The 72,089-nt window shown below is 34.9% G+C and overlaps 4 protein-coding genes across 4 annotated transcripts; 2 read left to right on the forward strand and 2 right to left on the reverse strand.

The window, feature by feature from the left end:
- Positions 1-20,633: 20,633 nt before the first annotated feature.
- Positions 20,634-21,572, reverse strand: LOC308430872 (olfactory receptor 7G2-like; the record flags this gene model as incomplete). The annotated part of the gene is made up of 1 exon (XM_080930150.1): positions 20,634-21,572. One exon carries the CDS (start codon positions 21,570-21,572, stop codon positions 20,634-20,636), a length of 939 nt encoding a protein of 312 aa, XP_080786276.1.
- A 1,482-nt stretch (positions 21,573-23,054) lies between these two features.
- On the reverse strand, positions 23,055-23,993 carry LOC308430873 (olfactory receptor 7G2-like; the record flags this gene model as incomplete). Its single annotated transcript, XM_080930151.1, has 1 exon — positions 23,055-23,993. One exon carries the CDS (start codon positions 23,991-23,993, stop codon positions 23,055-23,057), a length of 939 nt encoding a protein of 312 aa, XP_080786277.1.
- A 19,650-nt stretch (positions 23,994-43,643) lies between these two features.
- On the forward strand, positions 43,644-44,609 carry LOC308430774 (olfactory receptor 7G2-like; the record flags this gene model as incomplete). The annotated part of the gene is made up of 1 exon (XM_080930062.1): positions 43,644-44,609. One exon carries the CDS (start codon positions 43,644-43,646, stop codon positions 44,607-44,609), a length of 966 nt encoding a protein of 321 aa, XP_080786188.1.
- Positions 44,610-57,501: 12,892 nt separating this feature from the next.
- LOC308430777 (olfactory receptor 7G2-like) lies at positions 57,502-58,449 on the forward strand (the record flags this gene model as incomplete). The annotated part of the gene is made up of 1 exon (XM_080930065.1): positions 57,502-58,449. One exon carries the CDS (start codon positions 57,502-57,504, stop codon positions 58,447-58,449), a length of 948 nt encoding a protein of 315 aa, XP_080786191.1.
- Between the last annotated feature and the right edge of the window lie 13,640 nt (positions 58,450-72,089).

Here is a 72,089-nt window from a genome sequence, read left to right on the forward strand (position 1 = left end):
TTGAGACATTGATATTGATAGATATCAATAACCAGTGATTATTGATTCCTGTTATTTTATTTTTCTTGTTAATGGCTGTAGTGATGATGGTTGTGTATGATTTCTCTTCTTTAATTTTTGCTGGTGTGAGATTATTTATTTCTAGTGTTTCCATGGACATATTTAACCTTCCTTCTAGGACATTTTGTAAGCCTGGATATGTAGATAGATATTCTTTAAATATAGCATCTTGTTTTCTACATCTATGGTGTTTAAAATCCACATTTGTGACTTTTAGAGTATTTACAGAGAAGTTGGGTCTAATTTTAATAGGTCTGCATAAATATATTATTTGCTTTTTCTCCTAGTAGCTTTTAATATTGCTTTTTTGTTGTGTATGCTTAGTGTTTTAATTAATATGTGGTAAAGTGGGTTTGCTTTTTGTTCCAATCTATTTGGTGTTTTGTGTGCTTCTTGTAGCTTTATAGACATTTTCTTTTTTAGGTTGGGAAAATTTTTCTTCTATGATTATTTATTTTTTGGGCTATTTCTGGGTATTTGAGCTGTAGTTCTTCTGTTTCCTTTATTACTATTATTATTAGGTTTGGTCTTTTTATAGTGTTTTAGATATCCTGTCCATTCATGTCATGTCAGAAAGCTGTTGTCTGGTTTCCATTTCTTATAAGTTATATTCAGTGCCAGAGATTATCTCTTCCACTTTTATTTTCTGTTTGAGTTCCATAGTTCTCTGTTTCCAAAACATATTCATTTTGTATTTTCCTTATTGCTTCTATTTCTATTTTCAGTTCTTGAATCATTATGTTCATCTTGTTCAACTTATTTTTAATTAAAAAAACTTGTTATGTGGTTTATTCCTTTCCATTTTTTTGTTTTACTAGATCCCCTCCCGGTTTTTAGAAAAAGATTTAGTTATTTCATGTATAAGTACACTGTAGCTTTATTCATACCAACCAGGAAAGGACTCTGGATCTCATTACAAATGGTTGAGAGCCACCATGTGGTTGTTGGGAATTGAACTCAGGACTTTGAGAAGAGCAGATAGTGCTCTTAACCACTGAACCATCACTCCAGCCCTAGATTCCTTTTTTTAAACAACAAATAAATACATTATAGTTAATTAACTTCCCCTCTATCTTCTCTTTTCACTTTCTGCCCAACTTCCAATTTCTGTCTTCTATTCCTCTGCATTTTTCTTCAGAAGAGGGCCAGACTTTATGGATATCAACTAGACAGGGCACATCAGTTGCAGCAAGATGAGGCACTTCCTTTCCTGTTAAGGTTACAAAATATAACTCAGAAGAATGAAAGGTTTCCCTAATCAACTACAGTCAGAGACAGATCATGATTCTACTGTTAGGAATCCCACAGGAAGACTAAGCTATACAACTATAACATACATGGATAGGACCTAGTTCAAATGCAAGCTCCCTGGTTGGTGGTTAAGGTCACATATATTTTTTTTTGACCTTTGGGATAAGTTCACTTCTTTCTGTGAGTTTTCTTGTGGAGTCTTTGACACTTTTTGCTCCTACAATCCTTTCTTCCCCTTTTCCACAGGATTTTCCAACATTTACCTAATGCTGGGCTGTGAGTCTCTGCATTTATTTCCATCTTTTCTTGGACAAATTCTCTCTGATAACAATTGGGCTAGAAACAAGTCTGTGAATTTAGTAGTTGATCATTAGGAACCATTTCATTGACTTCTGTCTTCTTTCTTCTTTCTTTCCTTCCTTAGGTCCTTCCTTCCTTCCTTCTTTCCTTCCCTCCTCCCTTCTCTTTTTTTTCCTATATTTTTCATTGGTGTTTGTCTATAATGGGTTTCTGGGCTGTGGCAGGGATAGGCTCCCTCTCATGACATAAGTTACAAACCAGATCGGTTACTGGTTTGTCATTCTCACAATTTCTATGTGAGCATTGTCCCAGCACAACTTGTAGCCAGAACAAACTGTATTTCGTAGGTTCTGAAGCTTGGTCAGTGTCTGTATTCTTTCACTGGATGTCTTCCTAAATCACAGGAGATGGCCAGTTCAGGCTATGTACTCTCCATTTTTAGGATGCTTAGCTAGAGTCACACTCATGGATTCCTGAGAATTTCCATTGCCCTAGGTTTCTAGCTTAATAAAGAGTACCCTGACCTTCCAGCTGACTCTCTTACTACTTTCTCTCTAAGTCCTCTCCCCTACCTTATTCTTTCTGTTTCTATCCCCTCACCCAGCATAGTCCCCATTATACTTTTGATTTCTATATTGTTTCTCATTTTCAGTGATATTCAAACAGTCCCCTTGAGCCCTTCCTTGTCCTTACTTAGCTTCTTTGGATCTATAAATTGAAGCATGGTTATTCCTTATATTTATGGCAAATATCCATTTACAAGTTAAAATGGGCCATGTTTATTTTTCTGGGTATGGGTTACCTCCCTCAGTATGATCTTTTCTGGTTCTACCCATGTGCCAGCAAACTTCCTGATGTCATTATTTTAAAAAGCTGTGTAGTACTCCACTTTGCACTTGTACATTTTCTTTATCCATTATTCAGGTGAGAGACATCTAGTTTGGTTCTAGTTTCTGGATATTTCAAATAAAGCTGCTCTAAATGTAGATTGATAAGAATCATTGTGGTATGTTGGAACATCCTTTCAGTATATGCCTAGCAATAGTATAACTAGATATAAAAGTATATCTTTTCCCAATTTTCGGAGAAACCACCTAATTGATTTTGATAGTGTTTGTACAGGTTTTCACTCCAACCAGCAATGGAGAAGTGTTCCCTTCCTCCACATACATGCCTGCATGAGCTGTCACTTGAGATTTCCTCTCTACCCCATTTTTAAAAGTTGTGTTATTTGGTGTGTTGTTGTCTACTTTCTGTTTTCTTTTATTTGATATTCTCTGTATTTACATTTTAAATGTTATCTTTTTTCTCCCCATTCTCATCCCTTATTCCCCTCTCTTTGTTTACATGAAGGTGCTACTTCTCCCAACCACCCTCTTTACCTCAGAGGCATGGCATTTCACTACACTTTGAAAATACACTTTCACTAGACCAAAGGCATCTTCTCCCATTGATGACAGACAATGCTATTCTCTGCTACATATGCAACTGGAGCAATGGGTCTCTCCATGTATACTCATTAGTGTTTTAATCCCTATGAGGTCTGGAGGGTTTTGTTGGTTGATAGTGTTGTTCTTCCCATGGGGTTGCAAACCCTTTCAATTCCTTCAGGTCTTTATCTAGCTCCTTCATTAGAGACCCATGTTTAGTTAGATAGTTATCTGTAAGCATCCTTAAATGTATCTGCATGATCTGGCAGAGCCTCTGATTAAGCATCCATATCTGGCTTCTGCCAGAAAGCATTACTTGGCATTAGCAATAGTGCTTGGTTTTGTTGGCTGCATATAGGGTAGATCTCCAGGTGAGGCAGTCTCTGAATGAACTTTTCTTCAATTTCTGCACCTCTCTTTGTCCCTGTATTTTAGCCTGTGAGTGTTTTTTTTTTTTCTCCCTTCTAAGAAGGACCGAGGAATCCTCATCCTGGACTTTCTTCTCTTTGAGTTTTATAAGGTATTTCAAGCTTTTGGGCTAGCATCCACTAATCAGGGAGTGCATACCAAACTTGCTATTTTGTGACTGGGAAACCTCACTCAGGGTGATATTTCCTAGTTTCATTCGTTTGCCTAATAATTTCATACAGTCAGTTTTTTTAAATTGTTAAGTAGTACTCCATTGTGTAAATGTACCACATTTTCCTCTTTTGAAGGAATCTGGATTTTTTTTTCCAGATTCTCTTTATTATAAATAAGGCTGCTACAAACATAGTGAAGCATGTTTCCTTGTTATATGTTGGAACATCTTTTGGGTATATGCCCACGAGTGGAATAGCTGGGACCTCAGGTAGTACTATGTCCAATTTTGATATGCATTTCCCTGATGGCTAAGGATGTCGAGCACTTCCTTAAATGTGTCTCTGCCATTCGATATTCCTCAACTGAGAATTTTTTTGTTTTGCTCTGCACCTGATTTTTTTAATAGGGTTATTTGATTCTCTTGGTGTCTAACTTCTTGAATTCTTTGTATACTTTGGATATTAGGCCTCTATCAGATGTGGAGTTGGTAAAGATCTTTTCCTGACCTGTCGGCTGCCTTTTTTTTTTTCTTCCTTGACAGTGTCCTTAGCCTTACAGAAACTTTGCAATCTCATTAAATCCCATTTGTCAATATTTGACCTTAGAGCTTGAGCCATTGGTGTTTTGTTCAGGAAATTTTCTCCTGTGCCTATGTGTTCTAAGGTTTTCCCTAATTTCTAATGGTTTCAGTGTACCTTGTTTAATGTGGAGATCTTTGATCCAATTGAACTTGAGCTTTGTACAAGGAGATAGGAAGGGGTCTATTTTCATTCTTCTGCATGCTGAGTGGCAGTTGGACTAACACCATTTGTTGAAGAGGCTGTCATTTTTTCATTGAATATTTACAGCTCCTTTGTAAAAAAGTGACCATATATATGAGGGCTCATTTCTTGATCTTCTATTCTATTCCATCGATCCGCATACCTTTCTCTGTACCAGTACCATGCAGGTATTTTACACAATATAGCTTGAGGTCAGGGATGGTGAATCTTGCAGATATTATCTTCTTGTTGAGGATGGATTTTGCTATTCTAGATCTTTTGTTATTCCAGATAAAATTGGGTTGGAATTTTGATTGGGATTGCAATGAATCTCTAGATTGCATTTGGTAAGATGGTCATTTTCACAATGTTGATTCTTTCAATCCATGAGCATGGGAGATCTTTAAATTTTATGAGATCTTCCTTAATTTTCTTCTTTAGAGATTTGAAGTTCTTGTCATACAGGTCCTTCTTTTGCTTAGTTAGAGTCACACCAATGTATTTCATATTGTTTGTGACTATTGTGAAAAGTATCTTTTCCTTATTTTCTTCCTCCGCATGTTTGTCCTTTGAGTAGAGGAAGGCTACTGATTTGTTTGAGATAATTTTATATCCAGACACTTTGCTGAACTTGTTTATCAGATGTAGAAGTTCTCTGGTGTTATTTTTGGGGTCATTCATGTACACTATCATGTCATCAGCAAACAGTGATGTTTTTATTTCTTTCTTTCCAATTTGTATCACTTTGATTTTCTTTTGCTGTGTAATTGCTCTGGCCAGGATGTCCAGTACTGTGTTGAATAGTCAGGGTGAGAGTGGGCTGCCTTGTCTAGTCCCTTATTTTAGTCAGATTGCTTCAAGGTTCTTGCCATTACAATTGATATTGGCTATTGGTTTGCTGTATATTGCTTTTATTATGTTTAGGTATGGGCCTTGGATTCCTGTTCTTTCCATGACGTTCAACATGAAGGGGTGTTGAATTTTGTCAAATGCTTTCTCAACATCTAGTGAGATGACCATGTTGTTTTTTTCTTTGAGTTTATTTATATGGTGGATTACGTTGATGGTTTTCTGTATATTAAACCATCCCTGCATCCCAGGGATGAAGCTTACTTGATTATGGTAAATGATTATTTTAATGTGCTCTTAGATTAGGTTTGCAAGGATTTTGTTGAGTATTTTTGCATCATTATTCATAAGTGAGATTTGTCTGAAGTTATCTTTCCTTGTAGGGTCTTTGTGTGGTTTAGGGACCAGAGTTATTGTGACCTTGAAAAATAAGTTAGGTAGTGTTCCATCTGACTCTAATTTGTGGAATAGTTTGGACAGTATAGGTATCCTGTCGTTAATAAATGTTTGATAGAATTCTGCACTGAACCCATCTGGACCTAAACTTTTTTGCTTTGAAGGTTTTTGATGATTGCTTCAATTTCTTTAGCTGTTATGAGATTATTTATATGGTTCACCTGTTCCTCGTTTAACTCTAGTATCTGGTATCTGTCTAGGAATATTTTCATTTTCTCCAGATTTTCCAGGTTTGTTGAGTATAGGATTTTGTAGTAGGTTCTGATTATTTCTTGAATTTCTTCAGTTTCAGTTGTTATGTCTCCACTTTCTTTTCTGATTTTGTTAATTTGGATACTCTCTCTTTGCCCTCTAGTTAGTCTGGCTAAGGTTTTATAAATCTTGATAATTTTCTCAAAGAATCAGCTCTTGGTTTTGCCAATTCTTTGAATGGTTCTTTTGTTTCCATTTGGTCAAATTCTTCTCTGAGTTTGATTATTTATTGCCGTCTACTCCTCTTGGTTGTATTAGCTTCCTTTTGTTTTCGAGCTTTCAACTGGGCTGTCAAGTTGCTTGTGTATGCTCTCTCCAGTTTATTTTTGGAAGAAGTCAGAGATATGAGTTTTCCTCTCATTATAGCTTTCATTGCATCCCATAAGTATGGGTATGTAGTGTTTTCATTTTCATTTCATTCTAAAAAATTCTTTTATTAAAACTTAATTTTAAAAAACAAAGATAAAAGAAAAAAATTTAAACATTTTTGCATAAATGTATACAAATACATTTTTGTCAGTGCTTGGCTTTCTTTTTCTTTTTCTTTTCAAGGTTTGATACTATGCATTAAGGTCTTACTAGTTACAATGAGCAAAATGTACATGTAAAACAGGATGTAACCTGGAATTAGTCAACATTTTCTTGGTGTATAAGGATTGAGCATAAGGGTTTTTTTTGTTTCTTTTTTTTTTTTTTTTTGTTTCTTGGTTTTCTTTTTTTCTTGAGCTTCACACAGTCTGTGAGTTATTTCTGGAGCAGTCCAAGCCTCTGGGGTTAGCAGTCCAATATCAGTGACTGCATACTATGTTTGATCTTTTGTGACTGGGTCATCTCACTCAGGATGTTATTCTCTAGATGCAACCATTTTCATAAAAATTTGGTTAAGTCATTGTTTCTGATAGCTGAGTAGTACTCCATTGTGTAAATGTACCACAATTTTTGAATCCATTCATCTACTGAATGACATCTGGGTACTTTACAGCTTCTGGCTATTATAAATAGAGCTGCTGTGAACATTGTGGTGCATATACCTTTGTTCTGTATTGGAGTGTCTCTGGGGTATATGCCCAGAAGTGGAATAGCTGGATCTTCAGGTAGTACTATATCCGATTTTCTGAGGTATCGACAGACTGATTTCCAGAGTGGCTGTAGCAGTTTACAACACCACCAAGAGTGGAGAAGTGTTCCTCTTTCTCCACAACCTCTCCAGCATCTGCTGTCATCTGAGTTTTGGATCTTGATCAATCTAACTGGTGTGAGGGGGAATCTCAGGGTTGTTTTTATTTGCATTTCCCTGATGGCTAAGGATGTCGAGCACTTCCTTAGATATTTCTCAGCCATTCCATGTTCCTCAATTGTGAATGTTTTGTTTAGCTCTGTACCCCATTTTTAAATAGGGTTGTTTGATTCTCTGGTATCTAGGTTTTTGAGTTCTTTGTATACCTTGTATATTAGGCCTCTATCTGATGTAGAGTTGGCAAAGATCTTTTCCCATTCTGTTGGCTGCCGTTTTGTTTTTTTGACAATATCCTTAGCTTTACAGAAACTTTGCCATCTCATTAAGTCTCATTCATTGATCTTTGACCTTAGAGCTTGAGCCATTGGGTTTTGTTCAGAAAATTTTCTCCTGTGCCAATGTGTTCTAAGGTTTTCCCTACTTTCTCTTCTAATAGTTTCAGTGTATCTGGTTTAATGTTGAGATCTTTGATCCACTTCCACTTGAGCTTTGTACAAGGAGAGAAGAAAGGGACTATTTTCATTCTTCTGCATGCTGAGTGCCAGTTGGACCAACACCATTAATTGAATAGGCTGTCCTTTTTCTATTGAATGTTTACAGCTCCTTTGTCAAAAATCAGGTGACCATATACTTGAGGGCTCATTTCTGGATCTTCTATTCTATTCCATTAATCCACGTGCTTATTTCTGTACCAATTTTCATCACAATTGCCTTGTAATATAGCTTGAGGTCAGGGATAATGATTCCTGCAGATGTTTTCTTGTTGTTGAGGATGAATTTCACTATTCTAGGTCTTTTCTTATTCCAGATGAAATTGCGCATTGATCTTTCCAACTCAAGGAAAAACTGGGTTGGAATTTTGATTAGGATTGCATGGAATCTGTAGGTTGCTTTTGGTAGGATGGCCATTTTTAAAATGTTGATCCTTCCAATCTATGAGCATGGGAGATCTTTCCATTTTCTGAGATTTTCCTTGGTTTCCTTCTTTAGAGGTTTGAAGTTCTATTCATACAGGTTCTTCACTTGCCTAGTTAGAGTCACACCAATGTATTTCATAGTTTTTGTGACTATTGTGAAGTGTATCTTTCCCTAATTTTTTCTCCATATATTTGTCCTTTGAATATAGGAAGGCTACTGATTTGTTTGAGTTAATTTTATATCCAACAACTTTGCTGTACTTGTTTATCAGCTGTAGGATCTAGAAAATTCATAATTACTTTCTTTATTTCTTTTTTGAACCATTGTATCATTTTATAGAGCATTGTTTAGTTTCCGTGTTTATAAGGGCTTTTTGTTGTCTTTGTTGTTATCAAAGACCAGCCTTAGACCATGGTTATCTGATAGGATGCATGGAAGTATTTCAGTCTTCTTATATCTATTGAGGTTTGTACTGTGACTGATTATATGGTCAGTTTTGGAGAAGTTGCTGTGAGGTGTGAGAAGGTGTATTCTTATGTTTTAGGATGAAATGTTCTGTAGATGTCTGTCAATTCTAATTGGTTCATAACCTTTGCTAGTTTCACTACAGCTTTTTTGATTTTCTGTTTCCCCAATCATTTATTGATGAGAGTGTGGTGTTGAGGTCTCCCACTATTATTGTATGGAGTGCAACACATTTTTTGAGCTTTAGTGGGGTTTCTTTTATGCATATATGTGTCTTTTTTTGGACTATATATGTTAAGGTTTGAGAGTTCCTCCTGACAAAATTTCCCTGTAATGAGTAAAAAGTGTCCTTCCTTATCTTTTAAAATAACTTTTGCTTGTAAATCTACATTATTTGGTATTAGAATGGCCACTCCAGCTTTCTTCTTGGGGATGTTTGCTTGGAAGTTTTTTTCCCCAAACTTTTATTCTTAGATAGTGTCTGTGTTTGTCTCTGAGATGAGTTTCCTGTATGCAGCCAAAGGCTGGAATTTGTTTATGTATCCAGTCTGATAGCCTATGTCTTTTTATTGGGGAAATGAATTCATTTATGTTAACAGGTATTAAGGAATAGTGGTTGCCGTTTTCTGTGCTGTTTTCTTTTGGAGGTAGAATTGTGCCTGTGTCTTTCTTCTTTTGGTTTTCTTGCTTAGGTGTTTTCTTGTTCTTACTAGGATGTAGTTTCCCTCCTTGTATTGGGTTTTCCACCTATAATTCACTGTAGTGCTGGGTTTGTAGTCAGATATTGTGTAGATTTAGTTTTGTCTTGGAATATTTTCATTTCTTCATCTATGGTGATTGATAGTTTTGCTGGGTATAGCAGCCCGGGCTGACACTTGTGTTCTCTTTGGGTTTGCATGATGTCTGTCCAGGATCTTTTAGCTTTCATAGTCAATGTTGAGAAAATGGTTGTGATTCTGCTTGGACTGCCTTTATATGTTATATGTCCATGACCCTTTCCCCTTACTGCTTTTAGTATTCTTGCTTTTCTTTGGGCACTTGGCATTTTGACTATTATGTGTCAGAAGGAATTTCTCTTCTGGTCCTCTCTATTTGGAGTTCTGTAGGCTTCTTTTATGCTCATCTCATTCTTAAGGGTAGGGAAGTTTTCGTCTATGATTTTATTGAAGATATTTACTGTGCCTCTTAGTTGATATTCTTTGCCGTCTTCTATTCCTATTTTCCTTAGGTTTGGTCTTCTCATTGTGTCCTGAATCTCCTGGACATTTTGGGTTAGGAGCTTTTTGGCTTTTGCATCTTCTCTGACTATTTTGTCTGTTTTCCAAGTTGTCTTCGGCTTCCAAGGTTCTCTCTTCTATCTCTTGTAGTCTGTTTGAGATGCTTACATCTGTGATTCCTGATTCCTTTTTTAGGTTTTCTACCTCCAGAGTTGTCTCTTTTAGTGTTTTCTTTATTTTTTTCATTTCCATTTTATATTTCTTCTTCAATTCCTTCATCTCCTTGATTCTGTTTTCCTTTAGTTCTTTGAATCCTTTGAGTATTTTTTTTGTCTGTTCTTTAAAAGCTTCTATTTCTTTATGCTTTACCTTCTGTTCTTGTTTAAGGATCTCTATCATCATCTTGAGGTATGATTTCGGGCCTGAGTCTTCTTTTTCTGGAGTGTTTGGCATTCTGCTGTTATCTGTGATGGGAGAGCTGGGTTCTGGTGTTGTCAGGTTGTCTTGGTTTCACTTGGGTAAGTTCTTTTGTTTTCCTCTTTCCATCTTGTTTGTGATTATAGATGGTCTTGTTGTCGGTCATTGGTTCCAGTCTCTCCCTTGTTCCTGGCTTGTGTCTTTGGATCTCATCTGTTCCCAGTGAAAAGTGGCCTGAGCTTTTGTTCTACAAGCAAGGGCCCTCTGGGTGGAAACTGAGTCCCTACTGTAGAGTTTCTGCTTTCCTGAACCAATCTGGGGAGTGTGCTTTCCGGGCTCTCTGCCCAGACCTCTCTACACCCGAACAACTTGCACTGTATTCTCACCAGCCCTGTGTCCCTGGATCTCTGCGGTTCCTCTAGAAGGTATATTCTTTTGTTTTAGGATGAACTATTCTGTAGATGTCTGTTAATTCCAATTGGTTCATAATCTCTGTTACTTTCACTGTGTCTTTGTTCACTTTCTACTTTCATAATCTATCCATTGATGGGTGTGGGGTCTTGGAGTCTTCCACTATTATTGAGTGTGCTGCAATATATGTTTGGCTTTAGTAGGCTCTCTGTTATAAACATGGGTGCTCTTGTATTTATAGCATAGATGTTTGGGAGTGGGAATTCATCTTGAGAGATTTTTTTTTTCTGTAATGAGTAAAAAGTGTGCTTCCTTATCTTTTTATTTTTGATAATTTTTGATTGAAAATATATTTTATTTAATATTAGAATATCTACTTCAGCTTATTTCTTGGGTTCATTTGCTTGGAAGGCTTTTCCCCATTATTTTACTCTGAGGTAGTGTCTGTCTTTGTCTCTGAGATGAGTTTCTTATATGCATCAAAATGATGATTTTTTTTTTTTTTTACATATCTAGTCTTATAGTTTATGTTTTTTCTTATTGGAGAATCGAGTCCATTTTTGTTAACAGATATTAAGAAATATTGATCATTGTTTTCTGTTATTATTTTGTTTGAGGCAGAATTACATTTGTGTTTCTTTCTTCTTTTGCTTTTCTTGCTTCATTATTTTCTTGCTTTTCCTTGGGTGGAGTTTTCCTCTTTGTGTTGAATTTTCCATCTAGTATCTTTTGTAGTGTTTGATTTGTGGTTAGGTATTTTTTAAATTTAGTTTTTTCCTGGACTATCTTGGTCTCTCCATCTATTGTAATTGAAAGTTTTGCTGGATACAGTAAACTGTACTGGCATTTGTGTTCTCTTAGTGTCTATATGACATTCGTCCAGGATCTTTCATATTCTCTGTTGAGAAGTCGGGTATAATTCTGATTCATCTGCCTTTATATGTTACATGTCCTTTTTCCCTTACTGCTTTTAGTATTCTTTATTTGTTTTGAACACTTGGAGTTTTGATTCTTTATTCTTGGGAAAATTTTCTTTTCTGGCCCAATCTATTTTGAGTTCTGCAGGCTTCTTTTGTACTCATGATCATCTCATTCTTAAGGGTAGAAAAGTTTTCTTCTATGATTTTGTTGAAGACATTTACTGTGTCTTGTAGTTGATATTCTTCTTTCACTTCTATTTCTATTATCCTTAGGTTTGGTCTTCTCATTGAGTCGTGGACCTTCTGGACATTTTGGGTTAGAAGCTTTTTGGATTTTGCATCTTCTCTTGCTGTTTTGTCTATTTTTTTTATGTTATCTTCAGCCCCTGAGATTCTCTTTTTCATCACTTGTAGTCTGTTGCTGATGCTTGCATCTGTGATTCCTGATTTCTTTTATAGGTTTTCTATCTCCAGAGTTGTCTCTTTTTGTGTTTTCTTTATTGTGTCTATTCCTGCTTACAACTCTATCATTTGTTTGTTGTGTATTCTTTCGGTTCTTTAGGTGATTTCTTTTGGTTTTTCCGTAATTTTTAAGGGAATTTTTCACAATCTTCTCAAACATCTGATCATCATCATCATAAATTATGATTTCAAGTCTATGTCTGGTTTTTCTGGTGTGTTTGGCAATCCACTACCTGCTGTGGTGGTAGAGCTGGATTCTGATGTTGCCAGATTGTCTTTGTTTCCATTGCTTATGTTCTTTCAATTACCTGTTGCCATCTTGCTTTCTGTAATTATAGGTGATCTTGTTTTCACTGACTGACACCTTTTGCTCCTGTGGAACTGATGGCCTGTGGGCTCAGGAAGAAAAATTGATTCTGAGTTTTCAGCTTTTTGTGGGCAAACTGTGAGTTCTTATGGCAATGACTCAGTATGGTCTTTGTGGGACCAGGTGTGGGAGCTCTTGTTAGGCTGTTCTAGGAGGTCAGCCCTCTGCTCAGAGTTCCTGAGTCTTATTGTCAGAGACCTAGCTCTTTGTCTAGGCCAAAAGTACCCTTTTCCAGAGAACACAGCACTCTCTGTGCTCTGAGAAGTCCTTGAGCATCATCACCAGGGTTGTGCCCAAGTCTCTCTGCTGGTACAGGTGGAAAAGATCCTGTGTAGCTGGTCCACAAGCACAACCTTTCTGGGAAGATTGAACTTTCTGTAGGCAGAGACCCTCACGGTAGCCCAGAAAGAATTCTTTTCCAGAGAGTACAGCACTATCTATGCTCTAAGAGCCCCTGGCATGATCTCCTCAGGCCTATGCTTCTGGATCACCACTAGTCCAGGTATAAAAGCACCCATGGAGCTGATTTTTGATCACTGCCTTTCCTGGGCAGTTCTCTATTCCCAATGGCCTTATGCCTGGCCTTCACTGTGGGCTAAAATGAACCCTTTTCCAGAGAGCACAATACTCTCTGCACTCTGAGAACTCCCAGTGTGACTTCACTGGGCTTATGTCCTGTCTCTCTGCTGGTCCAAGTGGAAAAGAGCCTGTGGGGTGTGTCTTCTTGTTCTTCTTGTTCTTCTTGTTCTTGTTCTTGTACTTGTTCTTGTACTTGTTTTTTTTTCTTGTTCTTGTTCTTGTTCTTGTTGGTCTTCTTCTTCTTCTTCTTCTTCTTCTTCTTCTTCTTCTTCTTCTTCTTCTTCTTCTTCTTCTTCTTCTTCTTCTTCTTCTTCTTCTTCTTCTTCTTCTTCTTCTTCTTCTTCTTCTTCTTGGTCTTGTTCTTGTTCTTGTTCTTGTTCTTCTCCTTCTCCTTCTCCTTCTCCTTCTCCTTCTCCTTCTCCTCCTCCTCCTCCTAATCCTCCTCCTCCTTCTCCTTCTTCTTCTTGTTGGTCTTCTTCTTCTTCTTCTTCTTCTTCTTCTTCTTTTTCTTCTTCTTCTTCTTCGTTTTCTTCCTCTTTTTTTCTTCTTCTTGTTCTCATTATCCTCCTCTTTCTCCTCTTGCTCTTCTTCCTCCTACAGTTTTTAGGCCTTCTGCTAAGTTAGTCTTAAAATGTATGGTGTAATTCTAAGTCTTTTTTTACAGGTTACTTTGTATATTTCCCTAACAGATCTTAAGAATCTTTCATTCTTATTTATATTTAGTGTTTTTATTATCATACGGCAGGAGGATGTTACTTTCTGGCCCAATCTATTTCTTGTTCTGTGGACTTCTTGCATGTTTATGGCAATTTTTTTTTTTTAGATTAGAGAAGTTTTCTCCTATAATTTTGTTGAACATGTTTTCTGCCCCTTTGAGCTGGGAACCTTCCCCCTCTTCTATTCTTATTACTTTTATGTTGATATTTTTCTATTGTCCCAAAGATCTTTCATGTTCTAGGTTAGGAAAATTTTAGTCTTTGCATTTTCTTTGACTGATGTTTTGATACCTTCTATGGTATGTTTTATGCCCAAGATTGTCTATTCCATCTCTTCTACTCTGTTGATGTTTGCATCTGTAGTTCCTTATCTCTTTCTAGGTTTTCCATCTATGTGGTTGCCTCAATTTGTGATGTCTTTATTGTTTCTAATTATAATTATATGTTTTGAACGATGTTGTTCAATTCTTTCATGTGCTTGATTGTGTTTTTCCGTATTTCATTTTGGAATATATTTGTTTCTTCTTTAAGCGCTTCTACCTCTTTGCCTGTGTTGTGCTGTATTTCTTTAAGGGAGTTATATATATCCACCTTAATGGTCTCTATCATCTCCATGAGATGGGATTTTAGGTCAGAATCTTGCTCTTCAGGTGTTTTAGGTTGTCCAGGTCTTGGTGTGGTTGAATAAAAGGGTTCAGATGGTACTAAATTATATTGGATTTTGTTGCTTATGTTTTTGTGCTTGCTTTTCAACATTTGCTTATCTATGGCATTAACTGACTTGGGTGTTCTGGATTAGAGCTGGCCACCATGAAGGCAGGTAGAATTGTGTGATCTGTATTGGAGCAGGCTCTTCGGATGCAGAAAGTGCTGTTTCTGGTTAGGTGAAGCCTCCCATATTGCTGATTAGAGCATGTCTCTGGTGTCACTTGTTAGAGCAGGCCTTTTGTGTCCATTGTTAGGGCAGACCTCTCTGCGAGACAGGAAGGCTGTGGTATAAGTTGAAGAGGGCAGGTACACTGATTTCCCATAGGTACAGGGTACAGTTGGTGGTTGAAACCGGAAGGGCAATGAATTTTAAAAATTTTATGTGGTGGTAGAATTTTATTATTTGATTAATTAATTAATTAATTAATTAATCAAATAATTTATGTTTGGTTTCTTGTACTTGTTAGGAATAGCTTTGATGTATATCAGCAGAATCAGGAAGGGCATCAGAAGACTTGGCAGAAGCTTAGCTTTCTTCCTCATTTGTAGTTTATTTTAAGAAGGTAAACTTCCAGAGGCAGGTGTCTTAGTCAGGGTTTCTATTCCTGAACAAAATATCATGACCAAGAAGCAAGTTGGGGAGGAAAGGGTTTATTTAGTCTATACTTCCATATCACTGATCATCATCAAAGGAAGTCGAGAGACTGGAACTCAAGCTGGTCAAGAAGCAGGAGCTGATTCACAGTCCATGGAGGGATGTTATTTATTGGCTTGCTTCCATTGGTTTTCCCAGCCTGCTTTCTCATAACCCTGGTCTACCAGCCCAGGGATGGCACCACAAACAAAGGACTGGGCCCTACCCCTTTGATCAACTAAGGGTCTATTCTCTGTGATACCACCAGATTGTGTCAAGTTGACACAAAACCAGCCAGTACAGCAGGTCTGGACAAATTTTCTAGGTCCACTATTGGCTTCGACCCATAGCAGCAATTTTCTGGATGTGGTAAATTCATACCTTGAGACCTGCAACTTTAAGTGCTGAGAGACTCATAAAGATTGGTGAAATATTTTGTGGATGTCAGGCATCTTTTTCAAGAAATAGCGAACCCAGATATATCCATATTTAAGATCCTACAGTCTAAGATGTACATTAACTCCTTTGAAAGTATGGGAAATAGGTGGCTAACCATAATCTTAAAATAGAGTAATTATAATATTATGTTATGAAACATACTTTAAAAAATACATGCAGGAAAATTCTGGCCAATGGGTACTGTTTCAGGTCAATATTTGGGGAGTGCCATTTTTTTTAAACTTTATTTTAAAAAACCAAGATAAAGAAAAAAATTTAAACATTTTGCATAAATGTATACAAATACATTTTTTGTCAGTGCTTGGCTGTTTTTTTTTTTTTTTTTTTTTTTTTTTTTTTTTTTTTTTTTTAAAGATTGATATTCTGCATTAAGGTCTTACTATTTACAATGAGCAAAAAGTACATGTAAAACAGGATGTAACCCAAATTAGTCAACATTTTCTTTTTGTGTAAGGATTGAGCATAATGGTTTTTTTTTTTTTTGTTGTTTTGTTTTGTTTTCTATTTTCCTTGAACTTCACACAGTCTGTGAGTTGTTGCTGGGGCAGTCCGAGCATCTGGGGTTATCATCCCACCATCAGTGACTGCATATTATGTCTGTTCTTTTGTGACTGGGTTATCTCACTCAGGATGGTATTCTCTAGATGCAACCATTTTAATAAGAATTTGGTTACGTCATTGTTTCTGATAGCTGAGTAATACTCCATTGTGTAAATGTTCCACAATTTTTGTATCCATTCTTCTACTGAAAGACATCTGGGTACTTTCCAGCTTCTGGCTATTATAAATAGACCTGCTATGAACATTGTGGTGCATGTATCTTTGTTGTATATTGGAGTGTCTCTGGGGTATATGCCCAGAAGTGGAATAGCAGTATCTTCAGAAAGTACTATGTCCAATTTTCTGAAGAATTTCCAGACTGATTCCTGAGTGGTTGTATCAGTCTACAACCCCACCAAGTGTGGAGAAGTGTTCCTCTTTCTCCACAACCTCTCCAGCATCTGCTGTCTTTTGAGTTTTGGATCTGGGCCAATCTGACTGGTGTGAGGGGGATTCTCAGGGTTGTTTTGATTTGCATTTCCCTGATGACTAAGGATGTCAAGCACTTCCTTAGATGTTTCTCAGCCATTCCATATTCTTCTATTGAGAACATTTTATTTATATTTGTGTCCCATTTTTTGATAGGGTTGTTTGATTCTCTGGTGTCTAGCTTTTTGAGTTCTTTGTATACCTTGGATTTTAGGCCTCTATCAGATGTGGAGTTGGTAAAGATTTTTTCCCATTCTGTAGGCTGCCGTTTTGTTTACTTGACAATGTCCTTAGACTTACAAAACTTTGCAATCTCATTAAGTCCCATTTGTTTATTTTTGACCTTCGAGCTTGAGCCCTTGTTTTGTTTAGAAAATTTTCTCCTGTGCCTATGTGTTCTAAGGTTTTCCCTACTTTCTCTTCTAATAGTTTCAGTGTATCTGGTTTAATGTGGAAATCTTTGATCCACTTACACTTGAGCTTTGTATAAGGAGATAAGAAGAGTATTTTCATTCTTCTGCATGCTGAGTGCCAGTTGGACCAACACCATTTGTTGAAAAGTCTGTCCTTTTTCCATTGAATGTTTACATCTCCTTTGTCAAAAATCAGGTGACCATATACTTGAGGGCTCATTTCTGGATCGTCTATTCTATTCCATTGATCCACATGCCTATTTCTGTACCAGTACCATGCAGTTTTCATCACAATTGCCTTGTAATATAGCTTGAGGTCAGGGATAGAGATTCCTGCAGATGTTTTCTTGTTGTTGAGGATGAATTTAGCTACTTTAGGTCTTTTATTATTCCAGATGAAATTGCACATTGATCTTTCCAACTCAATGAAGAACTGGGTTGGAATTTTGATGGGGATTGCATTGAATCTGTAGATTGCTTTTGGTAGGATGGCCATTTTTAAAATGTTGATCCTTCCAAACTTTTGCATCTTCTCTGACTGTTTTGTCTATGTTTTGAATGTTGTCTTCGGCCCCGAGATTCTCTCTTACATCTCTTGTAGTCTTTTGGAAATGCTTGTATCTGTGACTTTTGATTTTTTTAGTTCTTCTACCCCTAGGATTATCTCTTTTAGTGTTTTCTTTAGTCTTTAATTTCTCCATCTCACTTAAAGATTGAGATGGCACCATGTGTGCAAGTTCCAAGTGAACTGTTTGTATTATAGAAAAAGTAAAACTTCTACCCACTCTGAAAAGGGTACACCATAACAAGTAAGTTTTAGTACCCTCAGATTTTTGTGTGTCCACTTACAAAATGATAGAACCCTATTTCTATTTCAGCATGGAACTCCTCTGCCCCTACTTGTGATTGTTCTAAGCAGCCTACAAACTAACTTTGCTAGCTTGTTGGGTCATTGTAGGTAATATTGACAGTAACACATTTTTTTTTGTAGTAATTTTAGTGTGGCAACTTTGAACAACCCATGAACTTGTGGGCCTAGACTAGAAGATGACATTTTTGGAATTATTATTTTAGTATCTGTAAAAATCTGTGAGGTCGTTGGATTTTCATTAGCCTCTTCATCAGTTGTTCTTTTTCTTCTTGGTAATATGTGGAAACTCTGGTAATATCAGGAAGATGAATTAGGAATTGTGTGGAGATAGTGGTTGAAGACTATGGGGGCTATTTATTTACATAGGACAGCCTGTATGGATGCCTCATCTGACAATTGGTATTTCAAATTCATTCAACATTGGCTCTTGTTTAATCCTGTCATTATACAAGCACCAAGGGTAGGCATAGATTTGGGACACAGATATCTTCTAGAAGTTTAACCATATAGTACTCATTTTAAATGTCTTTTGCCTTAGATGCCAAGAGTACCACTTCTCTGTATATTATTTTTGTATAAATGTAGAATATATCTAAAAACTTCTTTGGGTAATAATGCCACGTACTGAACACTGTCCTGAAGGACAGTATAAGTTGGTAACACTGTAACACTGTTTCTAATTTGTGGGGCATCATAGAACTAAATGACTTGATGTCACAAATCATAAATGACTTGTTGTCATTTTGTAAAAATATGGATAACCCATGGTAACATCTAGAATGCTATCAATCAAACAAGAACAACTATTGTATTAGTCATAGTTTTCTAGAGTAACAGAACATATGGGTAGTCTTTATATAGTAAGGGAATTTGTTGGTGACTTACAGTCTCTAGTCCAACTCCCCAACAAAGTCAGCAGCAGCTGTTAATGGAAGTTCAAGGATCTAGCAGATGCTCAGTTCCACAAGGCAAGCAGGCTAGGAGAGCTGGCCTCCCTTCTTCTAATGTCCCTATGTAGCTCTTCAACAGAAGGTGTTTCCCAGATTAAAGGTGTGTCCCAAGACACCTGGATCTGAGTCTTGTTTTGTCCTATATGAACTTTAGCTCAGAGATCTCCTTGCTTTATTGTTCATAGCCTCTGTGCCTCCATATCAGGATCAAAGTTGAACCTCGCAATTGTAGATTGTGGTTTATTCCAGATATAGTTGTCAACCACGAGTAGCCACTGCAATCTACCCCATGTCAACTTGATACCAATAATATCTCGTTTCCACATAAAACAAAAATAAGGTCATGAATACACAGAATGTGATATAACTTTTCCTTATACAATCACAAATGCATTTGTAGATTACAATGGGGCAATGTCCCTTAAAAGTAATCTTCAGTATTTCAAATACTAGTTGATGTTACAAATGTGTTCTTAGCATAACAAAACAGAAGCATTCATATCACTTTATAATCTTTGTTTCTGCAAATGGTTACATAGCCTTAGCTGATATTTATAATTACCTTCCTCTACTACTCTTTCTGTATTTCCTGTACCCTCTACAACCACCTCAGCAGGTCTTGGCTATTTTCCTGGAGGAGTGACCCATACCTTCACTTCTGATGGTTCTGTGTTTTATGCCATTCTTCTTGAATCAAGATGCTGTAGTTTCCCTTTGACTTTAATCACATAGTAGTACTAAGAGATGCGCTAAGGGATCTCCTGCACACTAGATATAATCCTTCTTACCTCTATTGTGGAGGGGCAATCCAATTTCTTTATGGTAATCTGGATCTATCATCCTTCCTAACATTGTTTTTTTTTTTTTTTTTTTTTTTTTTTTTTTTTTTTTTTTTCTTAGCCTGTTGGGTTAAGAGCATGAGAAGACCACAATGAACATGGGGAAGTCTGAGCATCCAGTTTAGTGGAATGTTTGTTGTGCCTCCTGATAGAAGCATTTTCTCCTCTAGATCCAAAACTTCTAGGCTAGAAAAACCTAGAGTTGTTGGGACAGGAAGCAAGTTTTTTAAAGAGTTACATGAAGTAATAGTGAGTGGAACTATTACTTTTTCTACCCCTTTATTTCTGGACACATAATTCCTGGATATGGGAGAAACTGTACCATATATTGGATGCTGATTCACAGCACATACTGCTTTCTGAAGAACTCTGCCTAAGTCCTCCATACTGCTGCCACCTTGGGACACCTATGTACCCAGGATGCAAGGGAAATGCAATGAGAAAAAGAAATCAAAATGTGCTTGATCATTTTGGAAAAACTTGTAATTCCTTTAAAAAATTTTAAAACAAAGCACTGGTATTTTTAAATCAAAAATTGATAGCTAAAAATCACATGAATAAAAATTTACATTGATTTTGTGTACAGTTTATGGGAGAGTTGGTGTCTACTGTTCTACAAAGTAATATTATAGAAACAATTCATTGTAGTTTTCACAATACCTTTTTGACATTTTAAATAAGATTATATGTGGTAAATAATAGGTTTATGTGTAAATTAGCATCACATATATTATGAGAAAATTAAATGTCAAATTACCCTTTTACATCTGTATCATTGTTATCTGTCAATATATTAATTAATCTTTCTATATTTATCTATTACACACAATGCTAAAACTATGATCCTTAAACAAAGTTTTATTCTATGACATAACAAACCCAATTTTTCTCAGATAATCAAAGTAACTATTTAATCATGAGATAGATAACTCTAAACAAGAAAGAAAGTCATGGAATATAATTTTAGATTGTAAGTTATTCATGAATTCTGAAGATTGTAATAATAAAAATGCAAATTATCATTAAGAATTCCTCCCTTTTGGTTTTTTCCAGAACTCCAAATCTACAGCAATGGTCACATTAGCATAAACACACTGCCCTTCTCATGTATTTCCTCAAGGCTATCTCCATGTCTCTATTCCTCAAGCTATATATAAAGGGATTCAACATTTGAGGGACCAATGTACACATCACATAAGCAACTGCAGTATTTGTGACTGAGGTAGTGAATGTAGAGCTGATATAAACACCCAGTGCTGTACCATAGAATAAGGAAACCACTGAAAGGTGAGACCCACAGGTAGAAACTGCTTTATACTTTCCTTTCACTGAGGACATTTTCAAAACAGAAGAGGCAATTTGAGTATAAGAGAAAATTATTCCTGAGATCGGAATGCCATTAAGTATGATTGTTGCAAGATATATGAGAATATAATTAACTAGAGTGTCAGAACAAGCTATCTTGATGACTTGAGCAAGTTCACAGAAAAATAGGGGAATTTCTACATTCGTGCAGAAAGACAACCGCAACATCATCAGACCAAGCAATCCACAGCTCACAAAACTAATAATTAGGGATAATAGAATTAACAGACCACAGGTTTGAGGACTCATGATCATTGCGTAGTTCAGAGGATGACATATGGCAACATAGCGGTCATATGCCATTACTGAAAGAAGACAACTCTCAAAACTACAAAAGAACAAGATAAGGCAGATTTGTGTAAGACAGCCAGTATATGTGATGCTCTGATCCTGTGTATGGATAGTCACCAATGTCTTTGGAATGATGGTTGTGCTCAAGCAGATGTCATTAAATGATAGATTAGAGAGAAATATGTACATTGGAGTTTGTAGGTGGGAGGCAGTGCTGACAGTCAGAATGATGAGCAAATTTCCCATTATGGTGATTAAGTACATGCAGGTAAACATGCTGAAGATGAGAGGCTTCAGTGTTATATCATTTGTTACTTCCATAAGAAGGAATCCTGAAACATATGTTTGGTTTGTAGATTCCATTTCATGGGTGAATCTGGTGAAAATATGGAGAGAAACCAAAAGTAGTGACAAAGAACAGCACTTATAAAAAAAACTAAATTCTTTCTCTGTTATATTTCTTATAAACTTAATATTATGGATTTTTATCTTACAGCTTAAATTATATTTCAGGTGGTTTGGATGTACAATGAATCATGAGGAAGCATGAATTTTTGAAAAAATATGTTTTCATTTGAGTTTTAAATCTGGTGGACATTGTTTTATATGTTGTTATTTTTTTCTGATAATATCTCCTTCTATCATCTCCTTCACTCTTGTTTTTAAACAATTTATTAATTTTTAAAAATTAACTTATTTTTTTGAATTATTCTCAGCACTAGTTTTAATGTCATAGACTAATATGGATTTTAAATTAGAAACACTCAATATTTATACCATATAATAAAGTAAAACGTTTCAAACACTTAAGTATAAAATGTTTATTAAAGATTGGCTTACTCCTAAGACACAATGGTGTCATGACAAATTATTCTTTTCACCCAATCTACCTAATGATGCCTGTAGGAAATAAAAAAATTCTTGTTATCATTAAAAAAAATAAACAGTGATTGGAATCAGTGTTATAATTTTAATTATATAATTGTGCAGTTTGCTTTTTAACTAATGTTTGCTCATGTATCTTATGCACATATAATCAATATTCTTGGATTATAACTAATATTTCTTGGTTTATAATTTTAAAGATTTTACTGGAAAAGTTTGTCATCTTCCATTTATAGGACAGTCTATTCATATTAATTAAATTATGTTCAATAATTAAAATATTTTCTTCTTTGTAGATCTGAACAATGATTATTTTTTTTAAACTCATGAGACTCACCCATGAACAGGCAACTCATAATTATTGGGAATTAATTTTTAGAAAAAAATAGAAATGTTACTATTAGATTATCTGTTATGGATAAAGGTGTGAATCAAGATAATGTTATAGACCTTTCAGAAAGAGAGTTAAGAACCTGAAGGGGGTTACAACCCCATAAGAACAATTCAGGGACTAAACCATGACCCAAAGAGTGCACATGGACAGACCCATATTCCCAATTACATATGTAGAAGAGGATGGCCTTGTTGGGCGTAGTGGGAGGAGAAGCCCTTGGTCTTGCCAAGATTTGATTACCCAGTGTAGGGGAATATCAGGGCAGGTAGGATGGAGACAGTGGGAAGGTGAGCTCCCTTATATAAGCAGGAGGGAGTAAATTGAATAGAGGGTTTATTGAGGGGAAAGCATGAAAAGAGATAACATTTGAAATGCAAATAAAATCAAAGTAACTATTTAATCATGAGATAGATAACTCTAAACAAGAAAGAAAGTCATGGAATATAATTTTAGATTGTAAGTTATTCATGAATTCTGAAGATTGTAATAATAAAAATGCAAATTATCATTAAGAATTCCTCCCTTTTGGTTTTTTCCAGAACTCCAAATCTACAGCAATGGTCACATTAGCATAAACACACTGCCCTTCTCATGTATTTCCTCAAGGCTATCTCCATGTCTCTATTCCTCAAGCTATATATAAAGGGATTCAACATTTGAGGGACCAATGTACACATCACATAAGCAAATGCAGTATTTGTGACTGAGGTAGTGAATGTAGAGCTGATATAAACACCCAGTGCTGTACCATAGAATAAGGAAACCACTGAAAGGTGAGACCCACAGGTAGAAACTGCTTTATACTTTCCTTTCACTGAGGACATTTTCAAAACAGAAGAGGCAATTTGAGTATAAGAGAAAATTATTCCTGAGATCGGAATGCCATTAAGTATGATTGTTGCAAGATATATGAGAATATAATTAACTAGAGTGTCAGAACAAGCTATCTTGATGACTTGAGCAAGTTCACAGAAAAATAGGGGAATTTCTACATTCGTGCAGAAAGACAACCGCAACATCATCAGACCAAGCAATCCACAGCTCACAAAACTAATAATTAGGGATAATAGAATTAACAGACCACAGGTTTGAGGACTCATGATCATTGCGTAGTTCAGAGGATGACATATGGCAACATAGCGGTCATATGCCATTACTGAAAGAAGACAACTCTCAAAACTACAAAAGAACAAGATAAGGCAGATTTGTGTAAGACAGCCAGTATATGTGATGCTCTGATCCTGTGTATGGATAGTCACCAATGTCTTTGGAATGATGGTTGTGCTCAAGCAGATGTCATTAAATGATAGATTAGAGAGAAATATGTACATTGGAGTTTGTAGGTGGGAGGCAGTGCTGACAGTCAGAATGATGAGCAAATTTCCCATTATGGTGATTAAGTACATGCAGGTAAACATGCTGAAGATGAGAGGCTTCAGTGTTATATCATTTGTTACTTCCATAAGAAGGAATCCTGAAACATATGTTTGGTTTGTAGATTCCATTTCATGGGTGAATCTGGTGAAAATATGGAGAGAAACCAAAAGTAGTGACAAAGAACAGCACTTATAAAAAAAACTAAATTCTTTCTCTGTTATATTTCTTATAAACTTAATATTATGGATTTTTATCTTACAGCTTAAATTATATTTCAGGTGGTTTGGATGTACAATGAATCATGAGGAAGCATGAATTTTTGAAAAAATATGTTTTCATTTGAGTTTTAAATCTGGTGGACATTGTTTTATATGTTGTTATTTTTTTCTGATAATATCTCCTTCTATCATCTCCTTCACTCTTGTTTTTAAACAATTTATTAATTTTTAAAAATTAACTTATTTTTTTGAATTATTCTCAGCACTAGTTTTAATGTCATAGACTAATATGGATTTTAAATTAGAAACACTCAATATTTATACCATATAATAAAGTAAAACGTTTCAAACACTTAAGTATAAAATGTTTATTAAAGATTGGCTTACTCCTAAGACACAATGGTGTCATGACAAATTATTCTTTTCACCCAATCTACCTAATGATGCCTGTAGGAAATAAAAAAATTCTTGTTATCATTAAAAAAAATAAACAGTGATTGGAATCAGTGTTATAATTTTAATTATATAATTGTGCAGTTTGCTTTTTAACTAATGTTTGCTCATGTATCTTATGCACATATAATCAATATTCTTGGATTATAACTAATATTTCTTGGTTTATAATTTTAAAGATTTTACTGGAAAAGTTTGTCATCTTCCATTTATAGGACAGTCTATTCATATTAATTAAATTATGTTCAATAATTAAAATATTTTCTTCTTTGTAGATCTGAACAATGATTATTTTTTTTAAACTCATGAGACTCACCCATGAACAGGCAACTCATAATTATTGGGAATTAATTTTTAGAAAAAAATAGAAATGTTACTATTAGATTATCTGTTATGGATAAAGGTGTGAATCAAGATAATGTTATAGACCTTTCAGAAAGAGAGTTAAGAACCTGAAGGGGGTTACAACCCCATAAGAACAATTCAGGGACTAAACCATGACCCAAAGAGTGCACATGGACAGACCCATATTCCCAATTACATATGTAGAAGAGGATGGCCTTGTTGGGCGTAGTGGGAGGAGAAGCCCTTGGTCTTGCCAAGATTTGATTACCCAGTGTAGGGGAATATCAGGGCAGGTAGGATGGAGACAGTGGGAAGGTGAGCTCCCTTATATAAGCAGGAGGGAGTAAATTGAATAGAGGGTTTATTGAGGGGAAAGCATGAAAAGAGATAACATTTGAAATGCAAATAAAATATATCCAATTTTAAAAGAGATTAAGTATTTAAATTCTACAGTCATTAGGAAACATAAACCTTCTAGATAATAGTTAAGTGTTATATAAATCACACAATTAATCTTATTTATATGACAACCACTGTACTAAGAAAAGACATATGTTCACTGTAAAGCTGTGGATTCTAGTTTTAAGGTAAGACAAAGTGTTTACAATATATAGTACATAATTAGACACCCACCGTATAAATTCTCAATATAATCTATAGTCCAGCACATGCTTTATGAAAGAGGAAAATCATTGATAGGGTAAACATACCTGTACGGTAGGGAATTTATCCATATATTTGGTCCATATTTTATGAGCTGAAAATATAAAGTGTTAATTATATTCAAATTAATAAGAAGTAGAAACAATGAGACCATTTTGTAACAAGAATTAAAAAAAATGATCTATCCCAATGCTCAATAGTTATTCCTGTCACACTGCCATTTTGTATGTCTTTTGCTATTGATTTTGTTTCCAAACTGGGACACAAGTTTTTATAGAGCCATCAATATTAAGTAATGTATTTGGGGATCGAAGGACAGTAGACAGAAATGATACATTATCACTGTAAACAGAGATGTACTCAAGAATAGAAAATACCTTTGAGGATTATGGTCTAAGTACACAATTAATATATAAGAGTTAACATGAATTTAAACATAGGTGGATAAGAGATGATGGATTACTCTTAACCTCACTACCTATAGTTTAACTAATGAACTTTAGATAACTTGGTGTCACAGAAGATCTATACTTATTGACTTACTTAGATATTAAAGTTGGAAGATTTGTCATAATAAAAGGTAGAGAGACTTGATTCTTTCTCCTTTGTCAGGTAGGATCCTTTCTAGGAGGACTCATAGGTATCTGGTTCTGACTCTGGTAGGTTTCAGGAGGTTTGCAAAGGCAGAATTCTAAAGTCTTTGCATCTCCAGGGAGCAAATTTCCAAATGTCCTCATAAGACCCATTATATCATTTTGTTTATGATCCCAGAAGCCTATGTCCTTAATTACTTTTAATAAAATAAGTTTAAGAAGAATCTCTCTTACCTCCTAGCATTTTGATTGTATTGCATTACCTTTGTATTATTTTAATCAACAAATATTTTAAATACCTTGCATGCCTGTCATATATTATCTTACTAGTACATTAACATATTTTTAATTGTTAGCTAAAGGTCATTACACATGTAAATATGTCAAAAATTTATTTCTATTTCACAAGTAAAACACAGCCAATGCATGTGAGTATAAAAGATATAAATAACAGTTGTTTGTCATCAGTGAGCAATATCTGAAAAAACATCTTTCCTCTGAAAATGGTTTTTATTTTCACAGTTCAGTGCTGACTTCAAAAAGCACACATAAAGTTATTAATATTATAATTTTTACTTTTTGTATTTTACTTGAATCTTGGTGACAAAATCTTTTGTGATCCAGCCTTTCAGCTTTCATATAGCCTAAGATGAAATTGAATTTCTCATGGCTCACCTCAACTTTTCAAGTGTAGGATAATAGCCATGTACCATCTAATACACCTTTGAAGTTTTAACAGTATTAGTTTCAATAAATTTTTTCTAATTCAATGTCTATTTTTTAACATAATTGCATTATTACTGGAAAACATAATATTACATAGAATTATTTATGTATTCAGCATGACTATCAGGTGAAAAACTACACAATACATATTTATTTTAAACATATGTAAAGGCTTTCTCTCAAAATTCCACAGTCTGCAAGACTCCCAGGAGATGTGCTGCAGCCAGGACAACAGGTAAGATAGCTGCCCAAATAACTGCAGCATTAGGAAACACTCAGATTCCCGGCCAATGTGGGAATCTTCCTTTCTAGATGTAACTTCCCTCTCCCTTCTGGCCTGCAACTCCTTGGGGGCAGATCATCCCGTCTCCTTATCTGTCTCAACACCTAACAGTCTGCAGGGCCTCAAGGATATCTGGTGTTGCCAGGGCAAACAGTACAGTATTCACCAAAATAATCACAGCAGCAGGCAACCCCACTCCCAGTGCACAGCAGGCATGGTACTCCTCCCTGCTATGTGAAAGCCACATTTACCTTCTTGTGTGAACTGGTTTGGGGACAGAATAATATTTTATCTTTTTCTCCATGAACACCTTACAGTCTGCAGGACTCACAGAACATCTTTTTTAGCTCAGGCAACAGTCTACAGACTTACTGTATCTCTCCTGTAGCAAGGGAAATATTCTTCAAGACTCACAGGAGATTGGCTAAAGTTGGGGCTACAGATCTTCCAGAAGATCTGCTTGGACCCAAAGACACAGAGGCAGGCTCCAGACAGAGACACCCAGACCAGCCAACACCACACATAACTAGATGATTATAGATAAATGCAAGATCATAAACAACAGTAGCCAATATACTTTGACACCATCAAAACTCAGCTCTCCCTACACAGGAAGCCACAGACAGCCCAATAAATCTGAAGAGAATTATGTTGACTCAAATTAAGATAACAGAGTCCTTTAAGGAGGCTATCAATAACTCATTTATAGAAACACAGGAAAACCACAGTTAAACAGGTTGAAGCCCTTGAAAAGAAAAAGAAATTCTTCAAAGAAATATATTAAAAGAAAATCAAATATGTGAAGGAGTTGAATATAGTAATCCAAAACCTAAAAATGGAATTAGAAACAATAAGAAATCACAAATAGAAGCAACCTTGGAGATGGAATATGTAGAAAAGATGTTAAGAATTCAGGATCATCAACAGAATACAAGAAATGGAAGAGACAATCACAGGTATAGAAGACACTATAGAATATATTAGTTAACACAATGGTCAAAAATAAAAACATACAAAAAACTCCAACTTAAAAAATCCAGGAAATCCAGGAGATAATGAGAAGGCCAAACTTAAGATTAATAGGAATGGGCGAGTGAAGATTTTTATCTCCAAGAAACAGAAAACATCTTCAACAAAATCAGAAAAGAAAGCTTTTCTAATTTAGATAAGAATTATCCCTACAAAGAACAGAAGCTTATAGAATACAAAATACATTGAACCTGAAAAAAATTTCATCAATCACATAAGAAAACACTAAATGCACAAAACAAAGAAAGAATATCAAAGGCTTTAAAGGTAAAAAGGTTAAGTAACATATAATGAAAGACATATCATAATTGCACCATATTTCTCAACAGAGACTAGAAGCCAGATATTCCTGGACAGATGTGATTCAGACCTAAGAGAACAAAAACACCAGCTCAGGTCACTATACCCAGCTAAACTATTAATCACTAATGATGGAGAAACCAAAATATTCCATGACAAACCCAAATTTATTTATTTTTATTTTTTAACAGACTATAAGTTTCTAATATTCACATACAGTATAGAAAAAAAAAGGTCTGCTTTTTTTGGTAAGTTAGATTGCTGTTACCTACAGTATTTACACTGTAAATGTTAAGGGTTTGTGGGGAGTATTACTCAAATATCACTTTAAACACATACATTGTGCCTGAAATTTTGTTCCTAAATTTCAAGTGCTTAACAAATTAAATTTGACTTCTAAAAAAATTCTACTAAAAGCCTGAAATAGAGACCCCTCTATAGTTCTTTATATTATCTAAACACTGTTGAGCCTGATCTTGTAATAAGCACTGAACTTTAAAATGAAATAACAGCAACGTGTATACATGGAATTCTTTTAATATTGTGAATGTCAATGTTGACCCAGTATTGTAAGACTATCTACTATTCTTTAAACCCATTAAGTCTTATATACACATTTGTGTATGTGTGTGTCCCTAAACAGTGCAATGTTCCAGTAACTTACAAGCAACAAATGATTTAATTATGTTAATCTTTTCTTAGTATTACTGTTCTAATATTTAAAAATATACCTAAACCCTTGGCCAAAAATAAACACAAGTCAGTATAACAGAATGAGCTTTAAACCATACTTTAATTTTCAATATCTGTAACCTAGTAGTTAAATGAACCAGATGTAGAATATTTAAGTGATTCACTATGTAGTGTGTCAAATCAATGATAGAATGCATAGAAGTAAGATCAGTTTTGGAAGAGGTGCAAGGTGGTTAATATGGAAACATATAAATGCTAATTTTAATAACAAAAATAGTTTCAAATGTAAATGAATGTTAAATTAACACATTATAAAAGATAATAGCTTAAATAAATTGGGACTCACATATTACAACAGTAAAGTTAGAATAGAATGAACCAAAGATATGAACAGTTCTGAAAATTCTCTTGTAAGCCTACTTCCAATAGAAACAGTCAGGCTTTTGTCCTGTACACAGTTGATGCTTTGTCTACACCATTTATAGTAGAAAAATAAATTCTTTAGCAACCTAGAAACAGTTTATAAAACTCTTAAAGTTTAATTTTCTTTGCCAGACATGCCAATGTTAAACTGACAGCTATAAATTAAAGCTATATAGACAACAGGTATAAGTAATATAGAACAAATTAAGAATACTACATTTACTGGATAATTTTTTTAAAAAAATTACTGTACTTTCTTAAATTCCTGTGTGCTTTGAAATAGGAATAATAGGGACTTTGTTCTCTTAGAAAAGATAGTAACACAAATAAGATAATCTATGATATACATGTACTTCCATAGTAGCCTGGTTCATGTTGACATCTTAGTTGAAATTGGAATTACAATACCTAAGATCTAACAATTAAGAAAGAATATTTTAAGACAAAATGGAGCAAATCAAACTCTTAGAAGCCTTGAATCTCAAAAGCATCAATTTACTATAATACAAATGAGGAAACCTTAAAATTGAAATATAAAGATTACAACATTGACCAAAGAATTTCTTTACTACATAAAATATGATCCAGCAGTAAAAAGCAAACCACTTTTTCCAGTAAAACAAATGGTATGGGTTTGATAATAAAATAATTTTGAATATAGCCCAACTAAATTTACCTATCACCCAGTCAGAAAGGTTTATCATAATTTAGTGTTGTTTGTATCTCTACTAACAAAATATTTAACCCCTAAAGCAGTGGTCATATATAGCAACTCTGGTACCAACAGCAAGGGGTGAGGGTAACTAGTTTAAAAAAATGGTGTAAAAACCATTCTGGATTGTTGAACAACATATCAGAGAAAGAACATGAATACAAGTTTGTGATTTTTATTTATACATACTCCAAGGAGTCTGTCAGTACCCAAAGTATTTTTATTGCTGTATTAGCAATGGAATCTTTTTGGGATATGTTCTCAAGGGCCACATAAAAATAGATTCAAGGAACAGATTAAATTGAAATCCTAGATTAAATGTTTGGCTTAAAGAACTTTCTACAAGAAACTTCATGTTTATGTATGAAAAGTTATATACCCTTATATGAAAATGTCATGAAGTATTTTTCTACACTATACTAAATGTATTCCCCAAGAGGGAAAAATTAAAATATCTAAAATATATTAGATTAAGATTACAAGACCGAACAAACCAAATTTAAACAAGATCTATCTACTAATCCAGCATGACCAAAGATTATAGGATAAAAATTCCAACAAAAGAAGAGTAGCTACAACACACACACACACACACACACACACACACACACACACACACACACACACCCACATCCACACACACAATTCTACCTCACCAAAAAAAATAATAGGAACCTACAATCATATGTCTTTAATATCTCTCAATATCAATGGACCCAATTTTTTAGTAAAAAGACATGCCGGTAGAATGGATATGCAAGCAGGATACAGCATTTTGATGCATTAATTATGCATGCCTCAATGACAGATAAAGTAAGTATCTCCTAATAAAAGTCTGGAAAAATGTTTCCAAGGAAATGTTTCTAAGAAACAAGTGGAAGTTGTCATTCTAATATCTAAGAAAATATACTTTCAACTAAAAATTATTAAGAGAGATAGGTAAGGATACTTCATATTCATCAAAGAAAACACTCAACGAGATGAAATCTCAATTCTAAACATCTACATCCAAAAATGTAAGGGTATTCACATTCATAAAAGTAAGTTAAGTAAACCTCAAAGTACACATTGAACTTTACACCATAAAAGTAAAAAACTTTAATGCCCCACTTTCACCAATGAACAGGTTATTGAATCAGAAATTAAACAGAGACAAAGTGAACTCAATAGAATATTTGAACCAAATCAATTTAGCAGATATATAGAACATTTCACTCTAAAACAAAAGGATATACCTTTTTCTCAGCACCTCATGGTACCTTTTCTGTAACTGACCATATATTTGTTTACAGAACAAGCTTCAACAGATACAAGAATTCTATGCATCCTATCAGATCACCTTGGACTGGGGCTTGACTTCAATATCCAAAAACAACAGAACGCCTATATACACATGAAAACTGGACACTTTATACTCAATAATAACTTGATCAGAGAGGCAATTCAAAAGAAATCAAAGATTTTTTAGAATTAGATGAAAATTAAGACAGAGCATACAAAACGAATGAGACACAATGAAAGTAGAGAAAGAAAAATGGAGAGATCCTACACTAGCAGCTTAACAGCACATATGAAGACATAGAACCCAAAGAAGAAAACCCACCCAAGATGAGTAGATTGCAAAAAATTATCAAACTTAGGAAGAAGCCAACCGATTAGAAAGAAAGAGAACAATACGATGAATGAACAAAACCAAAATGTTGTTCATTGTGGAAATTAGCAAGATAGGTAATTCATTACCCAAACTAACTCAAGGACACAGAGACAATATCCAAATTAACAAAATAAAAAAATCAAAAGGGAGATATAACAACAGGAAATGAGGAAATTAAAATCCACAGATCTTATTACAAAAGCCCTTACTAAACAAAACTCGAAAATCTAGATAAAATGGATGCATTTTTGACCAATAGATAAAATGTGCTGGGTACCATGTACTCCAGTATTAGGTAAACTATCTGAACAGTCCCATATCCTTTAAGAAAGTAAAGGAAGTCATTAAAAACTTTCCAAACGAAAAGAGCCCAGGGCCAGATGGCTTTAGTGCAGAATGTTTCTAAACCTTAAAAAAAAAAAAAAAAAAAAAAAAAAAAAAAAAAAGCTAGTACAACACTTCTCCAACTATTCCTTACAATATATAGACAAAATACACTACCTGATTAATTCTATGAAGCCACAGTTTCTTTGATACCTAAACCACAAACAGATTCAATAAAGAAAGAAACTTCTGACCAATTTAGCTAATGAATATTGATGCAAATATTCCCAGAAAAATAATCTGACAAACTGAATCCAATAACACGTCAATCTATCATTCAGCATAATCAAGAAGGCTGCATTCTTCGGATTCCAGGGATGCATGGATAATTCAATACACAAAAATTAATGCAATCCACAATATAAAAATATCAAAGAAAAAAAACACATAATCATCTTATTGGATGCTAAAAAGCATTTAAACAAATACAACACCCCTTCACATTAAAAGTATTGGAAAGATCATTAATTCAAGGCCCTATATAAACATAATAAAAGAAATATATAGCAAACCATCAGCCAATATCAAATTAACTGGAGAGATACTTGAAGCAATCCCACTAAAATCAGGTACAAGACAAGACAACCAATCTTCTCCATATCTATTAAATATTAGTACATAAAGTTTTAGCCAGAGCAATAAGACAACAAAATGAGATCAAAGGGATGCATACTGGAGAAGAAATAAAAGTATCTTTATTTAAAGGTTATATGATGGCATACATAAGTGACCCAAGAAATCTACCAGAGAACTTCTACAGGTGATAAACAACTTCAGCAAAATTGCTGGATATAAAATTAACTCAAACAAATTTGTAGCCTTCCTTTATATAAATGATAAAAAGGCTCAGAAAGAAATTAGGGAAATGACATGTTTACCAGTCAAGTAAAAATTCTGCATGACAAGAACTTCAAGTCTCTGAAAAAATGTATGAAAATCCCAGAAGATGAAAAGATTTGTCTTCAGGGACTGGTAGGATTTACATAGTAAAAACAGCCATCTTACCAAAACCACTCTAAATATTCAACACAATCCTCATCATTGATTCCAACACAGTACTTATAAACAAGGAAAAAGCAATCTTCAAACATATGGAAAAAAGCAAATTCCTGGATAGTAAAAAAATTCTTTACAGTAAGAGAACTCCTAGGGGAACTGACCCTTAAGCTGTATTAATAAGCAATAGTGATAAAAAGCAAAACAAAACATGGGATTAATACAGAGAAAGAGAGATCCACCAATGGCATAGAACTGAAGATCCAGAAATAAGACCTCATACTTATGGACCCTTGATCTTAGACAAAGAATTCAAAATCATGTAATGTAAAATGGAGAAGTCTTCAATGAATGTTCCTGGTACAACTGGTAGTTTAAAAATGTAGAAAAAAATGAAAATAAATCTACCTTGCAAAAAGTCAGTCCAAGTGGATATAGGACCTCAACACAATAAAATAGAAGAGAAAGTGAGACAAGTAAAATATCACTAATTTGCAGATGGCATGATAGTATATTTAAGTGACCCCAAAAATGTTACCAGAGAGCTCCTAAACCTGAAAAACAACTTCAGCAAAGTGGATGAATATAAAATTAACTGAAACAAATCAGTATATTTTCTGTACTCAAAGGATGAACAGACTGAGAAAGAAAGCAGGAAAAGAACACTCTTTCCAATAGTCACAAATAATATAAAACACCTGGCTGTGACTCTAACCAAGCAAATGGAAGATGTGTATGACAAGACCTTCAAGTCTCTAAAGAAAGAAACTGAAGAAGATCTTACAAGATGGAAAGATCTCCCATGCTCATTATTGGCAGGCTTAATATAGTGAAAGTGGTTATATTGCTGCATGCAGCCTACAGATTTAATGCAATCCCCATCAAAATTCCAACACAATTTTTCATAGTTAGAAAAGGCAATTTGCAAATTTATTAGGAATAAAACAACCGTGGATAGCAAAAAGTATTTCCAACAAATAAAAATTTCTGGGAAAATCATCATCCCTGACTTCAAGTTGTAATACAGGGTAATAGTGATTAAAACTTCATGGTATTGGTACAGAGACAGGCAGGTAGAACAATGGAACAGAATTGAAAACTCAGAAGTGAACCCACAACCTATGGTCACTTGATCTTTGACAAAGGAGCTAAAACAATCCAGTGGGAAAAAAGACAGCATTTTTAACAATTGGTGCTGGTTCTACTGGCAGTCAGCATGTAGAAGAATGTCAATCAATCCAAAGCTCAATTCTAAGTGGATCAAAGACCTCCACACAAAACCAAATACACTGAAATCAATGAGATAAAGTGGAGAAGAGTCTCAAACACATTGGCACATGGGAAATTTTCCTGAACAGAACACCAGTGGCTTATTCTTTAAGATCAAGTATCAGCAAGTGGAACCTCAAAAATTTGCAAAGATTCTGAGGCAAAGGACACTGTCAAAAGGACAAAATGGCAACCTATAGATTGTGCAAACGCCTTACCAATGGATAGAGAAAATGGAGTACATTTTCACAATAAAGTACTACTCAGCTAATAAAAAAAGAGTCATTAAATTCTTAGGCTAATTAGAAAATATTATCCTAAGTGTGTTAACCCAATCACAAAAGAACACACATAATGTATATTCATAATTCACAGGATACTAGCCTAAAAGCTCAGTATACCCGAGATATAATTCACAGACCATATGAACCTCCAGAAGTAAGACAGAAATGTAGATACTTCATTCCTTCTTAGAATAGGGAACAAATTCTCATGGGAGGAAATAGAGTAACAAATAGTGGAGTAGAGGCTGAAGGAAAGGCTATATAGCGTCTGCCCTACCTGGAAATCCATCCCATAGGCAGCGACCAAAACTAGTCACTATTGCAGATACCAAAAAGTGCTTGCTGACAGGAGTTGATATAGATATCACCTTAGAGGTCATATTAGCCAGAGCCTGACAAATACAAATACAGATGCATGCAACTAACCACCCGACTGAGCATGTGGACCCAAATAAAGAGTTAGTGAAAAGTCTGAAGGATCAGAAGTAGCTTGTAATTCCATATAAAGAACAACAATAGCAACCAACCAGACACCCCAGATATCCCAGAGACTAAAGCATCAACCAAAGGGGGAGAGAAAACAATGGCTCCAGCCACATATGTAGCATAGGGTGTTCTGGCATGAATAGAAGGAGAAGCCCTTGGTCCTGTGAAGTCTTGACTTCTCAGTGGAGGGGAATCCCAGGTTGTTGAGTTGGGACTGAATGGGTGGGAGGAGGAGCACCCTAATAGATGTAGAGGAAGGGAGGATGGGTAAAGTGGACACCAGGAATGGGGATAACATTTGAAATGTAAATATCTATCCAATAAAAAGTCTCGAAAACAAATGAACAAAGAAAACAAACAACCAAAAAAAAAAAAAAAAAAAAAACCAAAACCAAAACAAAACAAAACAAAACAAAACAAAAAAACCAAAAACCCAAAACAGAACAAAAAAGAAGTAAAGGGTAACACAGAGTATGGCTATGTTAAAAATATTAAAGGTCAATGAAACACCTAAAATATTTTCAACATGTCTAGTCATCTGGAAAATTCCAATCAAAAAAAAAAAAAAAAAAAAAAACCTTGGGATTCCAATTTATACTAATCTGAATGGCTAATAAAAATCTCAGGTGACAGCAGAAGCTGGCAAGGATGTGGAGTAAAAGGAACATCCTTCAATTGTTGGTGAGATTGCAAGCTGGTACAAACACTCTGAAAATTAGTCTGGTGATTCCTTAGAAAACTGGACATAATACGACCCAAGGTCGCAGTTATATCCCTCTGAGCATATACTCAAAAAATGCTCCAAAACATAACAAAGACACATGCTCCACTATGTTAAGAGCAGCCTGCTGTATAACATCCAGAAGCTGGAAACAATCCAAATATCTTTCAACAGAGTAATGGATACAGAAAATACTGTACATTTATATAATGTAGTAATATTCAAGTACAAAAAATAATGACTACAGGATATACTTATTATTTTTACAACTTTATTTAAAGAAGAGAGATACATGTACAGATTTTTTAAAGCATTTTGGCAATTCTTTTAGAGATTAAATAGCATGCATTCAAATCCCACTAGTTACTATAAGCATAAAGTACATGTAGAACAGAACGTAACATAAAAACAGTCAGAGTTTTCTTGGTGTGTATAGATTAAACATAATGATTCTTGAATGCAAAAAAAATTGCCACAAGGCTATATTTCTAGCTCTTGGGTTATTAGTGATTTAAAGTCTAGGCTTACCACACTCTGAGAAGGTGCTATATACTTATTTTTTTTTCCTAAGAAGGACTGAGGCTTTCACTAATTGGCCTTTGTTATTCTTGAGCTTCATATGGCCTGCGAGTTGTTTCTGGGGTATTCAGAGCTTTCTGAGGTTAGTATCGAATTATCAGTGACTGCATATTATGTCTGCAGTTTTGTGACTAGAAAAATGGATGGAACTAGAAAATATCATCCTGAGTGAGGTAACCCAGTCACAAAACAACATACATGGCGTGCATTCACTGACACATTATATTAACCCCAAAGCTCAGAATATCCAAGATACAGTTTACAGACCATATGAAGCTCAAGAAGAAGGAAGTTAAAGTATGAACGTGAATGCTTCATTTTTTTTTAGAAGGGGAAGCAAAATACTCATGGGAGGAACTTGGGAGAAATATGGGTGAAGGGCATAGGGAAAAAAGGTGGCAGGATCAGGTATGTGAGGAGATGGGGAAGATATACTGAAGGTCAGAAATTTTAACAAAGGTGTTTCACAGTTTAGGATGGTAAAATCTAGGCAACAAGTCCTAGATGCCAGAAAAGCAAGAGTTTTCTAGGACCCAGAATGGATTAGATTAGCTATAATGCCCAACCTGTGGAGACCATATCTAGAGGTTTGTCAAGGTTCCTGGTTGGGGCATGTGACCAACTTCTTACCTCCAAATTTTTAATCCAGAATTTCTCCTGTCTAAAGAAAATACAGAGACAAACTTTTGAGCAGAGATAGAAGAAAAGGCCAACCGAAAACTGCTCCACTTGGGGATACATCCCATATAGATACACCAAACCCAGACATTATTTAGGATGCCAAGAAGTGCTTTCTGAAAGGAGCTTGATATAACTATCTCTGTAGAGGCTCTTTCCAAGCCTGTCAAATACACTGGAGGATGCTCAAACCCAACCATTGTACTGAGGATGGCAACCCAAATGGAGGAGTTAGATAAAAGACTGAAGGGGCTGAAGGCGTTTGCAACCCCACAGGAAGAACAACAATATCAACCAACCAGTTACCCTCTCCCTTGCTATGAGATTCCAGAAACTAATTCACCAGTCAATGAGTAGACATGGTGGGACCCATGGCTCCAGCTTCATCTATAGCAAAGGATGGTGTAGTATGGTAACAGCAGGAAGAGAGTCCCTTGGTCTTGTGAAGGCTGGATTCCACAGTGTATATGCCAAGGGCAGTTAGTTGGTAGTGGGTCAGCAGAAGAGGGTTCACCTTCATAGAAGCATAGGATTCTCATAGGATAGGGGGTTTCAGAGGGGAAACCAGGAAATGGGGTAATATTTGAAATGTTAATAAATAAAATATAAAAAATAAACACAGTTGGTTCTCTTTTGCCACCTAAGTTTGAGTAACTTCTACCTTCAATAATAATGAATTCTAGAATAAATTTAATTTTTTCTCCCCCCCCCTTTTACCCAGTTGTCATTGAGTAAAAAGTAGTTCACTTTCCATGTGTTTGTCGGACTTCTGTTGTTCCTATTGTTGAAATCAAGCTTTAATCTGTGGAGTTTAGATAAAATATAAAAAGTTATTTCAATTTTCTTGTATCTGTTCAGGCTCACTTTGTGACCTAGTATATGATCAATTTTTAAGCAGTTTCTATGAGGAGCTGGGAAGAAGGTATATTCTTTTGTATTTCAATGAAGTATGCTCTCGATACCCTATAGGTACATTTGGTCAATAATATGTTTTAGTTTCAATAATTCTTTGTTTAGTTTCTGTATTAATGACTTATTTGTTGGTGAAAGTAGGTTATTGATGTTTCTAACTACTTACTTATGTGTGTTGATGTATACTTTAAGCTTTAGTGGTGTTTCTTTTATGAATGTGAGTGTTCTTGCATTTGGCATATAGTCAGAACTGAGACATTACCTTGGTGGAGTTTTCCTTTGACGAGTATGAAGTTCATTTTGTTTAACATTAGAATGATCCTTACAACTTGCTTCTTGTGTCTGTTTTCTTGCAATATTTTTCTAACCTTTAAATCTGATATAATGTCTATCTTGTTGCTGAACTGTGTTTCTTGTATGCACCAAAGTGATGGAACCTATATTTGCATTTATTCTGTTAACCTGTTTCTTTTTTGGGGGAACCAAATCACTTATGTTGTGAGAGATTAATGACCAGTGAATTATATATTTTCTGTTATTTTGATGTTGGTGTCATTAGTGTGTTTGTGTGTGCATGTGTTTGTGTGTTTGTGTGTATGTGTGTATATGTGTGTGTGTGTATCTTTCCCTTGTCTTTACAGATATGTAATTATTTTCTGTTTATTTTTTCTAGAATGTAGTTATTCTTCTTCAGTTGGAGCTTTTATTCTAGTTTTTCTGTAGTGCTGGACTTGTTGATAGATATTGTTTGAATATGTTTCTTCTTGAAATATTTTGATTTTTCCCTTTATGGTGATTTAGAGTTTTGCTGGCTATAGCACTCTAGGTTGGACTTGTGAAGTTTTTAGAGGTTTCAAGATATCTGAATAGGTCCTTCTAGCTTTTAGAGACTGTTGTGATGACCAGTGTAATTCTGATAGGTTTGCCTTTGTATGTTACCTGCCACATTTAATATTTTTTTCTTGATTTGTAGATTTTTTTTCTGATTATTATTTGCTGTGAGGATTTTTTGGGTTCAGTGTAATTGGTGTTCTATATGTTTGTTTTATGTTTTAGGCACTTCTTTCATTAGGTTGGAAACATTTTCTTCTATGATTTTGTTCAGGGTATTTTCTCGACCTAAGAACTGCTGCTTGTCACCTTATTTTGTTCGTGTTATTCTTAGGTTGGGTCTTTTCATGGTATTTCAGATTTCCTAGATACTCTGTTCCATCTCCTGTATTCTGCTGGTGATGATTGCATTTGTTGCTCCTGAATTCTTCTATGTTTTTCATCTCTAGGATTTCCTAAGTTGTGTTTTCTTTATTGCTTCTATATCTATTTTCCAGCCTTTCACAGTTTTATTTATTTCTTTCACCTGTTTAATTGTGATTTCCTGTATGTCTTTAAAGGATTCATTTGTTTCCTCTTTAAAGATTTCTATCATCTTTATAAGGTTTGATTTAAATTCATCTTACTTGGAGTGAAGCTGTGTTAGAGTATTGCATTTCTAGTTTTTAGTGGACATTTATTGTCCTGTTATTGTCTTTTTATGCTCAAGTCTATGCTACTGGGAATGGGATATTTATAAGTCTGGGCAACCACACCTGGCTTTGCCTCTGTTGGGTGAAAATTTTTTGCTTGGATTCTGATTTTAGAGTATGTTATGGGTATGTTCTGTCTAGTATATAATATTCTCCAATTGTTAGAGAATATTAGTGTTGGAGACTGCGGTAATACAATGAGTTGGGCAAAGGGAGGTTGCTGAAGATCTTGGTGATACATTGGATTATGTTTGGAGAGGAAAGTGAGACAGCAACAGATGTTCTGCTACAGATCTGGGTATGAACCTGGCAGATTGGTTCTGAAGAAGCAGAAGATAGATGAGGATTAATCATCAGACTACTTGCTGCCCTTGCAGAAGCAGATTAGGGATAGGAGTGGATGCTTGGGAAAATATTTGGGATCCATAGAAGATCAGAGCAGGGAGGAGGTAAGGATGACAAAGGTGTTTTACTACAGACCTGTGGATTTGATGTGGTGGGAGTGAGGGAAGAAGGTCTGTAGGCTCAGTATTGAGCATCATGTCACACATGGCCAGTCAGTTAACAAGACTATAGATAAGCCTTTAAAAAGTGCTTGTCTAATTCTGGGTTACCTCCTGTTTTACATATACTTTTTGCTCATTGTAACTAGTAAGACCTTAATCAAGAGTATCAAACCTTAAAAAAAAGAAAAAAGAAAAAAAAAAAGCCAAGCACTGACACAATTGTATTTGTATACATTTATGCAAGAATGTTTAAAATTTTTTCTTTTACCTTTGTTTTTTAAAATCAAGTTTAAAAAATAAGCACTTGTCTAAACTCTCATTGTATAAAGATGTATTTTGTTATCCAAGTTATTTTTAAATCTATATTTTGTGCTATTCTCAGCTTTCATCAGGAAATATGTGAGATAAATAACAGGTAATACACAAACACACAGATGTTTAAAGTGCTGAGTATAAGTGTTAGTTTGGTGTTTAGATCTGTAGAAGGAAAGATAAGCTCTGAAGAAGACTATGGAAAGAAAGTAAGAGCCACAAGATAGGGAGAAAAGCTATGAAATTGTCTTCCAGTCTTCACACAGCCAATGGAACTTCAGTAAAGTTTTGGTTATCTGCATAGGACTATAGTCTCTATAGCCAATCACTGATCAGACATCAGTTTATGGGCCTTTAAATCTCTTTGGTAAGTTATTGTTTATGTACACCTTCTTTTAAGGAGTGAATGATTATCATATTTTTGTACATGATAGAGCCTACCAGTGTTTTGTAGTTTTGAACCCATTTGAACCCATGAAAATCTCTCTCTCTCTCTCTCTCTCTCTCTCTCTCTCTCTCTCTCTCTCTCTCTCTCTCTGTGTGTGTGTGTGTGTATGTGTCTATATCTTAGAATAACTAAACCAAATTGCACTCAGTTATTTTTGCACAGAACAGAAATTTATTTTTGAGCTATAAAACATAAAAACAATGACACATAATAAAAGGCATCACCCATTATTTATATTATACAATATTTTCTAAATATTTGTAGTTACAATATATCACAATTTGCAAGACATATGTTTATGATTGCAATTTTCATCATACTTTCTGTCATAGTTTGTCTTTGTTTTTTTTACAAGAACACTAGTATTTATTGCAGAAGTTGTGTATTGGGATTTTTGTTACACATTTTGTTTTTCTTGTTGTTGTTACTGGGGTCTGCTTTTATATGTGTTTTGTTATGTTTTCATTCAGGGACCTTGTTGGGTGTGAGCTAAAACAATGGAGAAAATAAACAATGGAAATTACCAGCATGTATACTCTAGACCTGAAGTATCATGGGATCTGTTGTGAGAGACTCCTCTGTTCTACAGAGATAGTCTTTAAGGACGTGTACTCCCAGGAGAATACTAGGAGAAACCATTGCTCTAATGAGAAGCTTTCATTATTGAACCACCTAAGTTGAAAGACTGCATGATTTTGGATATGACCTAACAACATTCCTGCCCATTGTAGGAATCAGTGCCAGATTTTTCTCCCACAAAAATCCTCCTGACTCTGATATTCTGTTTAAATTTTCTGAGAAAAATCATCCAATCCCAAGATCTAGGTAATATATTAACATTGTTTTTTTTTAATCTATGTAGATAAAAGGATCTTTGAAAAGGCTGTGGCAATTAGGATGGGTGATTTCACTTGAAATCATTTTGGGAAGCAATTCTATCAGTTATTAGGAAGATAAAGAGAAACAAAAATTTCCACACCCTCATACTGCTTCTGGGAGTGGTCTTTCCTCATTTCTTTGTACTGATACCTGTGTTTGTAATGATACTGATACTGGCTCTTACTGAGCTTCTCTAATAATTTCATCAATAACAGGTCCCATTTCTTTCTGAGCAGAGATTTGCCCCTTCTCAAATGTGATGACACTTGGATGAAGTTTCCTATAAACTTCATGCAAACTACAAACAACAAACACTTATCTCAGACAGGGAAACGTACAACAGACAAAATTAATGATTACATTTAAGTCTAATTTGGGTTTTTTAAAGTTAATTAAATAAGTATAAATGAGGGGTTATAGCAAAGGAAGACTCATATCAGGTGTATCACCAAAAGGATCATTTATATACTGATGATAAGTTAGGAAACCTGCATCCCTGTATATAACACCCCACAGGCTATAAATTGACCCACCTCAGGTAAGCTCAGCTCACCTTTTTCTAGGCAGCCTTGCTAGTCAGTGTCCACTCTCATAGTGAAATTTTAACCTTGTGACCCTCCAAGAACTGTTTTAATGTTTATAGCAGAGTAAAATTTCTCATGATTACATTCTTCACCTACCCTCTGTATACTGTGTGTGTGTGTGTGTGTGTGTGTGTGTGTGTGTACAAGTGTGATTGTAAGTGCTCTCTGAGGCCAGACATAGTTGAATTGTGTTTTTAACCTGTTGTAAGCCACATGGCATAAATATTGGAAACTAAACTTTTATACTCTCTTAAGTTATGCACACTTAACATTTAGATTTTTTCTCACTTCACTTTGTTTTTTAAAACAAGAGTTTGTTGCTGGCCTGGACATTACTAATTTAATCTAAATTTGCTCACAAGCAAAATATGAAGATCTGAACCCCCTCTTTTTCTTTCCAATAATAACTTTCCATGAATATTTTTAACATGTATTCTTAGTATCGATCTTAAGATGACGCACCTTTTCAGTTCCCTTTAAACCAATCATTAAATGGTCTTTCTCTCTCTCTCTCTCCCTCTCCCCTCCCCTCCCCTCTGCCCCCCTCTGTGTCTGTATGTATCTGGGTGTGTCTGTGTGTGTGTAGGAGTGTGTGTATGTGTGTCTGTGAGTTTGTGTATGTGTGTATCTGTGTATGTGTTTATGTGTGTCTGTGTGCACACAAAATCATGTACATGTATAAGTACATTTAAGCAAAGAACCATCCTTAGTTATTCACTACCTTATGCATTGAGGCAGGACACCTTAATTCCAGAGTCCATCATATGGTTAGTCTTGATGGCTAACTTACACTGCCTTCTCCTATCTTGTCTTCTTAGGCTATGATTACAGATGTACCTATGTGCCAAGATGGCACTTCTACCAACTCTAATTGTTAGAATGTTAGTCCCTGTGCTTGTATTGCTATCTGCCTTTATTTAATAATATACTTGTACTCATGTTCAGCCAAATATTTGTGAGCTATAATAAATGCTACAGAATACAAAGTTGGATACTTAATGTAAGAAATTGATATTTTTATGGTTATGGAAGTTATAGTTCAAAATCATGATGTCTAGACAGGTAGTTGTCTAATGACATTATGATATTGACGATGTTCATGTCCTTCTTTTCTCTTTCCACTTCATGTTTTCCATCAGATTCACCATGAACATGAAATCTGTAAACCAAACAGTTGTGTCAGGCTTCATTCTTCTGGGACTCACAGATGATACCAAGCTGCAACTCATCATCTTCGGTTCATTTCTTTTTATGTACCTTGTAACAATTCTAGGAAACCTGATGATAATTCTGGCCACAAGCATGGACTCCCATCTCCACACACCCATGTACTTTTTTCTCTCTGGTCTTTCTTTTAATGACATTTTTTTAGTCACATGCACAATCCCAAAGATGCTTGCAAATATACAAACAGAAAACCAGAACATCACTTATGGAGGATGTCTGACTCAGGTCTGCTTTGTCTTGATGTCTGTTGGCATGGAGAATTGTCTTCTTGCAGCAATGGCATATGACCGCTATGTTGCTATTTGCCATCCACTTAGGTATAGAGTCATAATGAAACCCTGTCTTTGTATCCTCATGGTAGCATTTTCTATAATGGGGAGCATGGTAAATGCCCTGGTGAATGGTCTGATGGTATTACATCTGTCTTTCTGTGCAGAGCTCATAATACCACATTTCTTCTGTGAACTTACACAGATTACTAAGCTTGCCTGTTCTAACACTGCTATTGACAACATACTCATATATATCTCATCTTGCATATTTGGTGGTGTTCCTCTTTCTGGCATCATTTTGTCTTATAGTCAAATTGCAACCAGTGTTTTGAGAATGTCATCATCAGAAGGAAGATATAAAGCATTTTCCACCTGTGGGTCTCACCTGTCAGTTGTTTTCTTATTTTATGGAACTGGTTTTGGCGTCTACATTAGCTCAACAGTTACAGAATCATCCAGAAAGAGTGCTGTGGCTTCAGTGCTATATTCAGTAGTCCCTCAAATGATAAATCCCTTTATTTATAGTCTGAGGAACAGAGACATGAAAGAAGCCTTGAAGAAACTCTTTAGGAGGATATTATTTCCTCTATGATACATCATTTCATTTTAAATTAAATTTCTTCTTTTCTTACTCATTGATTTTTATAAACAACTTTATTTTAAAAATCAGAAATAAATGTAATGTTTTTTAAAAGCATTTTTGCATAAAACTATATAATTATATTTTTGTTAGTAATTGTTTTTTTAAAGGTTTGATAGTATGCATTGAAATCTTACTAGTTACAATGAAAATAAAGTACATGTAAAATAAAAAGTAACATGGAAATAGTAAAATTTTCTTGGTGTGTAAAGATTAATCATAATGTTTTTAGAAACCAAGAATTGCCCAGAGGCTACATTCTTAGCCCTTGAATTATTAATGATTTAAGGTCTATGTTTAACACACTCTGAAAGGGTGCTAAACAATCTTTTTTTCCTAAGAAGGATGGAGACTTCCACTTTTTGGCATTTTTTTTTTTTTTTTTTTTTTTTTTTTTTTTAGTTTCATATGGTCTGTGAGTGTTTTTGGGTATTCAGAGCATTCTGGGGCCAGTAACCAGTAACCAATTATCAGTGACTGCATATTATGTCTGATCTCTTGTGACTGGGTTACTTCACTCAGGATGATATTTTCTAGATCCATGTGTTTGCCTAGAAATCTCATAAAGTGATTGTTTCTAATAGCTGAGTGGTACTCCAGTGTGTAAATGTACCACAATATCTGTTTCTATTCATCTACAGAAGGACATCTGCCATATGGGTTCTTATAAGCTTCTTTCTATTATAAATAAGGCTTCTATAGGCATGGTGGAACATGTGTGTTTTGGGTATATGCCAAGAAGTGGAATAACTGGGTCTTCAGGTCATACTGTGTCCAATTTTCTGAGGAATCATGAGACTTATTTCTAGAGTCGTTGTACCAGCATACCACCCCACTAACAGGAGTGTCCCTCTTTCTCCACATTCTTGCCAGCATCCGCTATCATCTAAATTTTTGATTTTAGCCATTCTGACTGGTGTGAGATGGAATTTCAGGGTCATTTTGACTTGCACTTCCCTGATGACTAAAGATGTTGAGCATTTCCTTAAGTGCCTCTCAGCCATTCAATATTCCTAAGGCAAGAATGTTCTGTTTAGCTTGGTACTCAATTTTTAATGAGATTCTTTGATTTTCTGGAGTCTAAGTCCTTGAGTTCTTTGTATTTATTGGATATAAGACCTCTATTAGCTGTGGAACTGGTAAAGATTATTTCTCAGTTGGCTGGCTTCTATTTTGATTTTGTAACAGTGTCTTTAGCCTTACAGAAACTTTGCAATCTCATTAAGTCCCACTTATCATTTCTTGATCTTAGAACATAAGCCATTGCTGTTCTGTTTAGGATATATTCCCCAGTGCCTATGTGTTCTACGTTTTCCCCCACGTTCTCTTCTAATAGTTTCAGGGTACTATGTGGAGATCTTTGATCCACTTGCACTCTAGCTTTGTACAAGGAGATAAAAAAGGACATATTTTCATTCTTCTGTATGCTGACTACCAGTTGAACCAACACCATTTGTTGAAAAGTCTGTCCTTTTTTCATTGAATGTTTTCAGCTCCTTTGTCAAAGATCAAATGACCATATGAGTGAGAGTTCTTTTCTGGACCTTCTATTCTGTTCCATTGGTCAACCGGCCTATCTCTGTTCTGGTATTATGTGGTTTTTAATATAATTGTTTCCCAATATAGCTTGAGGTCAGGGATAGTGATTCCTAGAGAAATTTTCTTGTTGTTGAGAATAGATTTTGTTATTCCAGGTTTTTGTTATTCCAGATAAATTTGCAAATTTCTCTTTCCAACTGTATGTATAATTGATTTCAAACTTTTTTGGGGATTGCATTGAATCTGTACAATGTTTTGGGTAAGATGACCATTTTTACAATATTGCTCTTTCCAGTCCATGAGCATGGGGGATCTTTCCATCTGAGATCTTCTTCTGTTTCCTTCTTCAAAGATTTGAAGTACTTCTCATGCAAGTTGTTCACTTGCTTAGTTAGAGTCAACCAAGGAATTTCATATTTTTTGTGACTATTGTGAAGGGTATCCTTTCCCTAATTTCTTTCTCATCATGTTTGTTCTTTGAGTAGAGAAAAGCTACTCAATTTTTTTTTTTTTGCATTAATTTTATATCCAGATGCTTTGATGAAGTTGTTTATCAGCTGTAAGAGTTCTCTGGTGAAATATTTGGAGTCACTTAAGTATAATATGTCATCTGCAAATAGTGATATTTTAACTTCTTCCTTTTTGATTTGTATTTCTTTATTTTTTATTTTTATTTTGTTGTCTAATTGTTCTGGCCATGACCTCCAGTACTATATTGAATGGGTAGGGGCAGAGTTGGCAGCCTGTCTGGTCCCAAATTTTAGTGGGATTGTTTTAAGTTTCCCACTATCTTGTTTGATATTGGATATTGGCTTGTTATATTTAGCTTTTACTATGTTTACATATGGGCCTTCGATTCCTGCTCTTTCCAAGACTTTTAACATAAAGGTGTGTGAAATTTGTCAAGTGCTTTCTCAGCATCTAGTAATTCTGATATCTTCTTTTGTATCCAACCCTGGTATTTTCTCCTTGCTAATTTAAATATTCGTCTTTTGTGTTGTAGATTTTGTATTTAATTATTATGCCCAGGGTGATTTTTTTTTTTTTTTTAGTCCAGCCTAATTCGTGTTCTGTAAGCTTCTTCTTCTTGTATGTTTATAGGGATCTCTTCCTTTAGGTTGTGAAAGTTTTCTTCTATGTTTTTGTTGAGAATATTTTATGGGCCATGGAGCTGTAACTTGACATTCTTTTTTATTTCTCTTATCCTTGTTTTGGGTTTTTACATGTTATCCCAGATTTTATGAATAATTTATGACAGAAAGTTTTAGAATAACATTTTCTTTGAGTGGTATATCAATATTTCATATTGTATCTTAAATACCTGAAATTCTCTCTTATGTCTTTGTATTCTCTTTTTGATGTTTCCATATTTTGTTCCTTTTCTCTTTTATAGGTGTTTCATCTCTTTTATTCACTAAATTTATGTTTTTATTTATTGCTTTATTGCTTCTATGTCCATTTCCAGTCTCTAATATTATTATTTACATCGCCTGTTTTATTATATTTTCCTGTATTTCTTCACACACACACACACACACTCACATACACACACATATTACACTTTTTATTACACTGCCATTAGAAGCATTTTTATTTAATTATAGCATATGTTATTCAATAATAGTAAATTAAATGGTTACAACGAAGGTCGCATTATTATCAAGTTTTAATAAAATATTTTGCCCAGGAGATGGCTGAAGAAGTGATTACTTATTCAAACCAGTGGCCCTTTGGTATTTTCACTCCACAAAGGAACAAAAACTAACAACACGGAAACCTACACCTTCTAAACCCATTGTAGGCTGCTTAGGGGGACCGAGCAGAGTAAGTAGCCTAAATAGCTACCATAACTTAAAATACTACAACCTGCCAACATCGGTTTGCACTTTTAGAAGTCACACATTCCATAGTATAAATATATGCATTCAAAAGGAAGGAAGATATGGATATGGAAAGAAAAAAATTGGGTTAATACTAGACTGAAACCAAGAGGAACAAAACCTCAAACCTGCAGTTTTAGGTCTCATATCTAGAGTTTATTGAAATCTGGGCTTTCAAAGACATGCACAGTCTTCCCATTCAAAATCTTCAGGTTGCAACATATTTGAACTTTTCTTTGGATTAGGATGATTTTATTTTTTATTTTTTCAATTTTATTGAATATTCTCTTTATTTACATTCAAATGTTATACCATCCCCCCACTCCCCTCCCTCCTCCCCCTAAACTTGATTCAATGAAGGTGCTTCATTTCTCAGTCACTCTCTTTAACTCAGTGCCTTGGCTGATGATGTTGTTGTTCTTCCCATGAGGGTGTAAACTTTCAGCTATTTCAGTCTTTTATCTAACTCTTTCATTGGGGTTGCCATGTTCAGTCTGATGTTTAGCTGCAATCACCCTCATCTGTATGTGTATGATTCTGGGAGAGCCTCTGAGGAGACATCCATATCTGGTTCCTGCCAGTAACAATTCTTGGCATCAGCAATAGTGCTTGGGTTTGGTGACTGCATACCAGGTGTGGCAGTCTTGTAGATTTTTTTTCTTCAATCCCTACTCCTCTATTTGATGTTGTATTTCCTCCCCTGTTTTGTTCTCCCTTCTAAAAAGGACCGAGGCACCTACATTCTGGTCTTCCTTCTTTTTGAGCTTCATAAGTTTTGTGGATGGTTTATTGGGTACTTTAAGCTTTTATCCCCACCCCCCTTTTAGGAGGAGCTAGTATCTGCTTATAAGTGAATATAAACCTTGAGTTTTCTTTTGTGACTGTGTTACCTAACTCAGGATGATAGCTTCAAGTTCTATCCATTTGCCTAAGAATTTAAAGAACTCATTGTTTTAATAGCTGAGTAGTATTCCATTGTGTATACGTACCATAATTTATGAATACATTTCTCTGTTAAAGGACATCTAGGTTCTTTCCAGCTTCTGGCTATTAAAAATAAGGCTGCTATAAACATTGTTGAGCATGTTTCCTTGTTAGATTTTGGAGCAACTTTTGGGTATATGCTAGGAGTGGTATAGCTGGGTCCTCAGGTAAGACTATGTCTGATTTTCTGAGGAACTGCCAGACTGATTTTCAGAGTGGTTGCACCAGTTTACATTCTCACCAACAGTGGAGGAGTGTTCCTCTTTCTCTTCATCCTTGCCAGCATCTGCTGTCACCCGAGTTTTTAACCTTAGGCATTCTGACTGGTGTGAGGTGAAATCTTAGGGCTGTTTTAATTTGCATTTATCTAATGACTAGGGATGTCGACCATTTCTTTAGGTTCTTCTCAGCCATTCAATATTCCTCCATTGAGAAGTCTCTATACTCCATTTTAAATAGGATTCTTTGATTCTCTAGGTTATAACTTATTGAGTTTTTTGTATATATTGGATTATATCTCTCTATCAGATGTAGGATTGTTAAAAATCCTTTTCCAACCTGTTGGTTGCCATTTTGTCCTTTTGATAGTGTCATTGTCTTTATAGATGCTTTTAGTTTCATGAGATCACATTTGTCCTTTCTTTTTTTTTTTTTAAACGACTTTATTTTGCAAAACAAAGATAAATGTAAAGATTTTAAACATTTTTTGCTTAAAATTATACATTTTTGTCAGTACTGTTTTTTCAGACATTAAAATAAATTTTACATAAAACCATGTGAATATGTTTTTTAGTCAGTACTTGATTTTTTTCAAGGGCTTGACAGTATGCATTGAAAACGTACTAGTTGCAATAAGCGTAAAGTACATGCAAAACAAAACGCAACATGGAAATAGTCAAAGTCTTCTTGTTTTGTGAATATATGTATATTTGTCCTTTCTTGACCTTAGAACATAAACCACAGGTGTTCTGTTCAGTAAAATTTCCCCCCTGCCTATGTGTTCTAAGCTCTTCCCCACTTTCTGTTCTATTAGTTTCAGTGAACCTGGTTTTATGTGGAGGTCTTTGATCCACTTGGATTTGAGCTTTGTATGAGGAGATACGAAAGGATTGATTGGCATTCTTTTGCATAGTTACCATCAGCTGAACCAACACCATTTGTTGAAGTGGCTTTCCTTTTCCATTGAATGTTGTAGCTCCTTTGTCAAAGATCAAGTGACCATAGGTGTGTGGGTTCATTTATTGGTGTTTGATTTTACTTTATTGGTCTACCTGCCTATATCTGTACTAATAACAGGCAGTTTGTGCCAGAAGTTTTTTTTTTTTTTTTTTTTTTTTTTTTTTGTTGAGAATAGTTTCTGTTTTTCTGGGTTTTTGATTATTTCAAATAATTTGCAAATTGCTCTTTCTAACTCTATGAAGAATTGAGTTAGAATTTTGATGGGGATTGCATTGAATTTGTAGATTGCCTTAGGCAAGATGGACATTTTTTACAATGTTGATCTTTCCAATCCATGAGCATGGGAGTTTGTTCCATCTTCTTAGGTTTTCTTCAATTTTCTTCTTCAGAGATTTGAAAATTTTGTCTTACAGATCCTCCACTTGCTTGGGTAGGGTCACACAAAGGTATTTATATTCTTTGTGATTAATGTAAAGGGTGTCGATTCCCTAATTTCTTGCTCAGCCTGTTTGTCCTTTGAGTAGAGAAAGCTACTGATATGCTTGAATTAGTTTTATATCTAATCACTTTGCTGAAGGTGTTTATCAGATGTAAATTTTCCCTTGTGAAATTTTTAGGGTCACTTAAATTTACTATCATAACATCTACAAATAGTGATATTTTGACTTCTTACATTCCAATTTGTATTCCTTTGACATTTTTTGTTGTTGTCTTATTGCTCTGGCCTGTACTTCAAGTACTATATTGAATAGGTAGAAAGGGAGTGGACAGCTTTGTATACTGCCTGATTTTAGTGGGATTGTTTCAAGTTTCTCACCATTTAGTTTGATTCTGGGTACTGTTTTGCTGTATATTGCTTTTACTATGTTTAAGTATGTGCCTTGAATACCTGATCTTTCCAAGACTATTAACATGAAGGGGTATTGTTAATTTGTCAAATGCTTTCTCAGCATCTACAGAGATGATCATGAATTTTTTTTCCTTTGAGTTTTTCTTATATGGTGGATGACCTTTTTATATTTTTATATTGATAGATTTCCTTATATTGAATCATCCTTGCATTCCTGGAATGAAGCCCACTTGATCATTGTGAATGATCACTTTGAAGTGTTCTTGGTTACCTAGAATTTTATTGAGTATTTTTGCATCAATATTCATGAGATAAATTGATCTAAAGTTCTTTTTTTTTTTTTTTTTTTTTGAATCTTTGTGTGATTTAGGAATGAGTTTAATTGCGGCTTCAAAGAATGAGTTGGGTAGTGTTCCTTTTTCTATTTTGTGGAATAGTTTGGGGAGTATTGGTATTAGTTCTTCTATGAACGTCTGATAGAAATATGCATTAACCCATCGTTTCCTGGGCATCTTTTTTTGGTTTTTTTTTTTTTTTTTTTTTTTTTTTTTTTTGGTTGGGAGGTTTTTGATGACTGTATCTATTTTTTTTGGAGGTTATGGGGTTGCTTAGATGGTTCATTTGACCCTGATTTAATTTTGGTAACGGGTATCTGTCTAGAAAATTGTGCATTTCCTCTAGATCTTGTATTTTTGTTAAGTATAGACTTTTTAATAGGATCTGATGATTTCTTGAATTTCCTGAGTTTCTGTTGTCATGTCTCCCCTTTCTTTTTTGATTTTGTCAATTTGGATTCTCTCTCAGCACCCTCTGTTAGTCTGGCTGAGGGCTTATCAATCTTGTTGATTTTCTCAAAGAACTACCTCTTGGTTTTCTAGATTCTTTGTATAATTATTTTTGTCTTTATTTGCTTAATTTCTGCTCTGGGTTTTATTATTTCATGCTATCTACTCCTCTTAGGTGTATATTCTTTTGTTCGTTCTAGACATTTCAAGTGTGCTGTCAAGTTGTTAGTATATGCTCTCTCCAGTCTCTCTTTGGAGGAATTCAGTGCTATGAGTTTTTCTCTTAGCACTGATTTTTTTGTACCCCATAAGTTAGGGTCTGTTGTTCCTTCATTTTTGTTAAATTCTAAAAACTCTTTGATTTCTTTCTTTATTTCTTCCTTGATCAAGCTTTCATTGAGCATGGTTTAGGTTCCATAATAGGTGGGCTCTTTGTTGTTGTTCTTGTTGTTGTTGAAGACCAGCCTTAGTCCATGGAGGTCTGATAAAGTGCATGGAATCATTTCAATCTTCTAGGATCTGTTGAGGTCTGTTTTGTGACTGATTATATGGTCAGTTTTAAAGAAGGTGCCTGAGGTCCTGAGAAGTTATATTGTTTTTTTGGATGAAATATTCAATAGACATCTGTTAAATCCATTTAGTTCATAATTTCTGTTAGTTTTACTGGGTCTCTGTTCAGTTTCTGCATCCATGAATTGTCAATTGATTTGAGTGAGGTATTGAAGTCTCCCACAATTATTGTGTGTGATGTAATATATGTTCTGCGCTTTAGAGGAGATTATTTTATGAATGTGGATGCTCTTGTATTTGGAGCATAGATATTCAGGATTGAGAGTACATCTTGATAGATTTTTTCTTTGATAAGTAAAAAGTTTCTTTCCTTGTCTTTTTTATGACTTTTGGTTGAAAATCAATTTTATTTGATATTAGGATTGCTACTCCAACATGTTTTTTGGGATCATTTGCTTGGAAACAATTTCCAACCTTTTACTCTGAGGTAGTGCCTGTCTTTGTTGCTGACATGAATTTCCTGTATGCAGCAAAGGCTGGATCCTTTTTGCATATCCAGTCTGATAGTCTATGTTTTTTTATTGGATAATTGAGTCCATTGATGTCAAGGGATATCAAGGAATATTAAGAAATGTTTCCTGCTATTTTTGTTTTTATAGATAGAGTTGTTTCTGTGATTTTCTTCTTTGGTGTTTGTTGCAAGAGGATTAGTTACTTGATTTTTCTAGGGTGAAGTTTCCCTCTTTGTGGTGTTTTTTTCATGTATTATTTTTATAGGGCTGAATTTGTGGACAGCTATTGTGTTCTTTTTTTTTTGTCCTGAAACATTTTGGTTTCTCTATCTATGTTGATTGAGAGTTTTTCTGGTTATAGTAACCTGGGCTGAAATTAGTTTTTTCTTAGGATCCTCATGATGTCAGTCCAGTGTTCATAGTCTCTGTGGAAAAGACGGTTGTAATTCTTATTCATCTCCCTCTATATATTACCTATCCTTTTTTTCTTACTGGTTTTAGTATTCTTTCTTTGTTTTGAGCATTTGTTGTTTTGACGATTATGTGTTGGGAAGAATTTCTTTTCTAGTATAGTCTAGGCTTCTTGTATGATTATGGTCTTCTATATTTTAGGTTATGGAAGTTTTCTTTTATAATGTAGTTTAAGATATTTACTTTGCCTTTCTGTTGATATCCTTTGCCCTCTTCTTTACCTAATATCTTTAGATTTGGTCTTCTCATAGTATCCTGGATTTCCTGGGTGTTTTGGCTTAGAATGTTCTTGATTTTTCATTTTATTTGACTGTTTTGTCAATGATTTCTATGTTATCTTCTGTTCCTGAGATTCTCTTCTCCATCTCATGTATTCTTTTGGTGATGTTAACATTTATGACTCCTGATGACTTGCCTAGGTTTTCCACTTTCAGTGTTTTCTTCTTTAGTTTTTTCTTTATTGTTTCTATGTCTGTTTTAAGTTTCCTCACCTGGTTGTTTGTGCTTTCCTATAGCTAAGTGAATTTTGTGTTTCCCCTTAAGGGATTTAACTTGTTTTCTTGTATTCTCCTATTGTTCCTGTAATTCTTTAAGTGTGTTATTTATGCAGTTCTCAAAGATATCCATCATCATCATGAAGTATGATTTTAAGTTTTTCTGGTGAGTTGGGATATCCACTCTTTGTGGTGGTGGGATAACTGGGTTCTGACTTTGCCAGATTGTCTTGGGTTCCCTTTCTTATAGTCTTGCACTTGCCTTTTGCTATCTTATAGGTGAAACTAGGTGACCTTGTTGTCTCTTACTGGTGCTTGTCTCTCTTGTTGGTCTATGGGCCCATGATATCCAGAGGATGATTGTTCCCCTCTCAGGGTAGATTGTGAATTCTGATGACAGAGCTCAGTTGTGATGTTTCTGGGCCAGGTCTGGCCTTGGACCTAGTCTGGCCTTGGTCCAGAAATGAGCACTCCCAGGAAATACCTCTGCCTGTGCCCCAAGAGTTCTCAGTGTTTTTTCAGGTGTAGAATGTGGGCAGAGGAAGTTGACTCACCCTTCCACATAAGATGGAGAGCACTGTTGCAGCTCTTCTGAGCTCCCAAGCACGTGGACCACTGTCCCTGATGAAACTGTTCCAGGTCTGGCTTCTTTCTATCTTATACTTCAAATGTTATCCCCCTTTTCATTTTCCTTTCCATAAAATTCCTATCTCAGCCTCCTCTTCCTGGTTTTATGAGGTACTCCTCCATCCATACACCCACCTCCTTCTGCCTTCCCACCTTGAAATTCCTCTACACTTGGGAATCGAGCCTTGGCAGGACATTTCTTTAAGAGAATTAAATATTTCCTCTTTAATGCCTCTATCATTTTTTATAAGATTTGATTTATGGTCATTATCTTGAATTTCAATTGTTTTAGGACAACCAGGGTTTCCTGTAGTAGGGCAGTTATAATTTGAAGTCATCATTTTGCCCTGGCTTTTGTTGATTGTGTACTTTCTTCAGCTTATAGCCATATGAATAGCTTTGGTTCCTGAATGTTTCCATTGTGTAAGTATTGGGAGGGGCTTAACAGTGATGGTCTCAGTGAAACAGGCTTCGATAAGCATTGTTGGGCAGTGTGGGTTTGGATTAGAAGGTCTGATGTAGGTAGGCAGAGAGGTGATGATAAAGTTGGAAATACATGTAAATATGTAAAGACCTAAAACAGCTGTACATCAAAAAAACAAAACAAAAACAAAAATAATTTATAAGTAAGATACAGAAAAGGAGGAGATTCTTTATAGGATTAAACATAAATGGCTGAGTAACACAGTAATGTTCAACATAATCAAACTTCTAATCAAAACTACTTTTAGGTTTTATCTAGAGCATACTGCAAGCCTAAGATCAATAAAATGAATGATCTCTCATGCTGGTAAGTATGTAGAGCAAGATACACACTGATTCACTGCTGTTGTAAATACAATCCTGTAATACTTCTATGGAAATCATTGTGGTGATTCTTTAAGAAGCTAGGCATAGACTTTGGGGCATATATCCAAACACTGTACATTGGCACTTGCTCAACCATGCTTATTGTTTGCATATTCATAATATCCAGAAAATTGAGACAAACTAGACATCGCTCATTGGGCGAATGGAGAAAGAAAATAATCCACATCAGCACAATGGAATACTACTTAGCTATTACTAAATAAAATTAGGAAATTTACAAGTTAATAGAGCAAGAAAAAAATCATTCTTAAATGTGGTAATCCATAAGATGATATGTATTTCATTTTTAAATGTATGTTAGCTATTAAGTCTTTTATTAGCATTGTAAATCAGTACAAGCATAAAAGTCAAAAATAAAGTAAGGAACTAGGTAGAGAAAAATGTCCTTAGAATGAGAAAATACATTGATACAAGAGGAAGAAAGAGGCTGGACTGACTAGATACAGAGGACCAAATAATCATTCGGAGGGAAAAAATGCATGAAGAAATACAGAAATAGATGGCTAAAAGTAAGAGGCATTTGAGGTACATAAAGAAACATAATAGCAGAAACATCTAAAATTCTACACATATATGGGTGGAGAAGTGATGGGAGGGGAGGGAGATGCATCACAAGTCTTAAAAATGTAGCTCAATAAGAACAAGCCTGAACTGTGGATTGTTTAATTCTCTTTCTCCATTACAGAAAGCCTGCTTGTAGTGATGAGTTATAAGGCTGGTTTGTATGGTTGGTTTATAATGCCTTATAATTCTCTGAATAATATTCAGCTTTAAACAAACCAACTGGCAAAAAAAAAAAACACTTAATAAAATTTTAAAAAAATCAAAAATTCAATAGTAAACAAAACCCTAACTAAACAAATTGTCTTCATTTTTTAAGAAAAGTAATTGTGAAACTATTGATGTTTCACAAAATCAGTGTGTGTGGTGATAGTATTTTAACACTGTCTTTAACATTATCAGGAGTTATCTTAAACAGAAAATAAATATGCAGCAGAGAAGGAACAAAATTTAAGATTTAGTCAACAGAAATAATGCACAGGCAAGATAAGTTGAATTTTTATGATAATCAAAAACTTGGACAACTACAACTGTGTACATATAAACAGAACATATACATAAAAAGAGAATTAGATCCATGGGAAAGATAAAGTACCGTTAGTTTGTAAAGAACCTTAAAAAGAATGTATGAAGTTTATGTGATCAGTGTTATACTTTATGTATGGAATACTGCAAAGTGTGTGAGGAAACTCAGTTGTTTTAAACTGTTCTCCAGCATAAGAGGATCGATTCAAAATTATTCACTATTCCTAGTAGTGGTCTTTAAGGATTTGAACTCATGGGCTTAGAATAATAAACATGTAGTTGGTATAATGAGGATCATTGAAAATTAAGTCTCCTGAGATTAAGAGATAAAGCATCCAGCTTGTGACCTACTCAACAGCATTTCAAAAATTTTGAAATATCTTGTACTCAGTTTAGAGATAATTCATTTTTAACCGAAACTTTTTCTTTCCTGTTGTCCCTTTATATTTCTAAGAGAGATTTCTTTTAAAACATACAGGTGAGCTATTTATATCACTCTGAAGGATATTTAACAAATACAGACCACAATACTAATTTTTAGAAATAAAGGAGGGATGTTTAGGTTTTCTACATGGGGAATCAGAAAAGCATGCATGCGACAATTAGAAACAAATTCCACACTTTGTCTTTCTATTATTAACTCAGGACAGAATTAATTACCATGAAACTTTCTGCTGAAGCTTAATTTGAATCATTCTTTTATTCTTATTCTGTTGAAAAGGTAGGTAAAATTTTATTTAGAGGAAAAATTACCCTTCTCAAATACAATGATGTTTTGTATTTATTCAAGCTTGTGTTATACGTCTTGCATTGATATTGGGAGGGTAGAATGAAGTTCACTAAGGATATTAATTACTAGGTAGCCGTTGCTAGGTGGCATGAACTAGATGGTGTTACCTTCTAAATAATTTTATCACATTCCATTTCTAATTGGAATAAAGGGCTAAGTTGGAAAGACTAAGGCAAATATAAGTTTGATTTCTTACAAATCTAAATTTAGAGTGATACTCTTCATTCCTGCATTCCAATAATTTTTTGTCCCCTTTCCTTCAGATTCATGGGTAGCATGGAAGTTGAAAACACATCAGTTGTTTTAAACATCTTTCTACGTGGCTTCTCAGATGATACAGAGCTGCAGCCATTCATCTTTGGTATTTTTCTAGGAATATACTTGATCACCATTTCTGGAAACCTTCTCATAATGTTGGCCATCAACTGTGACCCCCATCTACACACGCCAATGTACTTCTTTCTCTGTCATTTGTCTTTTAATGATATGTGTGTAGTCAGCATTACTGTCCCAAAGATGTTGGCGAATATACAAACACAGGATCAGAGGATCAGTTTTGCTGGCTGCCTCAGTCAGGGATGCTTTGTGGCAGTTTGTACCATTTTTGAGTGTCTTCTACTAGGAGTAATGGCCTATGACCGTTACATAGCCATTTGTTATCCACTAAGATACACAGTCCTCATGAACCCCCGCTTCTGTGTTATCCTGGTTCTTATCACTTTATTCATTAGCATTGTAAATGGTCTGCTGCACAGTCTGATGGTGCTGCACCTGTCCTTCTGCACAGACCTGGAAATCCTCCACTTCTTCTGTGAAATTGCACAAATACTCAAGCTGGCCTGTTCTGACAGCCTCATCAACAACATTCTGATATTTGTTGCAGCTTTTATATTTGTATGTGTTCCTCTGTTTGGAATAATTTTCTCTTATGTTCACATTATTTCTACAGTATTGAAAATGCCATCAGCAAAAGGAAAGAACAAAGCCTTTTCTACCTGTGGATCTCATTTGTCAGTAGTTTCATTGTTCTATGGGACAGGATCTGGTGTATACATTACCTCAGCAGTAATTGATTCTCCAAAGAAGATTGCTATGGCTTCAGTGATGTATTCAATAATTCCTCCAATGATGAATCCCTTTGTCTATAGTTTGAGGAACAGTGACATGAAAGAGGCTCTGAAGAAGGCTTTTGGCAGGACAGATTCCCTTCTGTGATGTGTGATGACCCTTTTGATTGGGTGTTTATAGTAAGTCTAAGTTATAGATTTATGTTGAAATAAAATGCCTTTTATTTCTTCTAATAAAATGACTCAGTTAAATTAACTTGGTTTTTCCTTTGTCTTGCTTTTATTTTATTTTCTAGAATTTTCTGTCCCAATGAACATTTGCCTTTCTAATATAAGAATTGGTTATGACTTACATAATTAATGAGAAAAAGTCTACATTCAGAAGATGAAATTAAGTATGTGGTCTCAAATGTAAATTATGTCTTTTGTTATAGTACAAAAATATAGAGGATACAAAAAGTTAGGAAGCATACTAATAATAGGAATTTACTTGTGTTGCTATATTTAGCATTAGTTATATCTGTTGATTGATTTATTGAATGAATCTGCAGTAGGTGTGATACCTTCTACTGTTTTCTTGAATCCACTTTATTGTTTACCTGAACACTTGAAACACTGGGATACACCTGTGGATATTCCCTCTATGGAATATTGAGGGGGTTTTAACCGACGGGGAATGATACATTCTAAAGGTGCAGGATAATATCCCAGAGACTTATGTCTCAGACTAAGTAAAATAATAGAAAAGAGAAAGCACTTTGACTACTGCCATTTCACTTTTTCTGCTTATTATGTGCAGATGTGGAAGAACTCCATTGTCATATATCTTCACAATGTTGAATATATCTAAGTCTAAAAAAATGAACCATAAATAATCTTCCTTTTTCAAATGATTTTATAGATATTTAGCTAAAATAATTAGAGAAATAGTTAAGATATAACTTCTATGAATATGAAATAAACTGTATGGTATATGGTTTCAAATCTATTGTCTTTACTGACATTCTCTGAACCTATAAACACTAATTAGGCTCTGAGTTTGTGATAGTCAAGCAAATAAATCATTTTTAGATAACATAAATGCTTTTTTTTTTGCAAAAGAAACCTAATTTGTTAATGAATGCATTAAATGTTTTATTATCTTCAGTTTTCTGTTTCCATGTCTATTGTATTGAGGTTAACAGTGGAGAAATGTATTGGCAATGCCTTTAGATAATTTAATACACAGTTATATCAAAGTTAAGAACAATTTTTGTGTTAATATAAATGTTATAACTAATTTTTTTGTTTTCTGTTTAAATCTATTTGAATACCTTTTTTACATACCTTCTGGAGGAAATAGAAGATGGTTTTGTATGTGGAGCCTTTCACTTCTATGTTCTTGCAAATTATGACTAAATGTTTGAATTGATTATCTTCTAAATAACTAGTTTGAGTATTACTGATCGTCATAAGAATGTCTATTTTACTTATCATTTTTTGGGTGTATCATATCTAAACATTAATTATAAATTATCATATTGTAAGGTTTCAATTCCCTTTATATATTATATTTTTTGCTTCTTTGGTAAATGTGTAATAACATTTTCATTAAACTCCCTATACTTTTAATAGCTCAAGAAAATTATTTATATATTCGGAATGCCAATTCTGTTAATAATCTATATATTGAAATTTTATTTTTTTTATAAAATATTATTTTAAATTTGTCGTTATGTACGCATCTTTGAGTTTGTGCATGGTAGTGCAGTGCTAACAGAGACTGGAGGAGATTGTCTGCTTCTGCGAATCTGATGTTACAGACAGCTGTGGGGCAGTGGACATGGTTATGAATAAAACCCCATCCTCTGAAAAGGCAACAAGTGTTTCTTATCATTGAAACGTGTTTATAGACCAAAAGTTTATTTCTCACAGGCAAGATTTTGTTTAATTTGTTATTTTTTTTTGTTATTTATTTTTCTTTTTTTTCTTTTTTTGCTTCAAGATGTATTTTATGGGCTGGAGAGATGGCTTAGTGGTTAAGAGCACTAGCTGTTTGCTCTTCTAGAGTTCCTGAGTCCAGTTCCTAGCAAACTCATGGTGGCTCACAGCCATCTGTAATGGAATCCCATGTCCTCTTCTGAAGACAGCTACAGTGTACTCATATAAAGGAAATAAACCATTGTTTAAAAATTTATTTTATTCTTATTCTCTGTCTCTGTGTGTCTGAGTATGTGTATGATTATGCACATGTGTAGATGATGATAACAGTGATGATGATGATGATGATGATGATGATGATGATGATGATGATGTGTGTGCGTGTGTCTGCCAGACAGCCTTTCTACAAAGCATGCTGTTAGAAGTGTCTACTGGATTCTCTGGAGTTAGATGTACTTTTTTGCGCAACTACAAGTGGGTAATGTTTAGAACTGAACTCCAGTACACAGGAAACAGTGAAAGTGCCCTTGACATTAAGTTAATCTTTCCAGCACATATAATCATTTTGATTAAACAATATAAAATATATCTATAATATCTTTTCTTTTACTGCTCTGCAAATTGACCACAGTGTTCAGTATATACTAATTAAATACTCTACATAGCTTTTCATCTTTAGGACCACACATGCTCAGATTTTGCCATGAATGTTTCCTGTCCTCTGTATTCATAATGAACTAAGCTGTCAGCAGGGTTCATTTGTGGAACATAATTTTACTTCATTTCCCAGTATGGCTCAGAAGCCAGTGTGTAGTCTAGGCTAGCGATGAGCTTATGCCTCATTCCTATAAGGATGAGATGAAAATATAGTGTAAATGTTCTCAATATGTTTTACGATAATAATTGTGATTTTGATATTTATTGAAAGAAAAATTAAAGTAAGGGGAAAAATCAGCTTTTGTTGAGTAATGCTTGTGATGAAAACAGGAAGAATGTAATGAGAGAAAATAGGTACATTGTTTGTGACACTAATCCTAGGGAGACATGAAGAATCATTTAACTGACATTATTTACTTCATTATTTATACTTAAAAAAGTCTCAGTATTAAGAAGTACTTAGTACAACTTCTTTAATATAGCAATTATTTTAGTGATTGGGATTATCTAGAATTTTATCTCTTGATCTATAAATTATATTCAAAAAAGTATAACTATTAAGTTGATCATTCACTAAAAGAAATAGAAAACATGTAACTATATTGTGAAGAGTGGGTGTGGTGGCAGCCCCAAGATGGTGCTTGGGACTCCGGCCAAGTCTTGTGACTAGCACCTGTCTTCCTCCTGCTCCTCCCATCCCTGATTACCCACTCTCATCGTGCAAGCTGCTCAGGGGCACCCATTATGCAGATCAGGCCAGATGACACAGACCTATGAACTGCAGCCACGCAAGCAACATGCACTGAGGAGGTGGAGTTGAGAGAGGATAAAAGAGACTGAGCTTGGGGGCAGAGGAGGGAGAAAAGAGAAAGAGAGAGAGAGAAGGGGAGACAAAAGATTTTAACTTGCATGCTCTAAGGTTTCTGAATAAACCGCTTTGAGAAGAACGCTGTGTCATCGCTCCTTTTCTGCTGGTCAGAGATGGTAGCGACACTATATAAAAGTAAAATTTGAAAGCTAATTATGAAACATTAAAAGTTTGTAATTCAAAATTTAAAATATATACAAAATAGATGACATTTTGGATATATGCTGGCCATCAAAATTAAAGCATAGGGTTATAGATAGGACAAACATATCTAAGAATAACAAACTGATTTTAAAAACAAGAGTGAACAGTTCCATTCATAAGGCTAAATTGAAAGACAGTGTAATTAATTCGGTAATTCTGATATGATTTTCATTGAGAATATTGCAGTAAACTATTTTAGAAAAATATGCTTACATAAAGTAAAAATAAAATCATGGCGGGATGGGACTAGAGTAGTATATACTTCAGTTGCTTTTTATTTTTTGAGAATTTTTAAAGTCTAAAAAATTTATATTGATTCACACTTGAGACTCAACATTGTACTTATAAGACAACCTTTAAAAATTTTCAAAATGTAAACATTAGAAAGAGTATGTGAGGAATATGGAGATTGCTCAAAGGATAAATCACTTGATTTAAAACGTGAGACTAAGAATTCCGATCCCAAGAATCTAGAAAACAAAACCTATATCCTTTGGATATAGGTCCAAGCGTCGTATAGCTAGTTTTTTGTCAGAGTTCAGCTATTAGTGGGGGTCAGGTCCTGAAGCAGGTGGATGAAAGAGCAGCAAGGGAGAAATAAGACATATATTACCTTTTATTTTCATTTCACAAAAGACAAATAGAGAGGACCTCTCACAATGGCTTGATCTACTCTGACAACCTGTGTCTCTCATTGATTTCATTTATATATAAAACCATTTACCACAAAACTGAAAGGATTGAATACATAATTTCTTAGGATACAATATTTCTTGATTACAAAATACAAAAAAGAAACAATGTGAGCAAAGAACAAATTTTATGAAAAGTAAAAATTAACATTATTATAAAGTCAGTTTTTTTCAAACTCAAAGTCTTTTTCCTTAAAATGAGTTTCATAAAGTTTTGTGGTTGCAGAAGTGTTGGAGAGGATGTCTCTATTTCAGTTTAACTCAGGTAACAAATAAGAAGTTATTTCCCAATACCTGCTAAATCAGTCCTATCCTGCATTGTTTTGTTATAATGAATATTTAGTATTTCTATGGAAATTCAATCTCTCAAGCTTTTGTTTAATGTTCCCTTCTCCAACTCTAGTCTCTCTTCATATTCATTATATGACCACCATTACATCCTTTGACTTTGAATGTATTGTGTGGTCCCTTTGACATAATACAAGCATTGCTCAAACGAAAGCAATCCTCCTTTTTTTCTATGATAAAAGAAAAAGAACAGTCTGCTCAGGAAGCCAGGCAGTATACTGACACACGTTTCTCTGTGTCTCTCTTATCAACCATTTTTTTCATTATGCTTTCTATGATTATTACAACCCTGAAAAAAGTAGAACAACATCAGAATTGCTAAATCTGCTTGGTTTGCCTTCAGGAGGGTACCTAGGGTTGGGGTTAAGTGTATAATCATAATCTTTTCTGGTCCAGACTAGCTCTGCAGTATGTGCATATGTAGAAAGGATTACATGTAAATTTAGTATAACTGTTATAGTTTGTCAGCTCCTAAAAGTTTCCTAAATTTTTGTTTCTTAATCATTTTTTTCAAACCCTGTATCTCATGTTTGTTAATACCACTTAAATAATAAGATGTATAGAAGACTGAATTTCTTGGATAGCCTAATTTCCCAGAGAACTACCATTAGTTTTATTCTTATCAACTCCAGCTATTATAAGAATTGTTACATCATCCAAAAACTATCCTTCCAGAACAGCAAATAATTAAAATATTAAACATGTCAGAAATACATGCATGTTGAACATATTCCAAGTTTTTCTCTGCCATTTCAGATTCTTGTTCGGAATACTCTCTGCTTAGATATATACCCGATTTTTAAATTGTATTACTTGCCTTTTAAATATCTATTTTCTAGAGTTCTTCATATAATTTAGATATTTAGATTAGTAATGGATATGGAGTTGGTAAATTTTTTTTTCCAATTTATGTGCTGTTTGCTATTCCAATTGACAGTGTCTTTTGCCTAAGAAAAGCCTTTCAGTTTCAGGAGGTCTCAATTACTGTTGCTCATTTTCAATTACTGTTGCTCTCCCTCCCTGCATTATTAGTGTTCTGTTCAGGAAGTTGTCTCCTGGGTCAATGCATTTGAGGCCATTCCCCACCTTCTTATTTTTTTTTATTTTTTTAAGTTTAGGTTCAGTGTCTCTGGTTTTATATTGAAGTCTTTTTTTTAAACGACTTTATTTTACAAAACAAAGATAAATGTACAGATTTTAAACATATTTTGCTTAAAATTATATATTTTTGTCAGTACTGTTTTTTCAGATATTAAAATAATTTTTACATAAAACTATGTGAATATATTTTTTAGTCAGTACTTGATTTTTTCAAGGGCTTGACAGTATGCATTGAAAACCTAATAGTTACAATGAGTGTAAAGTACATGCAAAACAAAACGCAAAATGAAAATTGTCAAAGTCTTCTTGTTTTGTAAATATATATATTTTTTGCTTTCTTTATTTCCTGGACTTCATACAGTCTGTGAGTTGTTTCTGGGGGAGTGCAAGCCTCTGGGGTTAGCATCCCACTATCAGTGACTGCATATTATGTCTGTTCTTTTGTGACTGGGTTATCTCACTCAGGATGATCTTCTCTAGATGCAGCCATTTTCTTAAGAATTTGGTTAAGTCATTGTTTCTGGTGGCTGAGTAGTATTCCATTGTGTAAATGTACCACAATTTTTGTATCCATTCATTTTCTGAAGGATATCTGGGTTCTTTCCAGCTTCTGGCTATTATAAATAGAGCCGCTATGAACATTGTGGTGCACATATCTTTGTTGTGTATTAAAGTGTCTCTGGGGTATATGCCCAGAAGTGGAATAGCTGGGTCTTCAGGTAGTACTATATCCAATTTTCTGAGGTATCGCCAGACAGATTTCCAGAGTGCTTGTATTAGCTTGCAACCCCACCAACAGTGGAGAAGTGTTCCTCTTTCTCCGCAGCCTCGCCAGCATCTGCTGTCATCTGAGTTTTGGATCTTGGCCACTCTGACTGGTGTGAGGTGGAATCTCAGGGTTGTTTTGATTTGCATTTCCCTGATGGCTAAGGATGTGGAGCACTTCCTCAGATGTTTCACGGCCATTCGTTGTTCCTCACCTGAAAACGTTTTGTTTAGCTCTGTACCCCATTTTTTAATAGGGTTATTTGATTCTCTGGTATCTAGCTTTTTGAGTTCCTTGTACACCTTGGATATTAGGCCTCTTTCTGATGTGATGTTGGTAAAGATCTTTTCCCATTCTGTTGGTTGCCATTTTGTTTTCATGACCATGTCCTTAGCCTTACAGAAACTTTGCAATCTCATTAAGTCCCATTTGTTAATCTTAGACCTTAGAGCTTGAGCCATTGGTGTTTTGTTCAGGAAATTTTCTCCTGTGCCTATGTGTTCTAAGGTTTTCCCTACTTTCTCATCTAATAGTTCCAGTGTATCTGGTTTAATGTGGAGATCTTTAATCCACTTACACTTGAGCTTTGTACAAGGAGATAAGAACGGGTCTATTTTCATTCTTTTGCATGTTGAGTGCCAGTTGGACCAGCACCATTTGTTGAATAGGCTGTCCTTTTTCCATTGAATGTTTACTGCTCCTTTGTCAAAAATCAGGTGACCATATACATGAGGGCTCATTTCTGGATCTTCTATTCTATTCCATTGATCCACTTGCCTATTTCTGTACCAGTACCATGCAGTTTTCAGCACAATTGCCTTGTAATATAGCTTGAGGTCAGGCATAGTGATTCCTGCAGATGTTTTTTTGTTGTTGAGGATGGATTTCGCTATGCTAAGTCTTTTGTTATTCCATATGAAATTGCACATTGATCTTTCCAATTCCACGAAGAACTGGGTTGGAATTTTGATGGGGATTGCATTGAATCTGTAGATTGCTTTTGGTAGGATGGCCATTTTTAAGATGTTTATCTTTCCAATCCATGAGCATGAGAGATCTTTCCATTTTCTGAGATCCTCCTCAATTTCTTTCTTTAGAGGTTTGAAGTTTTTGTCATACAGGTCCTACACTTGCTTAGATAGAGTCACACCAAGGTATTTCATAGTTTTTGTGATGATTGTGAAGGGTACCTTTTCCCTAATTTCTTTCTCCACATGTTTGTCCTTTGAGTATAGGAAGGATACTGATTTGTTCGAGTTAATTTTGTATCCAGCCACTTTGCTGAACTTGTTTATCAGCTGTATGAGTTCTCTGGTGGAATTTTTGTGGTCACTCAAATACACTATCATGTCATCGGCAAAGAGTGATATTTTTATCTCTTCCTTTCCAATTTGTATCCCCTTGATCTCCTTTTGCTGTCTAATTGCTCCAGCCAGGACTTCCAGTACTATGTTGAATAGGTAGGGGGAGAGTGGGCAGCCTTGTCGAGTCTCTGATTTTAGTGGGATTGCTTCAAGTTTCTCGCCATTAAGTTTGATGTTTGCTGTTGGTTTGCTGTATATTGATTTTATTATGTTTAGGTATGGACCTTGGATTCCTGTTCTTTCCAGGACTTTTAACATGAAGGGGTGTTGAATTTTGTCAAATGCTTTCTCAGCATCTAGTGAGATGACCATGTGATTTTGATCTTTGAGTTTGTTTATATTGTGGATTACGTTGATGGATTTCCTTATATTAAACCATCCCTGCATCCCAGGGATGAAGCCTACTTGGTCATGATGAATGATCGTTTCGATATGTTCTTGGATTCGGTTTGCAAGGATTTTCTTGAGTATTTTTGCATCAATGTTCATAAGTGAGATTGTTCTGAAGTTCTCTTTTCTTGTAGGGTCTTTGTGTGGTTTAGGTATGAGTGTTTTGTAGCCCCAAAAAATGAGTTAGGTAGTATTCCATCTGATTCTATCTTTTGGAATAGTTTGGAGAGAATTGGTGTTATATCCCAAATAAATGTCTGATAAAATTCTGCACTGAACCCGTCTGGACCAGGTCTATTTATGGTTGGGGGTCTTTTGATGACTTCTTCTATTTCTTTAGGTGTTATAGGGTTATTTAGATGGTTTTCTTGGTCCTGGTTTAACTTTAGGATCTTGTATCTGTCTAGGAATTTGTTCATTTCCTCCAGATTTTCCAATTTTGCGTAGTATAAGTTTTTGTCGTAGGATCTGATGATTTCTTGAATTTCCTCAGTTTCAGTTGTTATGTCCCCACTTTCCTTTCTGATTTTGTTAATTTATATACTCTCTCTTTGCCCTCTAGTTAGTCTGGCTAGGGGTTTATCAATCTTGTTGATTTTCTCAAAGAACCAAATCTTGGTTTGTTGATTTTTTCAATGGTTCTTTTTTGATTCTATTTGGTCTATTTCTGCCCTAATTTTGATTATTTCTTGCCATCTACTCTTTTTGGGTATATCGGCTTCCTTTTGTTCTAGGGCTTTTAGCTGTGCTGTCAGGTTGCTGATGTAAGCTCTCTCCAGTTTCTTTTTGGAAGCACTTAGGGCTATGAGTTTTCCTCTCAGTACTGATTTCATTGCATCCCCTACGTTTGGGTATCTTGTATTTCGTTTTCGTTGAATTCTAGAAAATCCTTAATTCCTTTTTTAATTTCTTCTTTGACCCTGCTATCCTTTAACAGAGCATTGTTTAGTTTCCATGTGTATGTGGGCTTTTTGTTGTCTTTGTTGTTGTTAAAGACCAGTCGTAGACCATGGTGATCTGAGAGGATGCATGGGAGTATTTCAATCTTCTTATATCGATTGAGGCTCGCTCTGTGTCCAATTAAGTGGTCAATTTTCGAGAAGGTGCCATGGGGTGGTGAGAAGAAGGTATATTCTTTTACTTTAGGATAATATGTTCTGTATATATCTGTTAATTCTAGTTGGTTCAAATTCTCTGCTAGTTTTTCAGTGTCCTTGTTCAGTTTCTGTTTCCATGATCTGTCCATTGGTGAGAGTGGGGTACTAAAGTCTCCCACTATTATTGTGTGGGGTGAAATGTATTTTTGAGCTTTAGTAGGGTTTCTTTTATGAATGTGGTTGATTTTTTATTTGGAGCATATATGTTAAGGATTGAGAGTACCTCCTGACAGATTTCCCCGGTAATGAGTAAGAAGTGTCCTTCCTTATCTTTTTTGATAACTTTTGGTTGGAAATTTACTTTATTCGATATTAGAATAACCACTCCAGCTTGCTTCTTGGAGCTGTTTGCTTGGAAGTTTTTTCCCACCCATTTATTCTGAGATAGTGTCTGTCTTTGTCTCTGAGATGAGTTTCCTGTATGCAGCAAAAGGCTGGATTTTGTTTATGTATCCAGTCTGATAGCCTATTTCTCTTTATTGGGGAGTTGAGTCCATTTATGTTAATAGATATCAAGGAATAGTTGTTTCTGTTTCCTGCCATTATTGCTTTTGTGGGTTGAGTATTGTCTGTGTCTTTTTCTTCTTTTAGTTTTCTTGTTTAGGAGTTTTCTTGTTTTTACTAGGCTGTATTTTGCCTCATTGTATTTGGTTTTCCACCTATAATTGGTTGTAGTGCTGGGTTTGTGGTCAGATATTGTGTAAATTTTGATTTGTTTTGAAATATCTTCATCTCTCCATCGATGGTGATTTTTAGTTTTGCTGGGTATAGCAGCTTTGGCTGGTACTTGTGCTCTCTTAGGGTGTGCATGATGTCTGTCCAGGCTCTTCTAACTTTCATAGTCTCTGTTGAGAAATCGGGTGTGAGTCTGATTGGCCTTCCTTTATATGTTACCTGACCTTTTTTCCTTACTGCTTTTAGTATTCTTTCTCTGCTTTGCGCACTTGATGTTTTTACTATTATGTGTCGGGAGGTATTTCTTTTCTGGTCCAACATGTTTGGAGTTCTGAAGGCTTCTTTTATGCTCGTGGTCATCTCATTCTTGAGGGTAGAACAGTTTTCTTCTATGATTTTGTTGAAGATATTTACTGTGCCTCTTAGTTGATACTCTTCTCCCTCTTCTATTCCTATTATCCTTAGGTTCGGTCTTCTCATTGTGTCCTGGATTTCCTGGACATTTTGGGTTAGGAGATTTTCGTTTTTTGCATCTTCTCTGACTATTTTTTCTATGTTTAAAATGTTGTCTTCTGCCCCTGAGATTCTCTCTTCCATCTCTTGTAATCTTTTTTAAATGCTTGCTTCTGTGACTCCTGATTTCTTTTTTAGGTGTTCTACCTCTAGGGTTATCTTTTAGTGTTTTCTTTATTTTGCCAATTTGCATTTTAAATTTCTTCTTCCATTTCTTCATGTCTGGTACTGTTTTCCTCTAGTTCTTTGAGTTCTTTGAGTGTTTTTCTTGTTTTCTCTTTAATTTTTTCTGATTCTTTTTGCTTTTCCTCCCGTTATTGTTCAAGCAACTCTATCTTTGTCTTGAAGTATCATTTTAAGTCTGTGTCTTTTTTTTTTCTGGAGTGTTTGGCATTCAGCTGTTTGCTGTTATGGGAGAGCTGGGTACTGGTGTTTTCAGGTTGTCTTGGTTTCCTTGGGATATGCTCTTTCACTTTCCTCTTGCCATCTTGTTGTCAGTGATATGTTCTTGCCTTTCCCTTGTACCTCGTCTGTGTTCCTGGATCTCCACTGGTCCAGGTGGAGGATGGTTCTAGCCCTATTCTGCACCCCAAAGCCACCGGGTGGGAACAGAGGTCCCAATGCTGGGTTCCTGGTCCCTGGATCTGGCAGGGCAGGGGCGTGCTTTCCGTGCACACTCAGCAGAGATCTCTCTGTCTGCTTCCTGATCGGATCTCCTTCTCACCAGGCCTTAACCTTTTGGAACTGCTGGTCCAGGTGGCAGATGGGCAGAGTCCTGTTCTGTGCACCAAAATATCACTCTTTGCAGATGACAAAATAGTGTACTTAAGTGACCCCAAAAATTCCACCAGAGAACTTCTACAGCTGATAAACCAATTCAGCAATTAGCTGAATGTAAAATTAACTCGAACAAATCAGCATCTTTGCTCTACTCAAAGTATAAATGTGGAAAAAGTAATTCAGGAATAGAAACCCTTCACAATAGACACAAAGAATATGAAATATTTTGCATGACTCTAAGCAAGTGAAGGACCTGTATGGCAAGAACTCGAAGAAGATCTCAGAAAATGTAAAGATCTCCCATGCTCAATGATTGGAAGAAACAACATTGTATAAATTGCCATCTTACCAAAAGCAATCTACAAATGCAATGCAAAATTCCAACCAAATTCTTCCAAACGTTTAAAAGAGCAATGTGCAACTTCATTCGGAATAACAAAAAAACAGAATAGAGAAATCCATCCCAAACAACAGGAAAACATCATTTGGAATCACCATCCCTGACCTCAAACTACAAGGCAATTATGATTAAAAAAAAAAAAAAATTCATGGTATTGGTACAGAGATAGGTATGTAGATCAATGGAATAGAATAGAAAATCCCGAAATGAATCCTCACACATATGGTCACTTCAGTTTTGACAAAGGAGCTGTAAATATTCAATGAGAAAAGGGCAGCCCTTTTCACAAATGGTGTTGGTCCTACTGACACTCAGCATGCAGAAGAATGTAAGTGGACCCTTTCTTATCTCATTTACAAAGCTGAAGAACAAGTGGATCAAAGATCTCCACTTTAAACCAGCTACATTGAAACTATTCCAAGTGAAAGTAAGGAAACTTTAAAATGCATAGGCACAGGAGAAAATTTCCTGAACAGAACACAAAAGGCTCATGCTCTAAGGTCAAATATAGACAAATGGAACTTGAGGAAATTGAAATTTTACTGTAAGGCTAAGGCAAATGTCAAGAAAACAAAATGGCAGCCCACAGATAGCGTAAAGATCTTTACCAACCCCACATCTGCTAGAGACCTAATATCCCAGGTATACAAAGAACTCAAGAAGATAGACACCAGAGAATCAAACAACCCTATTAAAAATGGGGTACAGAGCTAAACAAAAGGTTCTCAATTGAGGAAAATTGAACAGCACAGAAGCAACTGATGAAGTGCTCAACATCCTTAGCCATCAGGGAAATGCAAATCTAAACTACCCTGAGATTCCACCTCACACCAATCAGAATGGTTAAGATCAAAAATTCAGATGTCAACAGATGCTGGTGAGGATGCTGAGAAAGAGGAACACTTCTCCACTGCTGGTGCGGTGGTAAACTGGTACAACCACTCTGGACATCAGTCTGGCTGTTCCTCAGAAAAATTTACATAGTACTACCTGAAAACCCAGTTATTTCACTTCTGGGCATATACCCAGAGATGCTCCAACACACAATAAAGGCACATGTACCACAATATTCGTAGCAGCCCTATTTACAATACTCAGAAGTTGGAACGAACCCGGATGTTTTTCAGTAGGTGAATGGATACAAAAATTCTGGTATATCTACACAATGGAATACTATTTAGCTATTACAAACAATGATTTTATGAAATTCCTAAGAAATGGTTGCATCTAGAGAGTATCATCCTGAGTGAGGTAACCCAGTCACAGAAAACAGACATAATATGCCGTCACTGATAATTGGATACTAACTCCAGAAAGCTCTGAACACCCCAGAAACAATTCACAGGCTATATGAAGCTCAAAAAAAAAAAAAAAAAAAAAAAAAAAAAAAAAAAAAAGAAAGTCACAGTTCTTAGAAAATAATTAAACGTATAGCACCCTCTCAGAGTGTGGTACACCTGAACCTCAAATTATTAATAATCCAGTTGCTAAGAAAATAGCCTTTGGCAATTTTTGGTATTCATAGATCATTATGCTTAATCTATACCCAACAAGCTATCTGTTTCTATTTTATGTTCTGTCCTCCATGTATTTCATGTTGATGGTAACTAGTAGGATTTCAATGTATGATAACAAACCTCTAAAAGAATTAAGTACCGACAAAAATATTCATGTAACATTATGCCAAATGTTTTAAAAAATATGTATATGTATCCCTTTATTTAAAAAATAAGGTCGTAAGAAAAAACTGTAGGAAATACATAAAGTACTGATCACAGAAAATTACGTATAATGACAAAATGCTACTTTTGTGTCATAATATCCATTACCACTGCAACTTAGATGTCATAAAAATTTATGCTGTTTGAAAAAATAAAAGAATTTTAAAATCTGTACAATCAAGGTAATTCTATAACTGTCTAGGCTTATGTCTAGATAGACTCTTCTCACTTA

This window comes from Micromys minutus (assembly GCF_963924665.1).
Source record: "Micromys minutus genome assembly, chromosome: 16".
NCBI lineage: Eukaryota > Metazoa > Chordata > Mammalia > Rodentia > Muridae > Micromys > Micromys minutus.